The following is a 72,089-nucleotide window of genomic DNA, read 5'->3' as shown; positions in this document are numbered from 1 at the left end:
AAGGTAGATGGCATTTGTCTTTTCTTTCCTCTAAACTGCACCAAACAGACAATTGTTGAATAGTTTGTTCAGGTAAAAGAACAGTTGTTCAAAACACCTGTATATGATATCTTGTCAATAAAGGGACCAAGGAAGATATTTTTCAAAAAGGGGGCAAAAAAGGATTATAGGCTGAAAAATTAGTCAATAAAGGGATCACGAAGGAAGATGTTTCTAAAAATGGAAAAAGGGAATTTGGGCTGAAAAGGGAGAAAAAGGGAAGTCAAAACCATGAAATGTTGTTGGTGGAAGCTAATTATCAACACTTTTGTTATTTATCCCATGATCCGTATTGAAAAATAAAAAAGGACCTCCCTTTAAAATCCCGTCTCTACACATTATGCAACATGTTAACACTAAATGTTGTATGTAGTAAAAGTTTCTTTAATACATACATATATATATGATTGATTGATTGATTGATTTGCTGTTTTAAGTCCACTTTATGCACAGTAAGGCTAAATGGGTGGGACTGGACCTACAGTTTAAAGTGGGATCCGAACCACTATGTGCCTCCGCCGGGTATCGAACCCGATAACCCTTGATTACAAGAGGCCCTATATATATATATATATATATATATATATATATATATATATATATATATATATATATAAGATACTATTTACTATTTAAATACATTACATAATCAGTTCACCCGCCTCATAACAAACCAACAACAAAAATTATGTAAATCGTCCCTCAAATGTACGCGCTCCTTTTCATCAAAACAATTGTTCATGCATTTAAGACAAAACTGTTTAGCAGCAACAGTCTGAAGTACATATTTGGTCTGACTTCCTTCTCTGGTAATTTACAATGCATTAAACAAAAGAATCATGTTGCTCTCTTCGTTCGAAAGAGAATGTTTAGATCCAAATTTTTTCAAACCGGAAACAATATTCATTTATTAGGGAGCAATTAATTTCGTGCGGGGGCCATGGCATTATCTTTGAAATTCTTTTTTTTATTTTTTTCATTTAGATCACATCAAATCTTAAGATATAATGCTTTGGTTAGTATAATGCTTAATTTAAAGCAGGTGTATCATTTGGAACAAAAATATATCGAATCCGCATTTCTAACTTCATGTCACAGGAAAATTTTACTTTAACCAGTTAAATTTGCAATGAAGATAAAATCCACTTAATTATTGTTATGAGATACTAAAATATATTTACACCATTAAAACCTGGGCGGGGGGGGAAGAGTTTTTTGAAAGAAGAAACGTATTATGTTATTTCCCTGCGCCTAAGAATTTCTAGGTAGGTTTGTGTAATGTCTCGCGAAACAGAATTGATCATGTGGCTGGAGCATGTTATTTGGTTTGCCAAGGTTGAATTTTCTATCTTTATCTTAAGTTGTGGAACAATTTGTGTTAAATACTCAAATTGTGAGTTTTATAAACCTACTTACAAACACTATTTATATGCATATTTACATAATTTAATTTACTACATTTAACCAATCAATGTGCTAGCTTTAAGTTTTTCCGAAAATCGAACAATAAAAAATATGGACAGTTTTACATGGTATTTCATTCAAATAAACATAATTTATTATGTATTCAACAAAAATATTTTGTGGGGATTATGATGAACGATTTTTGTGACGGTCTTGAGTGATGGGCACCCCTGTTTATGGAGGAGGGGCAGATCAAGTGTGTTCAGTAAAGCTGAGAGAAAAGTTAATTTCGGTAGACACGCTGTCGTAATTAAATACTCTGTGGGGATTACGATGTGGTTTGAGGGCACGAATATATGATTTTTAGGGTGGGGGAGACACGTGATATGATTTGAGGGGGGCACATGACATGATTTTGGAGGTATTGCGCCATTGGCCTTGGGGGGATGGTCATCCCTGTTCCGCTGGAATCGCGAGATGATCGAGCGTTTCATCTAATTCGTCCGGGAGAGGGAGAGTACTAAAACGAATAAGAATCCAACAACAAAAAATTAAAACAAGCATCTCGTTCATGTATTTGACGAGGGGAAATGTATATTAAAAAAAAAAGCAGAGCAAAACTCAACCACGTCTAAGCTCTAAGTTTTAGGGGATCGTAGGTAGGCTATGACAGCCTTTGGCCACTCGCTTGCTAAGCGAGAGGGACGTTGGAAGAGAAACGAGGTAGCTAGCAAGAGCTACGTCAACTTCAAACAGCAAGGAGCTAGCTAGCCCCGTGAAATAACAACACACGGACATCTATTTAAAAACACTGCACTTGACTGAACAGGCGGGGTGAGGAAAGACATAAGGAACGTTTGTTTACCTGTAGTTCTGCTGCAATCTCTTCTCCCCTGGTCGTGGTTGCGATGTAGCCCTACTCTGTAATAAAACGGACAAAACAGCAACTCCGGGCTCCAAACTCTGTACTTTCGTAGACCGATATTCAAAACGATAAACTTTAACTTCCAGATCGTTCGTTTGCTCCTTTTTCTAAACTTATGGCAACTGTGGAGCTCTCTCACGATAACTGGATTCAATGTAAACTGAGAGCAACTAGAAACGAAGTTCTTTTGTAACTACTTCATCTGACGGAAAACGGAAGACAACTCAGAAAGAGATTGTCTCTCGCGACTTATTTAAATGAAATTCGAACTATCGGCCGTTAAGACAGTTGACTCGATCGCATCCTTTGGCAACGGCGATTCTGAGGAAAAACGCTGATTTCCTGATTTTCATATTGTGCCGGCCTAATGCAATGCCAGCGGAGTTTCTCCAACTTCGCTGAAGGTCGCTGGCGTGATTAGCTTTTAAGAAGCTATTTTCCAATGCTTCAGCGGGACCCTTTTTATAACATGATTAGCATATTTATTTATGCTGCCCTGGTCCTAGGTTCGACTCACGCCAACGACGTGATACAATATATACCTAAAAAGGATACATTAAACTTTGCATTAATGTATCCCTTTTTATATATGAATGGTATATATTGTGCTTTTATTTAAAATAATATTTTTAATGGAGTGCAAAAATAAACTATAGTCCTTTTTAATTTCCTTTTTTTAAAGGTAAAGTACAGCGAATAATTTTACCATCTGTTTCGGTGAAATTTTACTTGAAACAGCTTACCGCATTCCATATTTTGCTGCCACTTGTACCTGGCTTCACCATTTCACCAGAGATGGCCATCTTACTTCGGCCTCGCGAGGCCCGGCCTCCGGAGGCTGGGCATCTCATCTCTTCATTTCACTGACACTCAATACGGTCGTCACTGTCACACAGTTAAGTTAAAAATATTCTAAGAAACTTCACAATAAAAGTCTAAATGCAGCAGATAAGTACACTTTCAACCCAACAGGCGTGCCGCTTACAATGAGTTTGTTGCTGCTTAAGCCCAAATCGCATTGTTTCAACAATCGCTGTAACGTACTCCCACCCAACACTCATGGAGCGAAGGTAAGGTAGATGGCATTTGTCTTTTCTTTCCTCTAAACTGCACCAAACAGACAATTGTTGAATAGTTTGTTCAGGTAAAAGAACAGTTGTTCAAAACACCTGTATATGATATCTTGTCAATAAAGGGACCAAGGAAGATATTTTTCAAAAAGGGGGCAAAAAAGGATTATAGGCTGAAAAATTAGTCAATAAAGGGATCACGAAGGAAGATGTTTCTAAAAAGGGAAAAAGGGAATTTGGGCTGAAAAGGGAGAAAAAGGGAAGTCAAAACCATGAAATGTTGTTGGTGGAAGCTAATTATCAAGACTTTTGTTATTTATCCCATGATCCGTATTGAAAAATAAAAAAGGACCTCCCTTTAAAATCCCGTCTCTACACATTATGCAACATGTTAACACTAAATGTTGTATGTAGTAAAAGTTTCTTTAATACATACATATATATATGATTGATTGATTGATTGATTTGCTGTTTTAAGTCCACTTTATGCACAGTAAGGCTAAATGGGTGGGACTGGACCTACAGTTTAAAGTGGGATCCGAACCACTATGTGCCTCCGCCGGGTATCGAACCCGATAACCCTTGATTACAAGAGGCCCTATATATATATATATATATATATATATATATATATATATATATATATAAGATACTATTTACTATTTAAATACATTACATAATCAGTTCACCCGCCTCATAACAAACCAACAACAAAAATTATGTAAATCGTCCCTCAAATGTACGCGCTCCTTTTCATCAAAACAATTGTTCATGCATTTAAGACAAAACTGTTTAGCAGCAACAGTCTGAAGTACATATTTGGTCTGACTTCCTTCTCTGGTAATTTACAATGCATTAAACAAAAGAATCATGTTGCTCTCTTCGTTCGAAAGAGAATGTTTAGATCCAAATTTTTTCAAACCGGAAACAATATTCATTTATTAGGGAGCAATTAATTTCGTGCGGGGGCCATGGCATTATCTTTGAAATTCTTTTTTTATTTTTTTCATTTAGATCACATCAAATCTTAAGATATAATGCTTTGGTTAGTATAATGCTTAATTTGAAGCAGGTGTATCATTTGGAACAAAAATATATCGAATCCGCATTTCTAACTTCATGTCACAGGAAAATTTTACTTTAACCAGTTAAATTTGCAATGAAGATAAAATCCACTTAATTATTGTTATGAGATACTAAAATATATTTACACCATTAAAACCTGGGCGGGGGGGGAAGAGTTTTTTGAAAGAAGAAACGTATTATGTTATTTCCCTGCGCCTAAGAATTTCTAGGTAGGTTTGTGTAATGTCTCGCGAAACAGAATTGATCATGTGGCTGGAGCATGTTATTTGGTTTGCCAAGGTTGAATTTTCTATCTTTATCTTAAGTTGTGGAACAATTTGTGTTAAATACTCAAATTGTGAGTTTTATAAACCTACTTACAAACACTATTTATATGCATATTTACATAATTTAATTTACTACATTTAACCAATCAATGTGCTAGCTTTAAGTTTTTCCGAAAATCGAACAATAAAAAATATGGACAGTTTTACATGGTATTTCATTCAAATAAACATAATTTATTATGTATTCAACAAAAATATTTTGTGGGGATTATGATGAACGATTTTTGTGACGGTCTTGAGTGATGGGCACCCCTGTTTATGGAGGAGGGGCAGATCAAGTGTGTTCAGTAAAGCTGAGAGAAAAGTTAATTTCGGTAGACACGCTGTCGTAATTAAATACTCTGTGGGGATTACGATGTGGTTTGAGGGCACGAATATATGATTTTTAGGGTGGGGGAGACACGTGATATGATTTGAGGGGGGCACATGACATGATTTTGGAGGTATTGCGCCATTGGCCTTGGGGGGATGGTCATCCCTGTTCCGCTGGAATCGCGAGATGATCGAGCGTTTCATCTAATTCGTCCGGGAGAGGGAGAGTACTAAAACGAATAAGAATCCAACAACAAAAAATTAAAACAAGCATCTCGTTCATGTATTTGACGAGGGGAAATGTATATTAAAAAAAAAAAGCAGAGCAAAACTCAACCACGTCTAAGCTCTAAGTTTTAGGGGATCGTAGGTAGGCTATGACAGCCTTTGGCCACTCGCTTGCTAAGCGAGAGGGACGTTGGAAGAGAAACGAGGTAGCTAGCAAGAGCTACGTCAACTTCAAACAGCAAGGAGCTAGCTAGCCCCGTGAAATAACAACACACGGACATCTATTTAAAAACACTACACTTGACTGAACAGGCGGGGTGAGGAAAGACATAAGGAACGTTTGTTTACCTGTAGTTCTGCTGCAATCTCTTCTCCCCTGGTCGTGGTTGCGATGTAGCCCTACTCTGTAATAAAACGGACAAAACAGCAACTCCGGGCTCCAAACTCTGTACTTTCGTAGACCGATATTCAAAACGATAAACTTTAACTTCCAGATCGTTCGTTTGCTCCTTTTTCTAAACTTATGGCAACTGTGGAGCTCTCTCACGATAACTGGATTCAATGTAAACTGAGAGCAACTAGAAACGAAGTTCTTTTGTAACTACTTCATCTGACGGAAAACGGAAGACAACTCAGAAAGAGATTGTCTCTCGCGACTTATTTAAATGAAATTCGAACTATCGGCCGTTAAGACAGTTGACTCGATCGCATCCTTTGGCAACGGCGATTCTGAGGAAAAACGCTGATTTCCTGATTTTCATATTGTGCCGGCCTAATGCAATGCCAGCGGAGTTTCTCCAACTTCGCTGAAGGTCGCTGGCGTGATTAGCTTTTAAGAAGCTATTTTCCAATGCTTCAGCGGGACCCTTTTTATAACATGATTAGCATATTTATTTATGCTGCCCTGGTCCTAGGTTCGACTCACGCCAACGACGTGATACAATATATACCTAAAAAGGATACATTAAACTTTGCATTAATGTATCCCTTTTTATATATGAATGGTATATATTGTGCTTTTATTTAAAATAATATTTTTAATGGAGTGCAAAAATAAACTATAGTCCCTTTTAATTTCCTTTTTTTAAAGGTAAAGTACAGCGAATAATTTTACCATCTGTTTCGGTGAAATTTTACTTGAAACAGCTTACCGCATTCCATATATTGCTGCCACTTGTACCTGGCTTCACCATTTCACCAGAGATGGCCATCTTACTTCGGCCTCGCGAGGCCCGGCCTCCGGAGGCTGGGCATCTCATCTCTTCATTTCACTGACACTCAATACGGTCGTCACTGTCACACAGTTAAGTTAAAAATATTCTAAGAAACTTCACAATAAAAGTCTAAATGCAGCAGATAAGTACACTTTCAACCCAACAGGCGTGCCGCTTACAATGAGTTTGTTGCTGCTTAAGCCCAAATCGCATTGTTTCAACAATCGCTGTAACGTACTCCCACCCAACACTCATGGAGCGAAGGTAAGGTAGATGGCATTTGTCTTTTCTTTCCTCTAAACTGCACCAAACAGACAATTGTTGAATAGTTTGTTCAGGTAAAAGAACAGTTGTTCAAAACACCTGTATATGATATCTTGTCAATAAAGGGACCAAGGAAGATATTTTTCAAAAAGGGGGCAAAAAAGGATTATAGGCTGAAAAATTAGTCAATAAAGGGATCACGAAGGAAGATGTTTCTAAAAATGGAAAAAGGGAATTTGGGCTGAAAAGGGAGAAAAAGGGAAGTCAAAACCATGAAATGTTGTTGGTGGAAGCTAATTATCAACACTTTTGTTATTTATCCCATGATCCGTATTGAAAAATAAAAAAGGACCTCCCTTTAAAATCCCGTCTCTACACATTATGCAACATGTTAACACTAAATGTTGTATGTAGTAAAAGTTTCTTTAATACATACATATATATATGATTGATTGATTGATTGATTTGCTGTTTTAAGTCCACTTTATGCACAGTAAGGCTAAATGGGTGGGACTGGACCTACAGTTTAAAGTGGGATCCGAACCACTATGTGCCTCCGCCGGGTATCGAACCCGATAACCCTTGATTACAAGAGGCCCTATATATATATATATATATATATATATATATATATATATATATATATATATATATATAAGATACTATTTACTATTTAAATACATTACATAATCAGTTCACCCGCCTCATAACAAACCAACAACAAAAATTATGTAAATCGTCCCTCAAATGTACGCGCTCCTTTTCATCAAAACAATTGTTCATGCATTTAAGACAAAACTGTTTAGCAGCAACAGTCTGAAGTACATATTTGGTCTGACTTCCTTCTCTGGTAATTTACAATGCATTAAACAAAAGAATCATGTTGCTCGCTTCGTTCGAAAGAGAATGTTTAGATCCAAATTTTTTCAAACCGGAAACAATATTCATTTATTAGGGAGCAATTAATTTCGTGCGGGGGCCATGGCATTATCTTTGAAATTCTTTTTTTTATTTTTTTCATTTAGATCACATCAAATCTTAAGATATAATGCTTTGGTTAGTATAATGCTTAATTTAAAGCAGGTGTATCATTTGGAACAAAAATATATCGAATCCACATTTCTAACTTCATGTCACAGGAAAATTTTACTTTAACCAGTTAAATTTGCAATGAAGATAAAATCCACTTAATTATTGTTATGAGATACTAAAATATATTTACACCATTAAAACCTGGGCGGGGGGGGGAAGAGTTTTTTGAAAGAAGAAACGTATTATGTTATTTCCCTGCGCCTAAGAATTTCTAGGTAGGTTTGTGTAATGTCTCGCGAAACAGAATTGATCATGTGGCTGGAGCATGTTATTTGGTTTGCCAAGGTTGAATTTTCTATCTTTATCTTAAGTTGTGGAACAATTTGTGTTAAATACTCAAATTGTGAGTTTTATAAACCTACTTACAAACACTATTTATATGCATATTTACATAATTTAATTTACTACATTTAACCAATCAATGTGCTAGCTTTAAGTTTTTCCGAAAATCGAACAATAAAAAATATGGAGAGTTTTACATGGTATTTCATTCAAATAAACATAATTTATTATGTATTCAACAAAAATATTTTGTGGGGATTATGATGAACGATTTTTGTGACGGTCTTGAGTGATGGGCACCCCTGTTTATGGAGGAGGGGCAGATCAAGTGTGTTCAGTAAAGCTGAGAGAAAAGTTAATTTCGGTAGACACGCTGTCGTAATTAAATACTCTGTGGGGATTACGATGTGGTTTGAGGGCACGAATATATGATTTTTAGGGTGGGGGAGACACGTGATATGATTTGAGGGGGCACATGACATGATTTTGGAGGTATTGCGCCATTGGCCTTGGGGGGATGGTCATCCCTGTTCCGCTGGAATCGCGAGATGATCGAGCGTTTCATCTAATTCGTCCGGGAGAGGGAGAGTACTAAAACGAATAAGAATCCAACAACAAAAAATTAAAACAAGCATCTCGTTCATGTATTTGACGAGGGGAAATGTATATTAAAAAAAAAAAGCAGAGCAAAACTCAACCACGTCTAAGCTCTAAGTTTTAGGGGATCGTAGGTAGGCTATGACAGCCTTTGGCCACTCGCTTGCTAAGCGAGAGGGACGTTGGAAGAGAAACGAGGTAGCTAGCAAGAGCTACGTCAACTTCAAACAGCAAGGAGCTAGCTAGCCCCGTGAAATAACAACACACGGACATCTATTTAAAAACACTACACTTGACTGAACAGGCGGGGTGAGGAAAGACATAAGGAACGTTTGTTTACCTGTAGTTCTGCTGCAATCTCTTCTCCCCTGGTCGTGGTTGCGATGTAGCCCTACTCTGTAATAAAACGGACAAAACAGCAACTCCGGGCTCCAAACTCTGTACTTTCGTAGACCGATATTCAAAACGATAAACTTTAACTTCCAGATCGTTCGTTTGCTCCTTTTTCTAAACTTATGGCAACTGTGGAGCTCTCTCACGATAACTGGATTCAATGTAAACTGAGAGCAACTAGAAACGAAGTTCTTTTGTAACTACTTCATCTGACGGAAAACGGAAGACAACTCAGAAAGAGATTGTCTCTCGCGACTTATTTAAATGAAATTCGAACTATCGGCCGTTAAGACAGTTGACTCGATCGCATCCTTTGGCAACGGCGATTCTGAGGAAAAACGCTGATTTCCTGATTTTCATATTGTGCCGGCCTAATGCAATGCCAGCGGAGTTTCTCCAACTTCGCTGAAGGTCGCTGGCGTGATTAGCTTTTAAGAAGCTATTTTCCAATGCTTCAGCGGGACCCTTTTTATAACATGATTAGCATATTTATTTATGCTGCCCTGGTCCTAGGTTCGACTCACGCCAACGACGTGATACAATATATACCTAAAAAGGATACATTAAACTTTGCATTAATGTATCCCTTTTTATATATGAATGGTATATATTGGTAGTGTGTTTTGTGGTATTATAAACCCGAGAAATGATGAACCCCCCTCAGGGAGATTTGGCTACACTTAAAACTTGCTCAACATGCCCATATGAGCTTTTTGCTCAAGTGTGGAACCCCGTGGCCCAGTCGGTAACGCGTCTGACTACCATGCTCAAGGTCCCGGGTTCGATCCCCGGCCGGTTCAAATCCGGGAACTTTTCTAACGGTGAAAGCGGCCCAGGCGCCCACCCAGCGTCGAATAACATGGGTACCTGGGGGAAACCCTGGGGGGTAAAGGCGGTCAGGGTCGTGATGCTGATCACATCACCCCCACTCACGACCGGATCAAGAAAGTGTGGGGCGTTACCCCTACACCCCCTATACGCCTTCATGGCGTGGTGCTATGCACAGGGGAACACTTTACCTTTTTTACCTTTTGTGGAACCCCGTCTAATCCAAGATTTTTGTAAAAATGCCCTCGGGAAGTTCATGTGAAATGATGAGCCCCCCGAGATTGATTTGTCCACACTTGCAAAAGGCACTTCTGTCAGATTGTTGTCCATAAGCTTGTTAAAAATATGCCCTTCTTGATATTTTTTTGCCAACACCTAAAACTAAGCCAAGATGCTCATAAAACCCACACACACACACACACACATATTTACTTCCGGTTTAAGTTTAATTATACACCAGGCTCAACTTGTGCAATATGCAGAGGCCCTCTAGAATTGCTCTGTGACTCTCTCATTTGTTACATCATAAACATATGATTTTTCACCTATAAGAATAACACTACATATGGTGTCATCAGGGAGTGCATCATGGAATTCACAGATAATTTTAATGTTTGTCCTGTCATTAACCACAACTTGTTTTCTTTTTGAAGTGTTGATGACAAACATGGGTCTCTGTGCTTTGAATTCATCTGGTGTGTAATACATGTCAGTATTGCCAGTAGTGACCCTTTTGTATGCTGTAAATGCTTCATATAATTTAAGGAAATCATCCTTGGACATGTCTAAATTATAATTTTCTCTGGGGAACACCTCATTTCTGCCATTTTTAAGATATATGTTCTTGATGTTGCAGTTATCAAATCTACCTGATTTTTTTCCTGATTATTGAGTCTTCCAGTCTGAAACAGTACCACAACAAAATCTGGCATGTCATATTGTATACTGGAGAATGAATTTGTAGCATCAAACTCATAATAAGTACCAGTGGCAGGCTTCTGTACACATTGATATGTATAAAATTGTAAAAGTACTTGTGGATTTTTTATTATATCTGCTTTGTATTTAAGAGCATAACTGGCTTCATATTCAACAACCGGGTTTCTTAGCTCCATAGTCTGAATAATGCACTTGCCCTCATCACGTAGGGTATTAGGCAAAGCTTCCCCGGTAGAGTTTAATGTACTGTACCTCATCAAAGCATTATTATCATTGGCAGCTCTTCTAAATGTGATTCTTAAACCACCCTTCCACATAATATCTTTGTAATCTGAGAAGAATCCTGGCAACAGGCGCATAGGGAACAGCACTGTGTGGCTCTTAGATATAATTTTATCACCAGCCTCAAATCCACCTATTTTGTAGTAAGAAGCCTCGGTTTTGGATAATTTTAGTGTGGCCAAAGCTGTGGAGGTAATGCCGGGATAATCCACTCTGTTTATAACAACACCATGTTTTCTGATCTCAATTTCAGAGAACAGATGCGGCACAAAATTGTCTACCAATCTTATATTTGAATTTGCCGGATAATCTGTTCCATCGAGCTTTACAACATCAAATTTGATGTATAGATCTGCTCTGTGGGGGTGTATAAAGCCATCCCCTACATCAAGATCAACCTCAATTTCTGTGTTGGGTTGATTTAAATTTGCAAATGTCCTCCTGTTTGGGGGGAATGATTGTAGCTCATAACTCTCAATATTTTCCATTTTTTTTGTATGTATTTTTATTTAAATATTAATCTCTATGATTGCAGTTGTTGTGGCTCCAGCAAAATCAACTAATTCTTCTTTTTCATTAGTGACCATCAACTCAATGTAATCTATTCTATTATGGCACACAGGAAAATATAATGTTGGGGATGGAGTGTAGATGATGGGCTCCATAAATTCAGAGTTAGGTTTGAATGTTGCAATGATGCCAGTTTGTTTGTGAGTGCCTATGCCATTTGATTTGGTGATCATACCCTCGGCCACATTACAGTGAATATTCAGAGTCTCTATGGCTAAGAATTTAGGTATATTAATAGCAGAGTGTTTGATGGCTGGTTCAAGTTTTGTGTTGTTCTCAAAGCCTAACAGCTCTCCTATAGTACCCAGATCCAATGTCTCTGTAGCAGATACAATCTCTACTCTGTGAGTGACAGAATTTTGAGTTAAAACTATACCTCTGGGTAATTGAGCATTTAGAGTGGACAGATTATACTGCCCTGGAGTGATGACAATTTTTTGATCCCCTACTGCAATTGTGTTGTTGTGGTGTGTAATATTAGGGATCAAGTACATGCCATAAAATGCTCTGAGAGCTATTGTTTTGGGATACACTATATCATCATGTAATCTAAGTTTCAATATTGAATTTTGGCTGGTGAGATGGAATACCACCATGATGTTTTAAATACCACAAGGCCTTTTGAAAATCTTCAATTGATGGTTTATTTATTTGAGACAGATATCTAAGAACAGATAAACACAAATGTCCACAATTAACATCTTTGAAATTTTGAACACGGGCATTATTGTAATAAAGATTAGCTGATTTTAGATATTTTATTAAATTTTCAAGTGGAACACCTCCAAATGAATCAAACACAAATGCCTCATCTTTTAAATATTTAAGATAACAAATCCAGTGAGTGCCCTGATTTTTGTACTTATCCAAATTAACAATGCCACACTCTTTGTTGAGTGGTTGTTCTGGTAAAGAATCAGACATGTACACACCTCTAAAATGTTTGATGCCCAGTGGCTTGATTAAAGCTTCAATATCTTGGTTTGTAAGCGGCTCTTGTTTTTTTAAACTTATTCATGGCTCTCTTAACACCTTTGCCTTGTTTCTCCATGGCCAGGTTATGGCGCTTTATTTCATCTAATTCTGCCTTATTTTTCTTGGCATCTATTACTGTTTTTGCTATGGCAGCTGATCCCCCAGCCAAGCTCCCAACAGCCCCAAGTGCTGCTAAGATGGCTGGGATAGTAAATATGAAACCCCCCACATGTGATTTTTTTCTAGATTGTTGTAATTTTTTTAATTGGGGGGTGCTAAGCAACAATTTCATACCATGGCCCTTGGCAAGACAAGAGCTTTTTTTCTTGCGCTGCTTTTTGGTTAAAAGGCTATCAATAGTTTTAAGAGATTTAAGACCTGCATAAGGTATTTGATACATAACACCCTTGGCCTTCATTCTAGGTTTATTATATACATATTCACAACCCCCACCCCAGTTTTTGTTTGGTGTTCATAGCTATGGTGGTACCCAATGCTGCTATTTTCTCACTCAAAGAAGCATCTTTCCTTACAAATCTACCAAATGCAGCCTCTTCTAATTTTTTGTCTGCAACATGTCTCTTGTCAAGATCAGTATGTGTGTTGTATGCTATGTCATGGTCTCTGCAAGCAGCATCTAGGGGATTAACACCAGGATCACCTCTGTTTAATCTATGGTCCAATTTTGTGCCTGGACCACAATACTGATAGCCTGGAATGTGTAGTTCAAATGGCAGCTTGTTTATAATGTCATTAACCAACCCCCGACCCTCAGAGATATTCCAAAATTTAGGTGGTAGAGTATTAATAATTTTTATAAGATATCCAATCCCCTTAGTGTCATTCACTATAAAATTAGACAATTTTGTGCTTATCATGTCCATAATTCCAACCTTCTCATTGTAAAAATTGTGGTTGCCAGCATTTTCCTCCCCAGCTATCACCAATAACCTATCTACAAGTTTCCTGACATCATCAACCCAGACAAATTCTTTAGGCCGGGTGTTGTATTGTTTGATTCCACTGCCAGTCTTGATCTGTGACCATATGGGCTTGATTAAATTGTTGTATTTTGCTCCACTGCTAGACTTGACTCTTTTTTGTGTGGGATCATTGTTCTGGTATATAGCATCTGATTTTATTAATATTTCTTTGTAGTGCTCATAATCTTGATCTGAGATAGTTGCCAGGCCTTTTCCTAGTCATCAGTTCCCACAATCCAGGTGTGCCAGGATATTTAACAAAACCACCTTTTTCTCCAAGATGAGATTCTGAATATACAATGAGATCATCTCCCATAAATGTTACTCTGAAATTGCCAATTCTATGTATGATGCTACCATCACGCTCTGTGTCAGCATATAAGCCAAAGACCTCATCTTTGTTGTCTTTAGGTGTGCTTAAATATTTTTGAGCAAGAAGACCCAATTCAATAGGATCCTGAGCAGCTTCAATTCTTCGAGGAGCAACAGGACTAGGTGTATGAATACTAGAAAGTGGGGTGATTGGATAATCTAATATGTTCCTAGCAGCTACAGGTACAATCTCTGTGATCAAATTTTGATTTTGCTCTGTAACAGTTTTGATATTTTTACCTAATTCACTAATAGCATCAATAATAGGCTGTTCTGTTTGTTTGTGTTGTTCATAAATTCCTCGGTTCTCTGATCTCCATCCCTTAAATCTTTTTACAAGATAATCTCTTAATTTAAGATCATCAATGATAGGCCTTTTCATGGTTATTTATATATGTTTCAATGTCTAGAAAATTGTTAATTTTATTTTTATATTTACCACTATTAGGTTTTCTTGTCATATCAATTGTGACAAACCCATAACTGTTTTGATTCCAGCACCTACTGCAAAACTTGGAAAAATCATTGTAGCTCAAGTCACCACCTACATATTCATCATGTATGTGTTTGAGGTTGGTATGATCTTGATGAAACACACATATAAAATTGCTGTTGTCTCGGATCAGCTGCTTCGGTATTTTAGAAAAAGTCTGTGCCAGGTAGAAGCAATCAATGTTTTTGTGTCGGCCCTGTGTAAAGAAATTTCTAACCTTGTTTTGATTATCCAGTATAATGTCATCAAACACAACAACAGAGTTATCAAGACATTCATGGAGTGGCTTAACATCTGATTCAAAAGTGGCTATATCCAGTCCATCATATAGCTTCATCAGCTGCTGATATTTTAATTGTTCCAAGCTCTTAGAGAAAACATACAAGTGCCTGTTTTTCCAGTCTAACCAGTTGGGTGCCAATAAAAAATTATCAATCATTAGTGTAGTTTTACCACAAGCTGATGGCCCAACAATAAGACATCTAATATTATCAGGCAGCAACTTGCCATTTCTCTTAATCTGCTGTTCAGGTTCTGGCAGCCTTTTTATAACATCCCAGGTGCTCATATTATCACTTTGTCTGCATCGATCCAGCTGTGTTCTGGAAGTCCTAGCCATTTGACAAATAACTTGTTGCCTTTTCTGCGGATGATTTTTTCTATGAGATATGTGTCAGGCTGTTTACTTTTGTTGAGTTCTTCTTCATAGAACCGGCCTTTGAGAATTTCTCCTCGGTGGTCTTTTATTATATATGTGTTAAGGGTCCCAGGTTTAATTTGAACCACTGTAAATAATTCAGTGCTCCAGTTTCTTGTAAAGCCTCTTTTGAATAAGTGCTTATATTTGCTGATTCTTACTTGATCACCCACCTTGTATTTGGCTTTTCTTGTTGTTGGCTGGTATCTAGGATAATAAACAGTGCTGATCAATTTTTGCTCATCAGATGAAGTTACTTCAGAGGGTTTCATGTTGATTGTGGAATGTACCGAGTTGTTATATTTATGTAGAAGTTCTGGAAGAATATTAAGCCATTTATAATTACCTTAAAGTGTAAATTGTTTATACATAAGATTTTTTAGGGTTTTGTTGAATCTCTCTACAATTAAGGCTTTGAGATCACTGTAACTCGAGTAATGTTTTATTGACTGGCTTTTAATAAATTGTTGGAACACAGAATTATAAAATTCTATGCCATTATCTGTTTGCAAATAGCGCGGTGATCTTCCACTCTGATTGATGATTGTCCTGAAGGCTTCTGTAACACATTTTCCAGCCTTGGATTTGAGTGGCACAGCCCAGGCAAATTTTGAAAATGTATCTATGACAGTGAGTAGATACTTGTAGCCCTTGTTGATTTTGTCTAAGTTTTTCAGCTGTCCACTTGCCATCTCAATCAAGTCGCTCTGCCATAAATCAGTTATGCCTTTTGTGACTTCTGGCAGTCTCTTATAATTATGTCTGGCTTGTCTGTGTAATTCATCAACAATAATTTGTCTAGACATAATATGAAAACAAGAATATTGCAACTATGGGGTGTTCAGCAGCTGATACTACAGGATTTTCTAAATATAATTTGTCTCCTATTTTTATATGATATTCCAGAGAGCCATCATCTTCAGCAAAAGATGTTTCTAATGTATTGGGATCTGTAAAATCCTCTAACTCTACACTGGTGATTTTTGGTTTGTTGTCAGCATTTGTTATTGATAAGGTGGGGTAGTGGTGTGCCTGTGGTTGAAGCCAATATTTGATCTTGATTGGTCTCAGTGTGCCCCAAACAAAAAACTGGTAATAAAATTGAGCAGGGGACAGCATATATATTTTGCCACCTGGTGTAAATGGTGAATCATATTCTTTGTTGGGGATGCTGTACAATTCAAGAATTACTGTATGTTTTGGATTCTCAATTATGCCGGTTATTTCTTTTTCTGCTGTAAGCAATCTGCTTGTTACAGATTCAAGGTGCTCATTGATGGTCCTAACAACATCATCATGGCCTGGCTTGATTTTTATGTCCACAACAAGTTTCTTGTATTGTTGCACAATCTCTTGAAGCTGGGTGGCAAAAACAGACAGAGCATTTGCTTGATTGGATTACATGGTCCCTAGCTGTTGCTTGATATTAGCTACAATTTGCTGTAAATTTTCAACAACTGCCAATTTTGAATTTAGCAATAAGATCATGGACCTGTCTTCTGATATCCTCAAACAGGGCATGCAGTTCATTAATATGTTGATTAGTTGGTAGAGAGGCCACTGTCTGAGTAAGTTGTTTGATCTCTGTCTGGATATTTTGATATCTTCTGATTTCAATATGCGATTCACAGCTCTCTTAATATTTTTAAGTTCCTGTGATGTAGGCAGATTTGATACAGTATTTTGCAAAGATTCAAGTGCCAATTTTACATCATTTAATTCAGAAGCATCAGCCACATTTTGCATAGCATTTTGGAGCAAGGCTATATCAGCCTGAGTGGGTGTTGATTGTTGTAAATTTTCAAGCTTTGTTTGGATATCATCGATCAAGTGATGAAAATGAGATAGCTCAGATTCAGTGTTGAGGTTTTCAAGCTTTGTGATCTGTTGCTGGACACTGGCAAGGGTGTCTACAATACCAGGCAGGCGAGATTCTAGAGATTCTTGTACATTTGTCAAATCACTTTGCACTGCTGCTATTGTACCCTCAAGATGGGTTATGGTACTTTGAATTTTTCCAAAATCTTCATATGTTTCAAGTTGCAGCTTAATATTGGCAACACTCCGAGTTATTGCACTCAAAGCATCAGAAGATGGCAAGTTGTTCATAAAATTTTCCAGTGTCTCAATTTTTTCTTTAACCTCGGCTGTGGCATTGTTCAAGGTATCTGGAGTGATTGAATCTGTTCCTTTAGAGTGGAAATCACTAGATCAAAATCTTCTTGTGATTTTATGCTTTTGACAATTGTTTGGAGCTGTGTCTGGACATTATTTATCTGCTCTTCCAATTGTTGTTTCAATTGCTCAGAGTTGGTGGCCTGGGTCTTAAATTTGGCTTGAAGAGCTGCTACAGCTTCTTCTAAACTTTGAAAATTATCTAATGTGGCCAAGTCAGTATATTTTTGAAGCAGCAATTTGAGTTCAGAATCAATTTTAAGAACAGGGTCCATGCATTGTGATTGTAAATTTGTAATTTCTAGTTGAAGACTGGCATTGAGTGTGGTTTGTAAAGCTTGTAAATCACTTCTTAATTTCTTGACTCTGACATCAAGCATCAGAATCTCATCACTGTGATCTTCATGTCTTGTATGGCCAAATATATCATTAGGCATTTTGTTTTAGTGGTTATTTATTATTGAATATCTGATTCTTAATTCTATAAAAAAAGGTATAAGCTTGTCATATGATCCCGGGACCTCAATATATAAGCAGTCACCAGCAGAAACAGTATATACAGTGCCAGAAACCATGTTTGAGTGCTTAATTCTATAAATATTTCTCCCTACTGAAATCTTGACATTACCCTCAGGGGTTGTAATAAATTGCAATTGACCACCTACAGGTAATTGGTAATAATTTAAATTATTGTTAAATATGTACAATGTTTTACCTGTTTCATCATCAACATCTGTAAGTATGCTGTTCAGATGAAAAATTAACAAAGCACTTAGTTTAGATATCATATCAGAAGAGGGTTGTGGTGTTGGCAGGTCCATAATAGCCTGTCTTTTGAACCCAAATAAGTTCATAGGCATGTTTATTTATTTCAAATCATGCTCTGTAATTGGGCATTGATTACCACTTTTCAAATCACAATGACCCCATGGTAGAGTATGTATGCCACATGATAAAATGCATCTCTTATCATCATGTGGGTCCAGAGCCACTTTTCTTACAATATTTGTAGTCAACAAGTGATCCACACTCTGAATTCTGGATTCTGATGTTCTGATTGTGCTACATAATTTGAGGCAATTTTTGTAATCTTCAAATTCAAGCTCTTTGTCTACAGTCACTCTGCCAATGCCCTTGGCCTTTTTGGCAACAGCGCCACTACATGTTTCAAAACTGTACATCTTGGCCCTTAACTCAGCAAATGGCACAATAACATCACCAAGTGTCTCATATTTTAACTTGCCAGGCACCTTTTTGTTGTGGTGTTTAATTTTTGAATGTTCAGTGGTATCAAAATATTTAAACAATTCAGGCTGTGCTATATCTTTATAAACATCTTCTGCTTGAATATCAAGAACAAAACTATCTGTGTCCATGTACATCAGTTTTACACGATCCTTATAAAAAGGCTTCAACACATCATAATACAATTTTAACATGTGTAATTTGGCCAATTCCAATATCACAGCCCCTACATAAATAGGCTTATCAAACTTGATCTTTGTTTTTTTCATGTTGAAAAGTGCCATATTCTCATCATAAATTCTTCTGTAATTGAAGTTGGGCTTTGCAATCAATTTTTTGCTCAGGCTGGGGTCAGTAATTATTTTAACATCAATATGTTTTCTGACATTTTCTATTGTTTTGCCATACACAGAATTGACCATCAATTTAAACAAGGTCTTATCAAATTGGCTCATTGCAGATGTTCGAAGCTCTGTGTTTGTATCAATATATGGCTTCAACCATTTTGAGTGCCTGAACCTCAAAACTTTTCCAACTTTGGTCACTTGAACACCATGAATCATCAGGAACTGGAGGTTTTTGTAATATATGACATAATCCTGTTTCGGCTCTAGAGTCATCATCAATTTCTTCTGTTTAGAGCCAGGTGAACACTTAACCTCAGGAATTGGGGCAGATCAGAAAATGTGTTGTGTAAATCATCAGGAATTGTCAGATCAACCTCGAAGAACAGGCCATAGTTACTGTCATCAAAATCCTGAAGATCTTCAATGTTGAAATCTTCAACCCACTCAAGCCCTGCATATGGCAGTTTATCCATCATAGCATAACCATAGAGGCTATTGGCATCTACATACAGTATATAATTTGATGGCCGTGCTGAATCATAATTGGGAATATATTTGTTATTTGCTCTGACATATCTCTGAGAACATTGCACCATGCCTCCTCTTATACATTGTTCCATAAACAGATACATATCTTGATCCTGGATCAGATCCAATTGCATTTTAGTGTTTAAAAACATTGCAGACCATGCTAGGCCCGGAGCACTGTAAAAATACATTGGATCCACCTTATAATTTTGCATGGAAGATTTTCTAAATGCCTGAAGTATATCAGCTAAGAGGGTCACATCAAGTTTTAAATATGCCTTGTGATAATCACCAAATGTCTGGCATTTTAAATTGTTCCACATCAACTGGGCATGGTGATAATCATCATCTGTAATTCCAGATGCTCTGATTTTGCTGTAAAACTCTTGTTGTGGTGGCAGAGAACACTCATCAAATACACTCATATACACCCTTCCGCCTAATTAATTTCAGGTCCTGATTTGGAAACAAAGCACATGTGATTTTCAATTGATCATCAGATAATTGACTGGCCAGTGTAGCCAGGCTATACGATAAAATTCTGTATGAATCAAGAAATCTTAAGTGAATAGGAACACCATTAACTTTAATTATCTTGCTAATGGCAATATATTTCTCATTATTTTCAGCTAAAATATTTAAATTCTGCTTGTCAAACCCCTCGTACCTGATCAGATGATGAAAATCATAATTGGATGCACCATGGCAAAATATGGGGACAAATTTTGGTCTCTGGATCTTAATATTACAGCTATTACACAGGGCCATTAAGAATTTACCATCTGTATGGGAATGGTGATGAACCTTGATATTTGCATCTGAAAATTCAGAATCACATACCGGGCATTTTTCTGCATTGTTGAAATCTTCAATCTGTTCCTCTGTTCAAGGCAACATGGGTTTTGATTTTAATAAGACATTAGATGCTATGTCGTGGCACTCATTTTCTATTATATGTGCAAATTCTTTGATGGCATCTGCTCCCATGTATAAATATTCTTTACTAACAACCCCATCCTGTACAACCACATAATAAAAACTAGAAGGTTCATGTAGCTGGTATGATGTAATTGAAGATTCATCAGGATCTGGACTGCAGAATGCAAGGGGTTTGAGGTTTGATTCAAAATCACAGACTATATATGCTGGGTGTTCCAACAAGGCTTCAAATTTTTTGAATTTGGCATTTTCACTTGGATTAGGCATCACCATATGAACAGGTTTATGCTTGCCACAGTATTTCAGATGCTCAATTAACTTGTTTTTAGCAATTTCTGTATTCACTTCCCGAACCCCATTCACCATTTTTCTACCATCAAATACAGTTAAACATCTTCTACACAACTTGAATGTTCTATTAAATTTGTCTAGTTGTGTTCTGACTAAAGCTTCAAGATTATGTATCAGAGTATAATGGTGTGTATCATCCCCTTCAATTAAGAGCAGATCAATCGGAACAGCAGAATCATCATCAAATGTACTGATTCTGAGAGGTGCTATCAAGCAATTTCCACGGCCAGTAGAACAAATAAATACATTAATAGATAATTGTTTACCATTGATATTCCTGGCCTTTATTTCAAATTTATCAATATTCTGAACAGACATTGGATATTCTAAACCCTCCATTGCTTCATCAAAATCATTTTCATGCTGTTTATAATAACTTATTCTCTCAGGATCCCTTAAAACTGGATACAAAGCAGCTAAAATACACCACAAAAAGCATTTCTCATCATTATTTTCTATGTTAACCACGGCTCTTTTGTTTTTAATATTGGCGGGTAATGGCAGATATGTAGATCCTTGTAATGGGCTGAAATATTATATATAAATTCAGAAATATTAACATATAACTTGTGTGGAGATCCGCATAGGCTCCATCCTGACTCTTTTGCTGCAAATTCAGAGTGTTTAATGTTCAATTGATCTATCAAACTGCTTATTATTTTGTCTGAATTTGCATTTGAATATACCGGTACAGTTTCTGTTATGTGGGGCTGTGTAAATTTGGAGCCATTTGATTTCTTATATTGTGTAAACAATTTGAGGGACAGCTTATAAGAGCCATTTTGTGCATTTAGAATTGCCTGCACATCAGGATTTATACTGTTCAAAAAATTCTTAATGTCACATTTTGGCTCTGATACAAAACGGTGATCCCTTAATTGGCCATTAAAACTGCTATGGATAGGTGCATAGCGTGGCTGCTTTGCCGGTCCAGCATTAACAGGTGCTTCATGCTTCCTTTTCAGACCAGATGTAGATGGTTGTGGGGGCAATGTTGATGACTGTGCAGAACAAGTACCTTTATGTTTATATGTGAAATATTCCAGACTATATTTTCTATGGCATTTAGGGCATATTTTTGTGGGAGTTCTGCATTTGTCTGGATTACAATTCTTTTGGTGCCTGGCCCAATTGGGGCTGGTTATATTCTTATTGCATTGATTACAATATTTTTGATTTGGCATTTTTGTTGTTGTTTATTATATAAGATTTCCTGGGGTCCAAATCAAAATTCTATGCTTAATAAAAAATATCAGTTGGGTTCAGCAGTGTGATTTGTGTGTGTGTGTGTGTGTGTGTGTGTGTGTGTGTGTGTGTGTGTGTGTGTGTTAATATTTTTGGCTTTGGTATTTATATAAAATTTCTTGGGGTTCAAATCAAAACTCTATACTTAATAAACCTATGACAGGTTGTCAAAAATTCTGTATATTAACTCAAATAGATTTGTAATTCAATTTATACAAATCTGCAATATTTTTGTGTTTAAAAATATGAGCAACACTGCAACAACACACCCTTACTCTTCAACAACTCTCACAATACTGGCTGATATGCAATGCAAAATCTCTTTATATAGCCTAAGCACAGACCGCATTGAAAACATCTGAAACAATAAGCCAATCAGAATATAACACATCATCACATTATGTCTTAACCAACCAATCAGAAAACAACACATGTCTAATAATTTGTTGCACAACATGATGCAATAGAAATAAACCAGAAGTAGGTCACAAGTGGGCCGGAAGTGGACCGGAAGTAGGCAAACCGGAAGTGGACCGGAAGTGGACCGGAAGTGGACCGGAAGTGGACCGGAAGTAAATATGTGTGGGTGTGGGTGGGTGTGGGTGTATGTGGGTGGGTGTGGGTGTATGTGGGTGGGTGTGGGTGTGGGTGGGTGTGGGTTTTAAGAGCATCTTGGCTTAGTTTTAGGTGTGGGCAAAAAAAATATCAAGAAGGGCATATTTTTAACAAGCTTATGGACAACAATCTGACAGAAGTGCCTTTTGCAAGTGTGGACAAATCAATCTCGGGGGGCTCATCATTTCACAGGAACTTCCCGAGGGCATTTTTACAAAAATCTTGGATTAGACGGGGTTCCACACTTGAGCAAAAAGCTCATATGGGCATGTTGAGCAAGTTTTAAGTGTAGCCAAATCTGCCTGAGGGGGGTTCATCATTTCTCTGGTTTATAATACCACAAAACACACTACTTATATTGTGCTTTTATTTAAAATAATATTTTTAGTGGACTGCAAAAATAAACTATAGTCCTTTTTAATTTCCTTTTTTTAAAGGTAAAGTACAGCGAATAATTTTACCATCTGTTTCGGTGAAATTTTACTTGAAACAGCTTACCGCATTCCATATCTTGCTGCCACTTGCACCTGGCTTCACCATTTCACCAGAGATGGCCCTCTTACTTCGGCCTCGCAAGGCCCGGCCGCCGGAGGCTGGACATCTCATCTCTGCATTTCACTGACACTCAATACGGTCGTCACTGTCACACAGTTAACCCATTAGTGCATAGTGTGCAATATATTGTACATTCACTAATATTCTTCTATTCTTCATCAAATTCTTAAAATGATTCTGTATTTGTATAAGACGGTTTTCGGAACATCAAGAATCACATTTTTAAAAACATCCTGGCAATTGTGATTGTTGAAGCTGAAGAAGAAGAAGAAGAAGTTTTAAAAATGGCTCAAAGAGATTTTCAAGTAACACGCACTGGGTAAGCGAATTTCAAATTATAAATTTTATTTTACATTTCATGTAACTATTTTTTGTTTACCAGGAAGCTGTGTATTGCATGTTTGTGTACAGTCAATATTTGCACAAAGAATCGGTTTACATAGATATCTGGAAAAATAAAAGTTTTGTGTATAATATATTGTACGCTATGCATAGCAGCCTCTTTGAAAACCATTGTTTCATGATTGTGGCTTGCATTCTGCTTGAAATGTTGCACTAGCAACTTCATGATTTCTTTATCTAATTGTTGAGCCTTGTTATACAACAATGTATGTAGCTTGTTATTGTTTATTGTTAGAAAATAATGACATTTATTCATAAAGAGGGCATATACTGTTCTCATTTTTTACTTCAAACACTAATTTATCAATACGTGCATATGTTCTTCTTTCTCAATAAAATTTTTCCTTATTTCAGGTTGAATGTGCACGAAATTCTAGCAACTCTGGAGGAGGAGGATTGCAAAGAAGAACACCTCATATATGTTACTCCACCAATTAAGACGGAAGACACTGATCAAGACAGTGACAAGTCAGATGATGACCATGAAGCCAAATTGGATCATCTTGGCCGGAGAATATTGCTGAGTACCTGTGAACTGCAAACACTTCAAGACGATAATTCAGATAAAGGATAAACTTTGAGGAACTCTCAATTGGCCAAGCCAATCGTTGGTCTCAGGCAAAAAGAGCAAAAATTTCAGTCACGCAAGCGACTCTTATATCTAGCTACAATAAAGGGATGGGAGGAGTGGACCAAATGGACCAAAATGTTGCTGCCTACCGCACACGAATTAGGCAGAAAAATTGGTGGTGGCCCATATTTGCATATTTTTTGGATTTTTCTGTTTCCAACGCCTGGATTTTGGCTAAAAAGGTGAATTCAAGAAACAGTACAAAATCCCTTTTCTCTTTTCGAAGATACATAGCTCTTGCTTTGTTAAAAATGTTTGGAACAGCTACACACCAGGGAAAGTAAGCAGCAACTCCATTAGTCGATGTGCGGTATGACAGGATGAATCACTGGCCAGTGAAAATACCGAAACTCAGGAGATGTGCAAATGAAAAGTGTTCAGGGAGAGCTAAATACATATGTAACAAATGTAACGTGGGACTCTATCCTGAGCGTTTCCTACAATACTACATGAAAACTGATAACCAGTTATAATATATGATTATAATTATTGTTATTATTCAAAAAATGTTAGTGTACAAATGGTTAAAGCTTGTAACAATTTGTAGTATTAAGTAAAGTCATAGGTTTCAGTGAAAAAATGTTCTGAGTTGAAACCAAGTTCTTAATTGTGATGTGAATAAACAATACACATGTTAACTAGGCATAGCGTGCAATATATTGCACACCCCGTAGTTCCATTGTTACCAACAATAAAACTGAAATTATGGTATTTGTTTCATATTTGCACCCCATGAGTACTAAAAGTATGAAAAAAATGCAAAAAACATTATTAGTAAACTTTATGCACTAATGGGTTAAGTTAAAAATATTCTAAAAAACTTCACAATAAAAGTCTAAATGCAGCAGATGAGTACACTTTCAACCCAACAGGCGTGCCGCTTACAATGCGTTTGTTGATGCTTAAGCCCAGATCGCATTGTTTCCACAATCGCTGCAACGTACTCCCAACACTCATGGAGCGAAGGTAAGGTTGATGGCATTTGTTTTTTCTTTCCTCTAAACTGCACCAAACAGACAACTGTTGAATGTTTTGTTCAGGGAAAGAACAGTTGTTCAAAATACCTGTATTTGATATCTTGTCAATAAAGGGACCAAGGAAGATATTTTTCAAAAATGGGGGAAAGGAATATAGGCTGAAAGATTAGTCAATAAAGGGACCATAAAGGAAGATGTTTTTAAAAAGGGAATTCGGGCTGAAAAAGGGAGACAAAGGGAAGTCAAAATCATGTAATGTTGTTGGTGGAAGCTAATTATCAACACTGTTGTTACTTATCCCATGATCCGTATTGAAAAATAAAAAAGGACCTCCCCTTAAAATCCGGTCTCTACACATTATGCAACATGTTAACACTAAATTTTGTATGTATTCAAAGTTTCTTTAATACACACACACACACACACGCACACACACACAAATATATATATATATATATATATATATATTAATTGATTGATTGATTTGCTGTTTTAAGTCCACTTTATGCACAGTAAGGCTAATTGGGATTGGACCTACAGTTTAAAGTGGGATCCGAACCAGTATGTGCTTCCGCCGGGTATCGAACCCTACACCCCTTGATTACAAGAGGCCCTATATATATATATATATATATATATATATATATATATATATATATATATAACATACTATTTACTATTTAAATACATTACATAATCAGTTCATCCGCCTCATAACAAACCAACAGGAAAAATTACGTAAATTGTCCCTCAAATGTATGCGCTCCTTTTCATCAAAACAATTGTTCATGCATTTAAGACAAAACTGTTTAGAAGCAACAGTCTGATGTACACATTATACAAAACAAAAGAATCATGTTGCTCGCTTCGTTCGAAAGAAAATGTTTAGATCCAAGTTTTTGCAAACTGCAAACAAAATTTATTTATTAGGGTGCAATTAATTTCATGCGGGCCATGGCATTATCTTTGACATTTTTTTTTTATTTTTTTTTCATTTAGATCTTTCGGCTCCCAGAGCAGACACCCGCCACGCCCTAGCTACGGCTCTGAACTTGACGAGAATGGAAGAAAATTGCGAGCGGACATTGCGAGCGAAGCAAGCAAAAAAAAAATTACGAAATGTATTTTTATTTGTATAAAATTTGAAATCAAGGGGAGCACTTGCTCCTCTGTGACCGCCGCCCACCGCAGGTGCACTTGGCCGTCTGGAAGAAAAATGCAAGAAATGCTTGGAAACTAATTCCATTTTAAGGTTCCATTTGTACTGCTACTCTTAGGCTCTGTACTAAAGGTACAAAGTACATACTTGAAGTATGGTCTTCACGGAAGTGACGTCACCTAGTACAGTTCGAAAGCGTCAAGTTCTCGAGGTACCGACACCACAGGGCAGAGCACGTAGAAAGCCAGCAATTTGGTTGTTGGTGTTGCAGTTCTTCTAATGTGTGGAAACGTATGTATAAGAACATTTGCAAACGGTATTTGATTTCTGTGGTGAAAAACAAGTGTTTTAAACGTAGATACCACAAGCAAAGAAAACTGCGCAGACCCGCGACTCCAATGCACCGTACTCCCGCGAGGAGGGGAGGGAGAGAGTGGACCATGCTACCTTATGGCCCGAGCTGAATTGAAGAAGGGGAAGCTTCGCGGGGACTTTTCGTGGTCGCCTTATACTGATCGTATTTGGCGCTGCAGTCGAAGTGCAGTTCGAAAGATTTTCACTTCCAGTTCCAGTCCACGACTTCAAGACCACACTTCGAGACCATTCTCGAAGTATGCTCGCTTCAAGTACGGTCTTGCACCTTTCAGACACGGCCTTAGATTCTGGAAGTCTTGTATTTTTTCTTAATCCCCTCCGCCCTCTGTGGCTCTGTCCGAAAGGTACAAAGTACAGACTTGAAGTATGGTCTTGGCGGAAGTGACGTCAGCTAGTACAGTTCGAAAGCGCCAAGAACAGACGTACGCAATGCACAGCTCGCATACAGTGCAGATGGTTGGTGACTAGGTCACATGGTTTCCGCACTCGTTGTTCATTTGTTTAAAATCACGGAGCTAGAAAGCCAGCGACACAGGTAGACAGACATACGTTATGGGCCAGCAAGTTGTTGGTTATTTGATTTGGATTTGATTTATTTTATTTTACTTCGCGTAAATTGCGAAGATGGGGATGAGTGATGAAATAATGAAAATGATAAATGGACATTTACACACAACCATGCCCGAGCGGGATTCGAACCCGGGAGTTGTTGGTTATAGACGGTGTTATAGCCTGAGAAGTTAAGTCCCGATATGCGCAGATCGCTGCGGAGCACTTCCTATTACGTCATCCTCCCCACCACTCTTCTACTCACTGGTCTGGCGTTGAGAGTACCAGTGGTGCCAACTCAGCAAAATTAAGCTAAAACAAATATGACAAACTATTTTCATGGTCCAGTGGCTCTCAGCAACAGACAAACCTGCAAACGAAACTGAAATTGATGCGGAGAATAGAGTGAAAGCATTGTCGACAATGAACAAAAGGCAATTGTACTTAAAAATTCAAAGTGTACCTTATGTGAAACAGTATGCGATTGACACGAAATTTAGAAACGCGGGGCACACCATAATACGACTTCCGCCTTACCACGCAGACTTATATCCCATTGAACTTGTGTTGGGGGGAATCAAGGGTAAGGCATTCACTGGACACAAAGAAAGAATTGCTGGGAAAATTATTTAGTGAATATTCTGTACAGAAATGGATTAAATGTTGTGAACACGTGAAAAAACTTGAAGATTCTTACTTTGAAAGAGATGGACTTAAGGACCAGCGTGTAGATGAACTGATACTTAGACTTGGTGAAGCCGATTCAGACGCGGACACAGATTCATCGGTAGACACAGGCTCGGATGAGTGGGAGAGTGTAACTGAAGAAGGAGAACTGGAAAACATTTAGAAGGTGAGCTCAGTTCTATCGTTTATATATTTTTCATTTTTCTATCGTTTTATTTCATACATTTCTTATGCTGGTAAGAAATATCCCTAATATAACTTAATTCATTTAAGGTTTAAAGGGAAAATATCAAAATGTGTTCAGAATTTAGCGTAATCGATAGGTAGCGTAGGTGAGGGGATACTAATTCATGTCTTACACATTCAAATTTCGTTGAAAATTCTCAGACGATTGAGCTCCCTCCAGGTCTGCAACACTGCGAACGAACGTCGCCGCAGACAATGGGGTGGGGAAATGTGATGCGAGGTGCGCAAACAATGGATTGCAGCGTCTTGTTTTTAAACTTGTCAAGTTATAAAGGCGGAGCTACTGGGGAGCATGCGCACTCATCTGGCCTCCCTCGAACATCCGGTTACGCTTACGGTGCTATGGACGTTAGAAATAGGGTGTCAGCTGTGTAGCATATGGTTGCACAGTTCGATCGGGAACAAATTTATTGAGTCAAGTATTACCTCGTAGGTTTCCGAAGGACGTAGAGAGACGAAACCTGCTGATACAAGCAGAACGAAGAAACGATTGGTACCCGGAAAGGATTTGTACGACTTGCATTTTGTTACAAGCATGTTGATCGTTTATCTGCGTATTGTGTTGTGGTGAAAAGCACGCCTCTTAGTAAGGTTTCAAACCGAAGCGACACGCGACAGCAGTGGTATGTACCGAAGTGACAAGCGCCACAGGCCCATTTAATCTATAAATAAGCATTTACCGCTCATGGAAAATCAAGTCTCAGGCGGCATAATACACGCCGGATTCACTTTTAAGGCTCCTTCATACCGCGACGAAAACGCGCAGTGCAGACGTTCCGTTTTAAACAGATTTTTCAGTTACGAGCAAAGATAGGACCTCGGGGTTTGTTTTCTATCCTTCAGAAAATATGGCTGCGTAATTCCTACAAAGCAGAAATTCAAAAAAATGACCCTGCTTAATAAGTAAATTGGGCATAAAAATGGGGAAAACCGTAATTTTCACATGCAATTATCTCGTTAACCACACAAGCTTATGGAAAACTGTTTTGTTGGGGTCATGCAATGTTCATTGTACTTGACATTAACATCATCACTGTAGAAGTCCGTTTTCCTATTTTGAGACTGTTTGAGGAAAACGAAACCCTTGCAATACGTAAAAGTGTCCCTGAACTGTGGCGACACCTCGCGCAGATAGTTAGAAGCGTTCTAAACTCCACCCACAGCAGAACGCGGAGGGATACAACAAAATAGCTCGAAGACAAAACACGATCGCAAGAGACAGGGGGAAGTGTGCGTGCGTCAACTGGACGTGTTCAATTGCAAAATATGGGTGACGGCAGCAAGTGTGTTTGGCATAAGATGTGGGCTCCGAGAAAATCGTCTGCTGCAGAAACAACAATGAAGTTTCAAGCGCTACAAAATCGCCGGCAAAATAACTACACAGACGTTCACGTATTGTGGAAGGGTTCAGAATGAAATATAAATAATACCTATCCGTTTGCTACATCATCAAATGGGGAAGTATTTATCGCTTTCCATTAGACGTTTACATTGTACGTACGTAAACCAGTAACGTTATTTTGAGTAATTCAATTAAACCGGTCTCCTTGGCAAATATTACGCTATAATACGTAGAACAAGTTAGCTGGGGGTCCGGACCTCCCCCGAAAGGATTATGAAGTACTAAAATTAAATAATGTAAATATACTCCTTTAGCAATTTTTGCATATTCGATGGATAATTTCCTATGAACGCGTATTGGAAGGAAAGGATTATAGCTATGAATATAATACGGCTTTGAAGTATAGCCTCCGAAATACTTAACAAGTACAACTATTTTTACTCTGAATATATTGGAAGGCAATGATTAGGATTGACATCATACGGCTTTGAAAGACATAAGGGATTTATTTGGGGCGTCTGGACCCCCTCCCCCAAACGAAAAGATTACCAAGTAATAAAATTATAACAATACTCGTTTAGCATTAGTGAATTTATTGGAAGGCAAGGATTATATTGGGATCGTACGGCTTTGAATGATATTACAAAAGAAGGTTTATGCATACTACAACTCATAACAATATGTATACAATATTAATCAGAAACTTCACTGTATCTAACATTTATTTCGTTATGCAATAGTATTCAATTCTTCTTCTATTTGACATTAATTTCTAAACGAGGTAATCTTTGTATGTAACGTATGCACTGTTTGTGGCATAGTTGGAAGTGGATATTTCTGGGAGGCCTACACATAACGTACAGTAACAGATTTCACTTTTGTAAGTGTTTAGATGCTAATTTCTTCATGAATTTGATCGTATTTATGTATTGCAATGCACAGGAGGCGTTTTGTATAGCAACAGAGAATATGTTTACCTTTGAGACTGATTTTGTCATATAAATTGTTCATAAAGTATTATTAGCTTATGTAACGTAATGTACTGAAACGCAGGTCGCTTTCCAATTATTGTGAGAGTTTCGTTGTCATGTATTTGTTCTTATTGTATTACATAGTGTATCAACGTGCACTGCTGTTCATGAATTTTTAAGAAGCTCATTGTTTGTGTCCGTATATGATGTTTTTTTTTTGTAGCCCACTAATTTTTTTACCTGTTTGTCAGAATTTTTTTTCTTTTCTTGTTATTTGTACTTCAAATAAGCAACAATTGGAATAGTATACAGGGTGGCCAGACTCAATTGGGCACTTTTCGAACATTAGTAACCAATAAATCCAACAGCACACGGAAAAATTGGAAAGTACATTTTGTTGTCGATAGATGTCTGCATCATACGGTATGCTGTGAACGAGGTTGATCGCTGGATTGGCCATCGAGAGCCTGTGGAGTGGCCAGCCCGATCACCCGACATCAACCCACCAGACTTTTTCCTTTGGGGTTACCTCAAACACAAAGTGTACGCTAATCCCATTGACAGTGAGCAACATATGCGTGAGGTGATTGTTCAGGAGTAAGGCGTGTGAAAATGTTGCTTTGCGTCTACAAGCCTGTGTTGACTTAGAAGTGTACAGGTCGACCACTATCTTTCAAATCAACGACTTATGTGTGTGTGATTCCATTTTTGTAACAATTTTGTAGCCATTGGAATTGTTAACATTTGTCAATAAAAATAAAATAAAGAAAAAGAAAAATAACATATAATAAAAAACTGCATAATTGAGCCTGGCCCACCCGGTATATATACATAAGAAACTGTTACTTAAGCAAGAAAAATTAATGTACCTCGAGAAAAACCAGTCTACTCCGTTCCCTGCGGTGTAGATGGCAATGTATGTTCTCATCATCCCATTCATTACTCTTCACCACGAAATAAACTTTATCTGCAGATTATAATACAGAAAGGCTACTAATTCAGTAGCGCACAACTTTGCTCTTCCAGTGTGGGCGTTGTAAAAACAAAGTTGTAAAACTACAATTTTAGCATACGTGTAGTTAATTGTACATGATCAGAATGATATGTGTACAGGGTGGCTCAATAACTCACTTAACACCCTCAGTACAAGGCCACTGCGGCATGGAATTTGAAATTGGCGATGACCAATTGTTATCTGGCAAAGGGAAAACCACATTTACGCCACCCACACGGTCGGCGGCCATCTTGATGTCCGCCATCTTGAATTCAACTTCAGAATTTTAAATGGGAAGGGGGTCGTGCGACATATCAAAATGGGCTAGAATTTCACGAGAAATGCAATGGTGAAGGTTTCTTCGACGTATCTTTAACCAGTAAAAAGTTATGACTGAATTCTTGTACCAATTTGCTCCTTTTTGAGGTGTTAGAAAAATGCCTTAAAATTTGTTTAGCGTTTCGGTAATGCATCGAGATCAAAGTGACATCTATGGAGAGACGTTCGCATGCCATTGCACATTATTTTAATCGGATACATCCATGAAGAGCTGTGCATTATGAATGGTTGTTGCGAACAATTTACAGTGTGACGCTTCCATGAATTAAAAGTCCTTCACAGTGACAAGGCTAATGTTTATGTTCATAAGAAAGTTTATAAACAGAATATGTGACCCTTGTCATCTGATAACTAACTTTGGACAAAAACTGGTTCATAACGTTCCCATAAGTGTTCTGGTGTTCTTCCCTATTGAAAAAAACTCTGTAAAAAGTACCTTCTTCCATAAGCAAGGATGAAAAAAACTGTTTATTTAACAAATCCAAGTAGCCCTAAGTATTTAAGGTTGCGTTGATGGAAAATTGACTAACCAATCGTGTTCCACACAGCACGCCACACCATTAACTTACCAACACCAACCATTCAGCTTTGATCTGTCGAAAATGGGTTATCAGATAAAAATCATCGAATATTCTGTTTATGAACTTCCTTATGAACATAAACATTAGCCTTGTCACTGTGAAGGACTTTTAATTCAATGGAAGCGTCACACTGTAAATTGTTCGCGACAACCATTCATAATGCACAGTTCTTCATGGATGTATCCGATTAAAATAATGTGCAATGGCATGCGAACGTCTCTCCATAGATGTCACTTTGATCTCGATGCATTACCGAAACGCTAAACAAATTTTAAGGCATTTTTCTAACACCTCAAAAAGGAGCAAATTGGTACAATAATTCAGTCATAACTTTTTACTGGTTAAAGATACGTCGAAGAAACCTTCACCATTGCATTTCTCTTGAAATTCTAGCCCATTTTGATATGTCGCACGACCCCCTTCCCATTTAAAATTCTGAATTTGAATTCAAGATGGCGGACATCAAGATGGCCGCCGACCGTGTGGGTGGCGTCAATGTGGTTCCCCCTTGGCCTGATAACGATTGGTCATCACCATTTCCATGTTGCGCGCTGAAGTGGCCTTGTACTGGTGGTGTTAAGTGACTTATTGAGCCACCCTGTATATCTTATGGAACACTGTCTATTCAATGAACCTGTTGTGATCACTGACTGGGCAAACTGAAGAAATGTTTAATTCGTGGTCTGTTTTAAACTAATTAGTGTCACATCCAGCGAAAATATAAACAGTTCATATTATTAGATTACTATTGTTAATAAATGTTATAATAAAAACAATGTATTGCCTGCCCCCGTGGCGGAGTGGTTAGCACATTGCACTACGACGCCAGGGGTCCCGGGTTGGAATCCTGGCCTGGGCATGGTTGTATGTGAGTATTCATTCGTCAATTTCATCATATCATCACTCATCACCATCTTCGCAAATTAGCCAAAAGTGGCACAAAAGGCGAAGTTAAATAAAGCAAATCAATCAATCAATCAAAAAACAATGTATTGTTATTATTACTATAAATACTAAAATCTAAACAATCTTCAAACACCTCGCGACAAAATTCTGCTTAAGCCAATTATAGTTACAAAAATTGTAATTTCTATTTAGGAACTGTAGGTACAAAATAGGAATAGTTATTGGTTTTCCTTTCATTGCTCTTTATGGAAGATTAAAAAGAGAAAGAGAGAGAGAGAAAAAGTGCCTTTTCCACTCCCTGCCTCTCCCACATAATAATATATCCAAGATTCAAGACAGATGAAAGCGCGGCTGTGTTTACTATCTTCCATTTCATAAATGTTTGAGAATCTTTTGTCATCAAATTACGGTTTTACTATCCATGAAAAATTCTTTACGTGTTAAAAGAACGATAATTCATGTTTGCTTTCTTCGCTCGCCTGCGCGCCAGATGGTCAACTGCTTCACAACAAACAAATTTTCGTCCTTCCACCCTTGCAAGCGATTGTTTTGTTTCCCCTCAGGTACCCACCCCACCCCCAACTTCTCTCCCGTCAGCCGTGAACAGTAAACAGCGAATGCCTACCTTCAACTATCTCATATGAAGATCCGTTTCCATGTGTAGGTAATCTTTTATACTTTTTAAAAATCATTTCGCTGTTTCTTTGACATAACTTGTGTAGGTTCGTTAGGGACTATTTACTGTGTCGGAGCTCTACGAGGCAGTACAAGCTGAGACCCAAGAGAACTGTGAAGACTGCCAATCTCGTGACGTACTCTGTTACGTCAGAGATACGTTATAGAGTAAGCCACACAAAAACCAACCCACATGGCCCTCCTTTTTTTCCTTCTTCCTCAGATTCGACTTTCGTCAAATGTATGAAGGAGCCTTAAGTGGCACGGAGATTACACACCGAAGCGCCAAGCGACAGCCCCTTTACTCTAAAGGAAACAATTCACCTTGCATACGAGTAGAACAGACCGAGGCGACACGATGCATGGTACTGAGAAAACAACAGTCCAGTCCAAGCTACACGTGCATTTTCTCGTGATGAATTGGTTCGAAAGGAAGCTTTCAGACTGCAGTGATACGTGTCTCTTGGAAACCAACATTCAAAAATAAACAGCACCTTCCAAATTAAAGCGACACGACAAATTGCAGGTGTCGCTTATCGCTCGGACTGGGCCGTTTTATCAATACCATAGAATAGTCAATACCATGCATTGTGTTTCCCCGGCCTGTTATTTGCGCAAGCGTGACTGGTGAATGGTTTGCTTTAGATCGAATGCTTCTGTGCGAAATACCGATATCGCTTGTTGCTTCAGTCTGAAAACTCCCTTGTTGTTTGAAGTAAATTTGTGCAAGTGAAAGTGGCATGCCATATCATAGGTTTTCCCTAAATCCCTCAGGCTGAAAGGCGACGTTGAAAGCACATATATTTACTAGCATTTGTTATGTCATTACTTCTGCAGATTTGTTGGCAAAGATTCACTTAAGCATACTTTATAATATAATAATATCACTAGTTTTATAGAATTATCTTTCCCTCACTTTTCCATTTACAAAATAATTGAATATATCTCAACTCATACTTTAATAATCTGCTCTACAGTTGATCATCCGATGGATTCTAGACGTCCACTCCTTCATAGTAGAACTTTAATAAATACCTTTCTTGGCTATCTTCGCATAACTGATAAAAAAAAAGCGCCCATTTCTTACTTCGTATGCCGGCGAATCTGCACTGGCAACAACGGAACCGGAAGTTCCGCGGGCAAGACCTTACCAACGTATTTGTCTACATTTTTAACACGGTTCATAGTTCTTCTAATGTGTGGAAATGTATGTGTACGAACATTTGAAAATGCTATGTGATTTCTCTGGTGAAAAATAAGTGTTTAAAACGCGAGGAAAACAACGAGTACTCAGTTTTATCATAGTTTTTATCTACTGATCGTATTTGGCGCTGCAGTCGAAGTGCAATTCGAAAGACAACACTTCCAGTCCACGACTTGAAGACCGCACTCCAAGACCATACTCGGAGGATGCTCGCTTCAAGTACGGTCATGCACCTTTCGGACACGGACTTTGTAGTTTCGACTATGGTTACGCCACTGCCCGCACACCGCTACAGGGACAGGAAAGTTTCGTTATTGATTTGAAAGTTACTGGCAACATTGAATCTGCGGAAGAGTTTAATTGGCTCTCTCTTATCGCACTTCGTGTTCTGACGTCAGATGAGATGTGCTTTTGTTGTTAGGTTAGGTCTGTTAGCTTTGGTTATATTAGCGTAAATACACTGCAGATTTATTAATTATGCTAAGAGATCGAAACATAGCTAGCGTAACCTAACAACTTTGGCATATAGCCTAAAAATAAAGTATATCTAGTGACGTCAGAACGCAAGGTTACAGAAGTATTGTGCGATAAGAGAGACCCAAATTTGTTTGATGAATCTGTGCATCCTTACCGTGATCCTTACTATGCTGTGGAAGAAACCGGTGAAATCTGTCATAAACATGGCAAAATACATTAACTTGTGATTTAAATTACTGTATTGCCTGTGCAAGTATTTGTTTAGAACAAAAACTACTGAAAGTAAGTAGTCAAGGGAGAAACGACACCTCCGGTTTTAATAGCTCAATGGCGTATTCTGAGAATTTTGCCTCGTGTACCGCAACAATTCATATTTATTGTATATATTAATAGAAATAAAGCACCAATGCAGGCATGTAAGTAAAACAAAAACAGAAGTCCGACAACTTCAAAATTTTCAGACAATTTCTAGATAAGCAGAAAAGGACCCGAATACTTTCACCAGTGGTTAGCCTAACATGTGGGGCTATTTTCACCAGATGCTGAAAATTGGGTACTATTATCGTATGAGGGAAACACCTACGAATCATAGATTTCGGACTTCTTTACATTGCTAACGTGTTATTTTCGAATGTGGAACATTTCCTAAAGTGAAATAATGCATATCAATGTCTATTTCTTAGATTTACGAGTACTTACTGTTACTTGTTGTAATCTAACACATTATGGCCGTGATAGCGTACTGGTTTAGGGAGCGTTGTGAGAGTGTTTTGTCGATATATGCGGTGTTGCATAAAATATCTACTTTCGTGCCCGGATTTGAAATTATGCTAATACGTCGCAAACCATTGACGTTAACCCCACAAACCATTCACGTTAGCCCCAAAAACCATTTTTAGTAAGGTTAGGTTATTTTAAGTTAGGTTAGGCAAGCATAGTTAAAAAATATATATATACGCGACACGTCATGTTCTAGTGAAAACACGGCGAGGCTGAAACACTGGCTACGGAGTTGCATCATCTTAACACACGGAACATTACACTCTCGTGCAGAAAGCAAATAGCGGGAGCAGAAACAGCATGTCGGACAGAGATTTTCGCAGAAAACAACACGCATTCACATTAAAATGGATCAAATCTACATTCAGGAACTTCCACAACGCTAAAGAAAATTAGTTCTGTAAGTATTTTCTCCTGTAAATTTGAAGGAATCCGTTTCCCTCATACGATAATGTTACCGAAATTGCATATGGGGTTATTTTCACCAGGTGCTGAGAATAGCAGAAATTGCTGAACATCAGAAATCACGTGAGCAGGAATTGGAAGTATTTGAATACTAACAACCATAAACTTGACCTGCCTAACCTAACAACGACAGCATTTGAGCATTTTATACCTACGTTATGTGACATATTAGCAGTAGTAGTCCACATCAAAATACCTTGCAGTTTTTTCCAAATCCATGGTGTGCAGAGAAGAAGTACTTGTCACCTGCACGAAAGTATATGCACACCAACATAAGCTTGATTCACGGCAACTAAAGAATGCATGCATCGGTGTAACAGACAATACCAGTTCATAGATCATATGCATGCACAGTTTATAACCTGGTGCAGCTTGTCACTCCAATGAAAAGAAGTATGTCACTTTGCAGCTTTAGTAGAGTAGTAGTGTTAACGACATGACCTTGTAATGAAGGGGTTCTGTGTTCAATATCTAAGGAAGCATGCAGTGGTTCGGACCCCACTTTAAACGGTAACAGTTGTGATTGTTCAATGGCTTTTCGAGTCTTATAGCAGTATTAAGAAGAAGTTTTGAATACTGGAAACGATTGTGAAGTAAGTAGAAAGCTTGGAGAGAGTAATCACAGTTAAAAGCTTCACTAAGTATTATATACTGGAAAACTCTGAATTGAAAAGTAGCCTACTTGAGCATGCATGCATTTCAGCAACTAGACATCCTTTCTTTACTGTTATCTTGGACATGGAATTTTATTCGAAACTGGAAGGGAGTGTCATGCTTGAGACCAGATATTACGTGATCAGTTGTGATCTTATTTAGGGACGTTATTTTAATGTTAAGACTAAGCCAGACCCACCTAACCTAACAACAAAAGCATTTAGAAACGTAATCCTCTTTGCACCTCCCACACTTCACGTAGATGGCAGTTGCATTTCATATCCCAGGACGACAGCAAATGAATGACTGCTCATAAACAAAGAATCATGTAGAAGAAGTGTGCAGATGGAAAATTGTGCTCAAGAAAATGCACGTTAAGTAATCACTAAACCTCCAAAGTATGTGTTACCATACATAAATGGAAATCGAACCATGTAAAAATGCCTGTGTACCGTAATTATTTCTGAATTAATCAATCAGAACTTGGGCCATTTAAAACTGCAGGTGTAGTCCTGGTTAGCATATTTATCAATTAAGTGGACTTAGAAACAAAATTCAGACACTGTAGTGTGTTGTAACTCTACACTGAAGGACGGCCTAATGCTTTATTTTGTCTCCTGCACCTTCTGCAACAATGTTTCCAGTGTAAGGAGATGCTATATTGTTAACATGTTATTTAATAATGTGTATAGCTATGTTAGGTTCATGTTTGGTTTAGTAGATCCTGCGCGATTACAGTGGAATCTCGACTGTTTTACAGAGAACAAAGCTGAAAAACTTAAAATGTGGTAATATATAAAATCAAGGAAAATTCTGTAACATTTTGCTGTATTGGGACCATAAAGCTTGAATGTATAATGTGGAAAAATGTAAAATCAGGTTTCCACTGTACAGTATTACTGTTCGTAACTGTTTGGCAGGTTTCCGAGATTTCCTCGCGAAGTAATATTTTCTTCATCCTTAAAAGACTAAAATTAATGTGTACAAGCTTCAGCTTATTTCCAAACACTTCCAGTTATTAGTCGGAATTTGCATAAGTTTTTCCTGTCTAAATATTGTGTCTTGAAATGTACATAATGTTTGAAGTGTGTTTTATTTCTTTATTTTCAGAATATCTTCTAGAGAACTGAAATGGAAGAAAGGAAGAATGGACTGAAATCTGAACATGAAAGAGATGAAGACAATCAGCATGGGAACATTGCAAAGGTTGGTTTGTTCATTTTATTTCCTCATAAAATGTTCAATAATTTCACTTAGGTGTTCATTGGGTAATGCTTTTGATTGTTTTATGATTTTTTTCAAATTCTCCTAGCCGAAAGACTATTTATTGTAGAATTTTGGCAATCATTGTCACACGAAATTTGAATCTTTCTTAAAGTAATGAGCACTGTTTGGATTTCAAAAAAAAATATTTATGTTGAGAAAACAAGCTAAGAATTACCTTACGCAAGCATGCGTGCTTCCCATGGACAACGTATTTTCCGTTGACAAGCGACTGTAAGTATCATAGACTAGTGGGAATTAAGTAGAAGTAAATCAGAACCTTTGCAGAATGCATTTATGGACTTTATTTTAATGGTAGGAGAACCAAACCTGGCCTGCCTAACCTAACTACGAAAGCATATATTGAACAAAATCTGTAACAGGTTCGTATGGGCACAACCAGGCCCGTACCCAGGATTTTTTGAGGGGGGCAGACCCATAGGCGAATTTCCTTAATTTTTTTCTCATATTATACACTATATATACAATACAATACAATACAATACAATATATTTATTCATCGTTAGATATTGTACAATGCAATAGATGTCGTCAGTTATTGGTTACATATTTGTTATTGTATATATGTAAATATATAATTATATATATAGAGAGGGATTACATGGAACTACAATATGTTATAGATATTAATATGAGAGTATATGCATATATAAAGTAAGAGTACATGGACATAAGACAATTATAATATTAGTGACGATGAAATAATATAAATATGGCAGTGGCAATATACATAACAATAATTCATAAAACAGGAAATAAACAATACAATACATTCTAGAATATTAAATCATTTTTGGGATGGATTTCGAATTCTTCTAGATTGTAGAAGACCTTTTCTTTTAACCAGGGTTGAAGTACACTTTTAAATTTTTTAAAAGAAACACTGTGAGCAGCTTCTGGTAACATGTTGTATAACTTAATTCCTAAATACTTATAACTACTTTGTGTTTTACTTAATCTGATTGATGGTGTGTCGAGCTTGTAACAGAATCTTGTATTGTGTCTGTGCACAGTGTGTCTTGCATTATAATTATGTACATTTTCTTTTGTATACACTAGACAGGTAAATATATATGAGCTTGGCACAGTCATTATCTTTAGTTCTTTAAAGAGATTTTTACAGGAAACAGACTGATCAAACACTCCTGCCATGCTTCGTAAAGCTTTTTTCTGCCAGATAAATACATCCCCAGCACCAGATGAGTTTCCCCACAAGAGAATTCCATAAGTCATAAGGCTATGAAAATATGCATAATATGATTGCAGCAACAAATCCTTGCTAATGCATGTTCTAAGCTTTTTAAGTAGAAATACCACCCTGGCAAGTTTGGAACATAGGTGATTTGTTTGCGACTCCCAAGATAATTTGGAGTCTAAGTGTAAACCAAGAAGTTTTACAGAAGTCCATTCATGGCCATTTCCTAATGTAAAAAATATTTTCTCTGTTTTATTTTCATTAATTGTAAGTTGATTTGTTTCAAACCAAAAAGTGGACCTTTCCTCTATTTCCTTATCAAGCTTCTCAACTGTAAATTTGTCACTGCCCACCGTAAGGAATGTGGTATCATCTGCATATAAAACAGTCTTATGAGGAATAATTTTAGGTAAGTCATTTATATAAATATTGAACAACAATGGGCCGAGGACAGAACCTTGTGGAACTCCATTTTTTATATTTAAGAATTCTGATTTTATGTTGTCTACAGTGACCATTTGTTGTCTATTTGATAAGTAGGATTTTATTAGAGCAAGTTCAGTTTCTTTGATGCCATAGAAGTGTAATTTTTTTATTAATATTTGATGGGAAACAGAGTCAAAGGCTTTACTCAGATCGATAAGTGTTGCACTTACAGAAAGTTTGGATTCAAATGCATCTAACACTGTGGAAACAATGGTTTCATTCGCTTTCACAGTGGAGAGATGGGCTCTGAAACCATACTGTGCACTTGTATATAAATTATTATTTGTGAAATAGCTATCGAGTTGATTATATAAACAGTGTTCTATAATTTTGGAGACAATGGGAACAAGTGATATAGGACGGTAATTGTCGGGGCTCGATTTATCACCCTTTTTATACACGGGTATGACGACCGAGAGCTTGAGGCAGGAAGGAAAGTGCCCACAATACATCATCCAGTTTATGAGAATGCAAAGTGGGTACTGTAGAATATCAATGATTCTTTTTAAAATAAAGTTCGACATTCCATAAAAGTCTTCCGATTTTGAATTATTTAGTTTTTGTGCTGCTTTTAAAATATCAGCAGGTTGGGTCTCATGCCACCGGAAGTCAGTCAAAATGTTACAGATGTCTTGTGACATGAGATTATTATATTCATAATCAAATTGGTTCATAGAATTGTGGTTTGTATCCAATTTGTTACCTACCCTGACAAAGAAATCATTAAATTCGCTTGGAGTAATCGGAACATTTTCTTTTCTTCTGGGTTTCCCTCTGCCTAATTCTGCCTTAATGACATTCCAAGCTGCTTTGCATTTATTATTGGAGTTATTAATAAATTTATCATTTGCTGTGCATTTAGCTTTTCTAATTTCTGATCTGTAAATATTTCTTAATTTGATATATCTGTTCTTATCTGCGTTACCATTTTTAAATCCATTATAATACATCATAAGCAAGATTTTTAATTTACTCAAGTGTGGATTATACCATTGACCTAAGTGTCTTTGTTCGCGTTTAGCTTTAATTGGTTTCTCCTTTTTTTGGACTCTAGGACAGCAGTCGTTACATATATCAGAGATGGTACTCATAAATTTCTCAAATAATGCATCGACATTTGCACTTGAGAAAATTAAATGAATCCAATCAACGTCTTTTAATTTGTTTCTTAGTATATTCAGCCTGTTATCATTAATTAGTCTAACAGATTTAATTTGTTTATGTATAGTATTCAGAGGTATATTATTGTTCAATTTTAACCATAAGCCTTTGTGGTCCGTTATACGTATGTACCAGGTGGTCCAAAAGTCCCGGAACGGTCACATATCGTGAGAAATAAACATCTAATCGGAAAACAAAAAAATACGTTTTTAATAAGTGAAAGAGAGCTATTTGACGCTTTGTGACTTTTACATTTGGAGCCACATGACAAGACACCGGTAAACTCGCAAGAAGAGCTCAGGGAGAGGATCTTAACAGCTGGTCAACACATCAAAGACACCATCACATCACGAGTTAAGTGACCAAATGTCCGTAAAAACCTGTGTGCCTGCATTCGTAATGGAGGTGCCCACTTTGAGCAAGACGTGTAATGTTCTTTAATTGTATTGTTCATTGATTCCATCCACATGAAGATGAATGAAGTATTATTTCTTGTACACAAATGTGAATGCCAGCAACATTTGTACCTTGTTGGATAGCAGATGTCACAAGGAAGTAATTTAAATAATTTGTACGCTTCGTGTCATACCATTTTTGTTATTAATACGTTGCCAAGTACGTTATCATCACTTGTAAGTTTAGACCCACCCGTTACTTACGTGTGATTGTTATTTGGGAAAAACTTTTTTTTAACGAACCACTTATTTGTTAGCTATCAGAAAACGCTAAAGTAAGTTCCATACAATAAGCAGTTTTTTCTCAATTCATCTTTTTATGTGGAAAATTGTAATTTTTTAAAAAAACAATTCAAATTTGATTATCTCGAAAACTACTAATTTTCGGACGGGGTATCATATGGTCAAATTTATTGCAAATTGTGTCTACTTTAACCCCTTTCAGGGAATACATCTAATTACCAGTCACCCTGTGTGTGTGTGTGTATATATATAAGAAGAAAAGAATAGCCAAAGATTTGGGAGGGGGTGCAAAATTTATAATTCAGCCAGCCTTCACAGAGGCATCGCTGCAGCATGATACTTAAAAATGGTACTAACATGTTGCTATGCATATTCCACTTATGCTGGAAAAATGATTCAATTGTTGTTGATACTTATACATGCCGTGTGTATACCCAAAAGTAAGTTTTTTAAATATATATATATATATATATATACACACACACACAGGGTGACTGGTAATTAGATGTATTCCCTGAAAGGGGTTAAAGTAGAGACAATTTGCAATAAATTTGACCATATGATACCCCATCCAATAATTAGCAGATTTCGAGATAATCGAGTTTCAGTTGTTTTTTTAAAAAATTACAATTTTCCATATAAAAAGTTGAATTGAGAAAAAAACTGCTCCTTGTATGGAACTTACTTCAGCGTTTTCTGATAGCTAACAAATAAGTGTCTCGTTAAAAAAAATGTTTTTCCCAAATAACAATCACATGTAAGTAACGGGTGGGTCTAAACTTACCCTACAAGTGATGATAAAAAAATGCACTCTTAGTTTACTTGGCAATGTATTAATAACAAAAATGGTATGACACGAAGCGTACAAATTACGTAAATTACTTCCTTGTGACATCTGCTATCCAACAAGGTACAAATGTTGCTAACATACACATTTGTGTACAAGAAATAATACTTCATTCATCTTCATGTGAATGGAATCAATGAACAATACAATTAAAGAACATTACACGTCTTGCTCAAAGTGGGCACCTCCGTTACGAATGCAGGCACACAGGTTTTTATGGACATTTGTTCTCTTAACTCGTGATGTGATGGGGTATCATATGGTCAAATTTATTGCAAATTGTCTCTACTTTAACCCCTTTCAGGGAATACATCTAATTACCAGTCACCCTGTGTGTGTGTATATATATATATATATATATATATATATATATATGTATATGTATATCCAGAATAAAATTTCACTTCACGAATTACTAATGATATACCTCAAGGCTCATGTAACAATCCAAACGTGCATCTCCGACCATTATCTAAGATGCAGTATATTTCAAAAGTAACTACTTGAAGTTGCTGCTCGGTACAAATATGCACCAGCAAGGCATTGGCAACTTGCTTGGTACACATTTGTACCAACTGGTCACAGGGCTAGAGGTGACATTGCTGAGCAAGTGTAAAATATTTCATTATAGAAGACTGAAAATTGTCATTGTCACATGTTGTTTCATTACATGTGCATAACTATGTGTACAAAATTCCCTGTTGTTATCATCTGTGTGATAATGCACACTTCAGACACTTAAAAGGAAATCCCCCACCTTTTCTTGCCTGTCTTGGACCTGCCATGTTCCATTATACTCCACTATGCTGCAGACTGTGGTGCTCTTGCTACTACATTCGGTATGTCTGTTAAGGTATATATATTAATACAGTATCCGCATGACATAAAAGCACTATCCACAAATTACTAATTTCAATCATGTTGAGTCAACAGTAGCACATGTAAATCATTGACCTTATTCTTAAATGTCTCCACGCCCATTGTTCAATTAGTGGTAACTAGGGCTAAGCCAATACCAATGTCGATGTATCAGTATTGGCCGATACCAGTGGTTTCGGTATCAGAAAGTATCGGTTGGAATTCATCTACTGGTAGCAGCTGATACTTTTCCGGCATACATCGGGTCTCACAGGGTCCGCAAAAATGCCGCACGACACTTTTGCTCTAATTATCCTGGAAATCGTGAAAAATTGAAACTTTCTTTTTATTTTGAAGAAATTATGAAAGAAAACTTTATTTTTTGATTATATAACATCTATTCTAATATTCTTATGTAATTCTTGAATATTCTATAGCAAATTTATTGGTAAATTCATGCATATAATTGGAGAAGATTATTTACATACCAATATTGATCAATATTTTGAACAAATTTAAATTATTATAATTTTGAAGTATCCGTATCGGTAGAATCTGGAAGAGGAACGGCATCGGTTCAAAGTGGTATCTGCTTTGCTGTAGTGGTAACACTCCTACATATTCTTAGATTAATGCACTGTCATCCTGTCTCAGATTTTTACATACCTCTTGTTCCTAGTTATGTGCATATAATGGAACAATTTCTACAACAGGTGATATGGCATTTTTCAGGGTTTTTTTTTCTTAATGGGTCGTTCATGCCATTTTCTTGAAACTGTAATTGTTAACATAGAACAATATTGGAAGATATTTGTACAAAATAACCACCTGAAATGAATTAAATCATGTACTTTTGTAAAAAATAATATAATTTTCTTTTCTTTCTGCTTGTGCTTTCAACTCTTCAAAGTTGAGAATACGTAGTTGCCAATGTAAATCACAAGAAATGTTCTATAAATTTGCTGTCACAAGCAGTTTGATTTCTTGATCTGTGAAGTTTTCTCCAAGCTGCCATTAATATTGAAATTTCTTAATTTAATAAGCCTAGAGCTGGGTGTTTAACCCTTAAACACCCAGCTGGTACATGTTTCTACCAAGCAGCATCTTAATTTAGTATGTTATTTTTTAAACATACTTCATCTCAGATAATGTTCAGAGATAAATGTTTTGATTTTTACGTGAGCCTTGAGTTGTCTTTTGTAATTAGTGAATTCGAATTTTATTCTGAGAATTGGAATTTTATTCTGACTATATTGATTGGGGGGGTCCATAGAAAAATATAGGAGGCACGTTATATTACTTTACTTCTTTTTCCCTCCAAAAGTATCAATAATAATTACCTAAATTTTGCAGCATGAGTGCAGGTTTGTTACACCTGGAAAACAGGGAAATGTCGGGGGATTTGGCTTGTCAGGCTAAAATCAGGGAATTTTGCCTATCGTCTGGAATTTATGTTCATTTTGGAGTCTGCAAGAGACAAAGTTGTAAAATGAAGAAGCAGTCCACTTCCACTTTTTGATTCGGTTAAACTTGTTTCTTTCATTCCTATGATCCTCGGTCTTGTGCAAATTATGGTTCCTTCGAATTTCTGTAATAAATTTTCACTTTTATAATACTAGATATTAGAAAGAATATCAAAGTAAAACTTGCAGTCCAGATATCTGATTGATAACTAAAGTACTTTGACAATATGATCATAATAGGAAAGGTTGGTGTAGATGAGGTTATCGTCTATTATTTTATAGATCTTAGTCTTGTTTACATTTCTATAGAATTCCTATATGCAACAAAAAATTCTGCAAATGCTGTGTACTTATAAATGTTAGCAAAAAAGCAGCATTTTCTATGACACTATAAAAAAAGTTGTGAAAGTGAATATTCATAATAATTAATGGATTGTATATTTAATTGAAAAATACATGGTTCAAAAGCAAAAATCATGATGATAAACATTTCTGAAAAATTTCATGTGTGGACTGGAAAACCTGGAAATGTAAGGGAATTTCATAATTAAAAAATCGTAGCAACCCTGGCATGGGACATGTATACAGGGTGATTCAGAATTCCTATTACACACTTCTAGGGATTGTAGAGGGGACTTAGTAGATCAAGTTTTGATAAGAAACCCATGTCCGGAAACGTACCATTTTGGTACTACACAAATGACAAGATAACATAATTTCACATCTCCCGCTTCACGGTAGGCAACCCACATTGCTGGAGGGTGACGTCTTCAGTCACCTGATGTCATGTCCGCTTCCAACGTATTCTGTTTACAATCTGGTGTGCTTCGACCTTCACGTCAGTTGCTATTCAGTCATTGCAGAAGACAGTACAGTATGGTTGAATACACGTTTGCCGAGAACACCGACATCATGTTAATTTACGGCAGATCTGGATGTAATGTTATAACTGCGCAACGTCTATATGCAGAACGTTTTCCGCATCATGTCACTCCATCACAAACCATTTTTGCCCGATTAGATGATGATGGAGATGGAGATGTCAAATTATGTGATCTTGTCATCTGTGTAGTTCCGGACATGGGTTCATTGTCAAAACTTGATCTACTAAGTCCCCTCTATAACCCCTAGAAGTGTGTAATAGGAATCCTGAATCACCCTGTATAGCAATAGACGGGTACCATTTTTAACTATATTGCCCCAATGACTTGTGGTGGCCAACCATATTCAAAATTTCACATTTTTTTTTTTTTAATTTCTTCTACTTGATAAAGAAAAAATATTTTTTTACAACCTTAGCCTTATAGCACAATCTGTAATGAATAACACAAGGTATGGTTTGTAATAGTACTGTTTGTGATTTCTGAGATATTAAATTTTGTTTAAAATGTAGCAGAATTTTAAATTTCCCCACTGAAAATATGCTTGGCATTCTCGCAAGCACCCGGGAAAACAACTTGGGATCTGAGTGTTAGATTGGGATTCTTTATTTCACTCATAAGATTTTAATTCTGCAGTAATTCATATGTCTATGTAAGTGCAAAAACGTTCGTGACAATTGGAAATTAAAGTGCTGTTTCTGATTCACATTTCTCATATTTGTTTGCAGAAACAGAAGATAAATCATCTGGGCTCTTCGTGTGAGGGAAGTGCACCACAAACAGACCATAAAGTACCAGGTGAGTGTCCACGAGAGTTTTGGAACTGGACTCAAAACATTTTAGATGCAACTTTGTGGCCAGTGTAGGGACAACGGGGCTGAAAATGTGATTAAAAAAATTTAGTCATATTTACTAGCTTCCTCAAGAGGTTAAGACATTTTTTTTAGCAATTTAGGTGATACTTTAATTTCTAGATCCAGTTGCAGTTAGCCACTCTGTACATATTGCGAACAAACATACTTTTTTTTATATTCCACATTAAGACCTTCAGTTTTTTACTACACTCAAAATCATCACATGACATTGTCTTCCCAGGGTGTAAGGGTGACCCTCTGTGAAGACACCCTGAACTGCAATTTGCAGACTATCAAGGCTCTGGCATATGCACTCATGGTCAGTATAATCCTCTGTGAGGCTCGTGTTGTGTGTGTTGTCCTTGTGTATTTGTACCTTCATCCATTTCATGTTATCACCATTCATTCTCATCTTCTTGATTAACAAAAAATGGCAAAAAAACAAAGTGTAATCGATCAGTGTTGTTTTCCTCCTCCACCCCATATCTTAACCTTACTGTACAAATAGATAAATCAGTAATTGTATTTTTTGTTTCTATGTAATTTTAAAGAACATGAGAATGGTGCTGAGAAGGATCTAGGATCCTTGCCGGATGAACGGCCAGTAAACAGAGGGAGGAACAGAAGGCGTCAGAGAAAGAATAAGGACACATCCGAAAGGCAGCCTGGTCAGAGACCAAATAACAAGAGAAGAAAGGAAACCATTTGTATGTTCTACATGAAAGGTGGTTGTAAGAAAGTGAGTATACATTATTTTCTACTCAACATTATTTGGTCAATACAATCTTGTCATTAATTCTATGAAATTATTTACAAATTGCACTTAGGAATTCAACATTTTGACTATTCACCATTGCCCTCCGGGAGAAGCAAATCAATGATCCAGTGAATGTACTTCTCTTTATCAGAGAATCAAAGATTGGATTTTGTATCAACCTCATCAGTATATACAGGCACATGCCGACCTCGATGGTAGAGTGGTTAGTACTGTGTGTATGATGCCATCTGTTTCGGGTTTGAATCCCAGGCTGGGCATGGGTGTTTTTTGTGACTGTCGTGGATTTTTTAGCCAGTATTTGGAAAAATATATATATGCTGGCTCCTGAATTATTTTTAGTTTTGTTTCCCCCTGGTACCTATTGAAACTAATAGCTTCTACAATGCATGTTCAATTCTTTACTGGAGATGATGCACCTGAATTAGGTATCAGAAGGTCCCCGAATGAGGGGAGCAAGGGTGAAGGGAAGGACCAACCCATTTGCAGATTTTAGGGGTAGCAGGAAGTCTTCTGCTGCAGTCCATGACCTTTTGAAAGTGCATGTTGCTTTTTTTTTGTCCAGAATAGTTTTGTACTGCTTATTTTGTATATTATGTTAGTCTGCATTTCAAAGATGTACAAAGAGAATATACATCAATGACTTGCCTTGCTGCACCCGTTACAGCGAGGCCAGCATGTGTTTCTGACTCAGGGTGCACTCCCCCAACCCTAATAGTGGATTCGCCTGTCGCTATGTCACTTCACTTCCGTCGGGATCTTCTGAACGGTCAGCTGTTACCTTGGTGCTGGTACTGATGGTGATCGTGTTTTTTTCCACTTTGCACACAGAGGGGTAAGCTCTGAACCCTTATTCAATACGGCTCACTCCTGGTGTATTGTGTCATGAGCTCAAAATTTTACTTCTCTTTTCTGTCACTTTTGGCTAATCACAAGGATGAGTCATGATACGATGAAATTTATGAAGTGCTCACAAAACACCCACATGCCCAGGCTGGGATTTGAACCTGTAACCTCTGATGTTGTAGCCTGTGGTAATAGTTGATATTTCTCTTATTTTTATAACCTGATAAATAGATGTTAATTAGCAAGACTTCCACATCAATATTCAGGTATCCCAGCGGAAGCACTTTGGCATGGATAAACTCTCCCTGGTCATTCACTACACCTGTCATGTAACATATTCATTTCAAAATTCCTTATGTAGTGTACAACTATTATTATTTTATTATTATTGTCATTGTAACTACACTTGAACTGACTCAGCTGACAACTGATTAACTTCCGGTCTTTCACGTTGATGATGGAAGTCAGTAAAACCCAAATTTTTCATTCCTGAATTTTACATTTTAAGTTTTTTCAGCTTGGTCTCCCGAAAAAGTAAAATTGACCTTTTAGAATACAATATTGCCTTGTACTTAAGTTCAGCATTCCAATTCAGTGAGTGCATCATGCATTTGTAATATGCCACTTTCTTATGAGCTATCGTACAATTCCTATTATTATTTTTTTCTACATCCAAGAGACATGATATTTAGAGATGTTTGTTTTTCATGTATGCAGCATCCCTCTGCCAATATTCTATAGGACCTAAAACATCTAAATGTACCACAAATTCCTATAGATACCTAAAAGCTCTGTTTGTATCTAGAAATTACTTTTCCTTATTTCTACCACAAAAGTTTTAAGACCCTTGAATCTTCCGACCTTGAACGAATCCAAGTGGCAGAAGAAGCAGCAATCCCACAGCAAGGGGTGTGAGTGGTGTTGGTCTTCCTCTGTGCACCTTTCCATCATCTTCCAGCGTCCATTGTTAAATGCTGTACTTTCCAAGCAATTAAAGGGTCCGTAGGTGTAGCATACCAAACAAAGATGCAGGCTGTTTAGCTACAAAATCATTCGGGTTGTTAAGGCATGGCTGGCTTCATTTCCAGCCTCCAAGAGCATAAGAGCATGGGAAGATTCCATGAATAAGCTAGTCTGATTGGCTGTACATAAATTGCATCTGAAACTAGTTATTTCAAAAATTATTATTACTTAAATTATACATATTTATTTATCATAAGCACATAAGAATCTGTTCCCTAATAATTACTAACCATTCAACAATATATCTTGGCATTCTTTCTTGTGAAATTTTCATGTCTCTTAACTTCATTTTCATTTTTAAAGATAAACCATTTATATTTATTGCATACTTTATGTATTTTGATTGAATGTTGGACTTTTTCTCCATAAGCAAGTTTGTACATCAATATGAAAATGCTGTCTTGCTTTCTTAGGGAGACAACTGCTTCTTTTCCCATGACGCACTTCCACCTCGGAAGATGGAGCTCTGCAAATTCTACCTCATGAGCTCATGTTCGAAGCAGAACAAGTGCCTGTTCATGCACGAGGACTTCCCCTGCAAGATCTTCCACTCTGGCCAGAAGTGCTTTGCTGGGGACAACTGCAAGTTTAGCCATGAGGAACTGACGGACGAAACTAGGATGTTGTTGCACAAGGTAAGTAAACAGTGTGTACCATATTTACTCATGTATAATGCACACTTTTTCCAACATTTTTGCTCCCAATAACTGTGGTGTGTATTATGAATGGAATAATTCGGACAGCCAACATGAAACCGTGCATGTTTTCACTATGTCACTGCATATAACACATATATATCAACGGGTGCAAATGCAAATGACCAGATTGGATTTCTTTAGTAATATTTTTTTTTTTTATGTAGGTAAATATTTTTTTAGAAAAGGGTCTGCTTGTTGTTCTTTGGCAAGGTCAAATTCATGTGTTCTCAAAACAGATACAATTTCATCTTCCAGGGGAGGAAGTGGCGTGGTGCTATGCACAGGGGAACACTTTACCTTTTTTTTTTACCTTTTATCTCGATCAACTTCACTTTACGATCATTTAAAATTATTGTGTGGACTTTTTTGATGTTTTCGTCGGTAACAGCCTCTTTGGGGCGTCCACTGCGTGCATCGTCTTCGATGCTCATTTCGCCTCGTTTAAATTTAGCAAACCACTTCTCAACGGTTGATTTTCCTGGTGCAGAGTCCGAATAATGTTTATCAAGCCAAGCCTTGGCTTCAACAGTATTTTTTTTCGCCAAAAAGCAATGCTTTATTAACACACGAAATTCTGTTTTTATCCATTTTTTCACAATAACAAAAGCTGCTTCACTCACAATGCTATATCTCACGAACTAATTATCCGGCAGCTGTGAAATTTATACACGTATATTTTGAAGGTTAGTACTAAGTAAAAATCACATGGATTTAATTCTAGTAACGCCATCTATAAGTCAGCCTACGAACTTTTCAGCCCAACTGTTATAAATCTCTTGAAAAGGATGTAGTGTCTGAATGCTTTTAAAGCAAAAATTATGCCAGAGAGTTCTAACATGTTTATGTCTTGTTCTCTTTCCTTATCATTTAGTATCCTGCTTGCATATGCAATTGGCTGAATCCTTGGGGGTCTTCGTGAGCAATGACAGCCCCTAGAGCTATTTTGCTACTGTCCATCTATATGTGAATAGGAAGAGAAGAATCGTATCTGGCTAATACTGGGCACATGATTAGTAAATGCTTTAAAGCATTGAATGCCTCGTTTTGTGCTTCTGTCCATCGAAATTTTCTCTCCTTCTTCAGCAGTTGTGTAAGAACTGATGCGTGTTTGGAAAAATGTGGAGAGTAACGATGGGAAAAATTTGCCAGGCCCAAAAATTGGCGTAAAGTCTTCTTGCTTGTAGGTGTCGGATACGACTTAACAGTTTCTAGCATCTTAGGTGAAATAGCACATCCTTTTTCGGATAAATGGTGTCCAAGATAGACAATATCATCGTTTAGGAATTTTGCCTTTTTAGGAGCCAATTTTAATCCAGCGAGCCTAAGTCTTTCAAAAGTGTTGCGCAATATCTTCAAGGGAGTCGGTATGACGTCAGTAGGGTTACCAGATCGCTGTAAGGGAAATGTAGGACATGCTGTCCCAAAATGTAGGACATTAAGTCAAAATGTAGGATGCAACACATTCTCAATAAATAATACATATTTCTGTAGAACACGTTAGGAAGTAGTTGAAAAATGACACTTTTCAGTTTTTAAAAAATTATTTCACAACGAATGTTTAAATGCAAAATTTCAAAACTTGCAATCATACTAATCAATGCACCTCTTACTACTTGATTTAAGTGGTACTTCTCAGAGGAGACAATTTTTATCAAACTCGTTGAAATTATAGGGACCAATACCAAACATTTTACAGACTTTATGAAAAATTAATTCTCTCGTGAGTCTGTTGTGCTGATGGTAATGAAAGTACTCTCTCAACATTTGAATTATGACCTGTAATGGCAAACAAATATTCAGCAATTACTGTAATTTAAAATGGTTTCATCTTGGGTAGTTTTTAGTTCAATAACAGGGTGTCTACCAAAATAATACATCCAGAAATCTTGACTTTTTCTGGACTTTTCTAGATCTTACTTAGGTAAAGTTGGAAATTAGTAATTAAGAAAATAAATATTTATTTAATGAAAATCCCTACCAAAGAGCCAGTTAAGATGAAAACTGAAGCTGAATTTAAGAAGAGAATTAGATCTGCTTTCTCGTATTAATGCATCCTGAACTGTGTTTGGCAGACAAGCGAGGCTTTGGCGTCTGGACTTGCAGCCAGTATAATCTTATGTGGGGCTTGTGTCGGTTGTCCCTATATGTTTGTGACTATCCATTCATCCTCATCTTCCCGCTTACCATCATTCATCCTCATCTTCGCGTAGCCAATGGGACAGAAAAAAGTGAAGTAAAATAAACTAAATCAAGCAATCAATAGCAAAAATTCTTGACCACAAGAATAATTTATTGCCTTTTTAGTGACTTCTTGACCTACTTGTTGATTTTTTACTTTTTCTTGACTGGCAGATACCCTGAATAACTTTGTTTTCTATGCCCCTGCATTACAATCAAATTATATTCAATATTGAATAAGAATGGGCAACAACTTGTTCCATCAGTATAAACCTTAAGGCAAAAAATTCTCAGGCATTGAACGGTGACGTTATCAGAAAGTGGTCCCAAGACTTTGTTCATTAATTGATTCCGTTTTCCCGTTTGTTTAATAGCAGGATAAACTTTATTCTTTTTGTGGAATGACTGAATCAAAATAAATTTCACTATTGAGTTTGGAAGCGCAGTCCATAGACTTGTAATTTGCATGACTTTTTTCTGTTGCGTATTTTCCTAATTAATATTATGTGACGCTCAAAATGTAGGGCATTTATGATATTTTTCAAATTCCTCCCGGACTCCGGACATAAGGCTAAAATGTAGGACATGTCCGGGAAAATCCGGACGTCTGGTAACCCTAGTCGTCAGAGACTGCCAGGAGATCATCTGCATAGAAGAACAAATGGCGGTTGTCAACGACGTTGAGGGCTAAATTCAGCACTATCGCTAACGCTGTTCTCGACGTGACAAATCCTTGTGGGGCATAATTAAAAGCGTAAGTCCCCATCTGCGTCACTTGAAAACTCACTTTTTCACGGCTACTTGGTGTGAGGCGTATCTGAAAATAAGCCGAGAGGATGTCCATAGATGAATAATATTTGAAACCTGCCGCCCTTTCTACGATGTCTATGAGATGAGGTGCCAGAAAACTTATCTTCTTGGCGACGGCGTTGATCCGACGCACGTCAAAACAGACACGGTACGTGTTATTTGGTTTCTTCAGAAGCAAAATAGGAGAAACGACACCCTGTTGTAGCAGTTTCTTGATTTCTTGTAGCATGATTGGAAGTGTATGTGGTGGTATCCTGTGGGGTCGAGTGTACACTGGAGGCGAATCTCCTGTATCTATATCCAATTCATACAGGGTGCAACTTCCTATGTCGTCCTCTTTCCAACTAAAAACATCGGCGAACTCGTACGTCAGTTCTAGTAGTTTATCTCGGTCTTCTTCACAGACGTTGGGGCTAATGTCGATCTTCGTTTTGTCAAAGTTTTTCCGAGATTCGGATATACGCTTTTGGAGTTCTTCAGAATTGTCCTTCAAAAAATTTTGATGTGACTTCCCATCGTTACTGTTATTTCCGTTTAGTGGGTTCCAAATTGGTTCTGTCCTTGCCTCGGCAGGACCGTTTGTGTCTCCGGTTTCCTGCTGGCCAATTATTTCCAAGACAGCATCAGCTTTCCCTATCGTCGTGAATGTCGGAATGGTAACGGGTTCATTGGAAAAAATTTTAATGAGGACATGTGGTTCGTGTTCATGGATGAGGGAGGTAGGGATGCAAGTTCCTTTAGAGGATGAAAATCTGGGAATGGGGTTTAATATATGGCTACTATCGCTGGTTGTGCAATTTAGAAGTTGTACTTTTACCACCGCTTGTTCTCTAGGGTTTAGTTTTACTTCCTCCTGTGTTGTGTAGGTGGGTTGGATACACTGTTCTAGATGTTCCATGGCAATTTTGGATAATTTGTGTACTTGTTGCTGAGCATTCTTTTCTCTTTGCAATTTCCAGGAACCAAAATGAGTAATTAGCAAGGTTTGTCTACTTGTGTCTATGACGGCTCTATGTGCTGTTAGAAAATCATTTCCCAAAATGTTGAGGTTTCCTGACCCTTCATACAGAAGTGCCGTGTGCAGAAAAGGTTGATCGGCCAATTTGAAGTGTGAGTCAGTTTCGTTTGTTATTGAAAATTTTGAATTATTAAAAGCACTTAAGACATGAATTTCTGTTTTACCTTGATATTTCGAAAATAGTCTTGCCTGTTGTTGAGTTTTGGGTTCTTTCGGTTCTTCCATAATCCAGAAAATGGAGTTAAGAATAAGACAGAATTTGTAACACAAACAAAAGTGTATAATTCAGCAACACAGTAACAGAACAAGTACAACAACTTACATATTGCTATAAATGAAAGAAGTCTCGTCACGAAGAACGGCTATGATATTGAGACATACATGAGAGAAGCAATACACAGACTGATAACGAACAACATTCAATAACTACACTACCGACAAAAAGTTTAAGACCACCATGAAAAACGCCCAAAAGATCAGTATGGAGTTTTGTATGGAACAAACGGTTCCTGTCCAAGAAAGACTTTACGATGATACAAATGGAAAATGCAATGTAGTCTAGTTTGAACCTCGCAAGACGCGAAACCAATTTTTTTTCCGAATGTGTAGCATGTAGTTGGCAAAATGGAAAGTGACAAAAACGTTGCTGAAGCTGGCAACATTGCAGCTGTGTGCGCGAAACCGGTCAGTACGGTAGCCAGCCTCATTCGCATCCTTATCAGTGGCTCAGGATCAGTTGCTGTTCATGCAGGCGATTTTTTCCTGGTGGTCTTAAACTTTTTGTCGGTAGTGTAGGTCTGGTGTTCACTGCTGACGCAGATCAAGTCCGGCGTATATGTTCAATTGGTATACGACACTCTCCCCCTCCCCCTTTGGTTGAAGAGACTCCCGTTTCATGGTGTTTGCCCATAGCAGTCAGGCGGTCATCTTGGTCTCCTTACCGGTTGATTGTCGCAGGTCGCATTGCTTTGCAGAAATGCTCGAATCTATCGAAGTATTGGTTAATACTTTCTTGCTCCCTGCAGAATTCAGAAAATTGTCACAACTTTTGCATTGTGTATAGAGATTCTCACCTCCAACAGACAGCTTGAAGAACAATCACAAGAAATATGTAAAATTACGAGAAGTAAGTATCAGATGAAGTTTCCAAGATCCTCGTCGCCATTGTTGAGTTTTGGGTTCTTTCGGTTCTTCCTTAATCCAGAAAATGGAGTTAAGAATAAGAGAGAATTTGTAACACAAACAAAAGTGTATAATTCAGCAACACAGTAACAGAACAAGTACATCAACTTACATATTGCTATAAATGAAAGAAGTCTCGTCACGAAGAACGGCTATGATATTGAGACATACATGAGAGAAGCAATACACAGACTGATAACAAACAACATTCAATAACTAGGTCTGGCATTCACTGCTGATGCAGTCCGGCGTATATGTTCAATTGGTATACGACACCTGTTCATAACAGTTGTAGTACTACCTGAATCTAAAAGCATTGGAATTTGCTTGTTTCCTACAGTTATGTCAACGAAGAAAAGGTTGTTGACTTTTTGTTAGAGGAAGTGTGATTTTGTGGAATTTTTCTGAATTTCCAGCATTACCTTCCTGTGCACTAGTAACTGAAATAACAAGAATACGCTTCTGTTTTTGTTTATTTGGTCTAGGAATTAATTCGTGCGCCTGGACAAGAGATGGCACAACGAGCGTATCGTCTCACAGTTCCGTGTAGCCACACATGCGTTGAAAACTCCTGTCAGCGTGCATCATTCGTAGTATAGGGCAGTTGATTGACGCGTCAACAACAGCATTTTGTAGTCAACTGAACATGGTGCAGTTTGTGCCAGATAAAGTGTTTTTGGGGGGTGTTCTGCTTCATTACTTTAACATGCAGAAAGTGCTACCGAAAGTCATCGTATTTTGGTGAAAGTGTATGGTGGTGACCATGCGCTAGCTGAGCGAATGTGTCAGAAGTGTTTTGCACGGTTTAGAAGAGGTGATTTCGGCCTGGAAGACCAAGAGCGACCTGGACAGCCAAAAAAATTTGGAGACTAAGAATTGAGAGCATTGCTCGATCAGGATTCGTGTCAAACGCAGGAAGAACTTGCAGAAGCATTAGGCGTTGATCAAACAACAGTTTCCAAACACCTCAAAGCCATGGGAATGATTCAAAAGATGTCACATTGAGTTCCACATGAATTGAAAGACAGAGACATTGAAAGACGAAAAACCATTTGCAAATTGCTGCTTCAAAGACAGAAAAGAAAGGGGTTTTTGCATCGCATTGTTACTGGCGATGAGAAGTGGATCCATTACGAGAACCCGAAACGAAAAAAGGCCTGGGTAAAGCCAGGTGAACCAGGTCCATCACAACCGAAATGAGATATTCACTGTGCAAAGGTTATGCTGTGCATATGGTGGAATATGAAAGGTGTGGTGTACTATGAGCTGCTGCAACCGGGTGAAACTATTAATGGAGAACGTTATCGACGACAATTAATGCGTTTGAAGCAAGGTCTGGCCAGGAAACGACCAGAATGGGAGAAGCGACATGATAAACTTGTTTTTCAACATGATAACGCTCGCCCACATGTCGCAAAATCTATTAAGAAAATGTCGGATGGGAAGTTTTACCCCACCTGCCGTATTCACCAGAGGTTGCTCCTTCGGACTACTACTTGTTCGATTGCATGAATAACGATTTGATTGGACAGCGGTTCACTTCTTCAGAAGATATCGAAAAATGGGTCTCTGACTGGATCGCTTCAAAGGATGAGGACTTCTTTCGCCACGGAATCCATAACTTGCCTGACAGATGGGCGAAAGTGGTGGCTCACGATGGACAATATTTTTCTTAAGGTATTTATGTATTTTGTGTTTGAACTACAGCTTCAATGTGTGCGTAACAACCGCACAAATTAATTCCTAGACCAAATAGGTTTCAGCGTCATTGCCTTGTAATCAAGGGGTCCCGGGTTCGATACCCGGTGGAGGCACAAGTGGTTCGGATCCCACTTTAAACTGTAGGTCCAGTCCCGATTAGCCTTACTGTGCATAAAGTGGACTTAAAACACCAACTCAAACCAAACCAAAACCAAATAGGTTTCTTCTTTCTCGCATGTTATCCTTTCATTTCATCCGTACAGTCGGAAAACTAGAACCGCTGTTTGAATTCGCCTTCAAATATCTCTTTGTCAGAATTTGCATGAGTGCAAAACGTAATACAGTCTATATCATCAGGATGTTCTTCTAAAAATTGCTTCACACATGAAAGGGCTATTCTGACTGTAGCTGCTGAGTCGAACCCGAAAGCGCCTGTGGCTAGGTGTGGGAAACAATGGATCTTTGTCCTAAAGCTAAGAGTAAATTTATGCAGTTGACATAGCATTTTTGCAAAATTGCAGGATCTTGGTTGTTTGGAGTGACGGAATGAAAAATATAATTAGCAGATAGATTGTACGCTGGGGTAACTCTGACGTCACCACTCTGTGTTTTGTTGAAGATTTGAAGTTCATCGTTCAGTTACTGTCCGCATGCTCTAGAAAAAGGTAAAGCTACTCCGCCGATAGGTAAAAAATCAGGGTTGCAAGCTGAAACCAAAACATTTGCATCTGCTTTTGTGATTTCAGCTGTTATGATGTTAATCGTGCTCGTGTGCGACGACAACCTGTGTTGAACTTTGCTCTCAGTTGCAGCGGGAGCCGTATCGCTCAAACTCGGTTCGTTCGTCTGTGAGCACTGAGGTTCGTGCTGACGAGAGAAAAATTTCTCGACTTCTTTAAGTACTTGAGAGCGGCATATCCGACGAATTCAACACCCCTTGCTTGCAGGCTGGAATGTGCTGACTGTCTCCTAGAGTTCAATTCCCTACATACCTAACTTCTAAAATCGTCGTGATCTTTACGGAGAGCAAGAGTCATGGAGACTAAATTTTGTAAGATAAATACATTACCCTGTAATGCATCAAAAATGCCTTGTTGATTTTTAGAGAGCTGGTTGTGAACAATTTGAGATTCTGATATATGTGACGTGAAGGCAGGGTCTCAACTGTTTTAGGCATAGCTCTAACTTGCAAGAATGGATTGTTTGCACTAAAAGTATCGAGGGTGGTGAAATTGTTTCTTGCATGCGAATCCCTGCGGCTTTAATGAGCTCCTCATTGGGAAATTTTGTGACTTCAGAAAATATAGTGATTGTTTCAATTGACGTAATTATTTTAATTTACTTATTGAAGGGGGGACCGGTAGCTATTTTGCCTATACTACGACAAAACCCGCACACTAACCACGATGTTACGTTTAGGCCGTTCACCAGCTTAAACTTCTTGACTGCAAGATGATGAATGTATGGGGAATGAAATAAATTACGCTCATTGCCCTTTACCAATATTTAATAGAATTCACACAAGCGAGAGAGGATGATCAGGCACGAGCCAGCAAGATATTTAAACATTGATAATGAGAAACCCAAAGTGTCACCACCATACCTGATTCGTGGTTCCTCGGCTGAGTCGTGACGTGGCACTGTGTCGGTCCATCGAAGGTGTCCTCAGTGGGTTCGCCCAAACCTTTTAGATGGACCAACTTAACACGGTCACTCGCAACACACTTCCCACTGCGCTTATCAATCAAGACTCCTCACCCAGGGACTGCTGGCGTTTCTGATTACACCGCATTTTATTTCCGGCTCGTGACACAAGGTAAGTAAACAGTGTGTACCATATTTACTCATGTATAATGCACACGTTTTCCAAAATTTTTGCTCCCAAAAACTGTGGTGCGTATTATGAATGGAATAATTCGGACAGCCAACATGAAACTGTGCATGTTTTCACTATGTCACTGCATATAACACATATATATATATCAACAGGTGCAAATGCAAATGACCAGGTTGAATTTCTTTAGTAAAAAAAACAAAAAAAACTGTAAAAGTGAAATAGCCATTTCCCATAATTTTTCACTTTGCACCAGAACGTTTTAAGACATTGAGAAAAGCGGCACCACTCTTGCAGAATTCGAGCATGCACCTCCCGTCACACAGGATGTGTATCAGTGGTATTTGTTTGTCAATAATAGAAAATAACTTCCTGAGCACTTCAAATCCATAACATAATTTTGGTCCTGCTTTCTTCTACTATGGAATAAACAAGGTGATTACAAATAAAAGCTTTGGGATGCTGAACATAGTGAAGGGTGAGTGGGAAGGTGGCTTGGGTTTGTGACTCGTGTATACACAAGATGAAATTCTCCTCCAAGTCCACAAAACAACAAGTGAATAGGTATGATGTCATTCACTCTTGATCGTCGTAGCAACAGCTTTACGACCTACAACTAAGAAATTTTCTCGGAACCTGAATTGAATGACATTTGTTTGATGCTTCTTCCCATCAAAAACCAGAGTGTACATTATTATACACACACATGCATTATACACTTGTAAATGCAGTACTTGCCTGCCCTATGTTGATAAAATGTGCTATCTTACAAGTAGACCTTGGAATTTTAGGCTTGAAAAATGAAGTTTTAGGCTCCTAGGTTTTAAAGGTACAAAATTAAACTAAAAATAAATTGATTGATTTACTTTATTTTACTTTACTTTTCTGCCACTTTTTGTTAATTGCGAAGATGAGGATGAATGGTGATGAGATGAAGGTGACGAATGGACAATCACAAAGACTAATAATGATACATTGCAATTCCTACAGAGGATTATACTGGCTGCAGGTCTAGATGCCAGAGCCTCGTTAGCGTGCAACAATGCAGTCCAGTGTGTACTACGTCAAATTGAGGTTTACATTTGGGTGCCTTTGGAAATAGTTGTCCCTTACACCCCTTTCAAAAAAGCCCTAAATTAAACTCTAAAACTACATTTTATATAAGCTACAACCATTGTTGTTATAAAAAGCTGCAGATTAAATAAAGTTTCGTTCTTACACCCGTGTTTATTACCCGAAAACAAAAACATGACCTATACAATCAACTCATATTTTCTGTTCTACAAGAGATTTGAACCTGTGATCTTCAGACAACTGGTCTGGCTTTTTACCACTTTATCACTTGATCAAACCAGGTTGAAATTTTGTCTTAAATAGTTGTCAACAATCTTTAAAACTTTGTTAACATGCCTGCTGTTTCTCACTAGTTATTTTTACAAGCTAGAATTGACTAGAGGTCTACAACCAAGAGCTCAACTTCTGTGAGAACTTATTGTCTCCCATCTACTGTGAAGTGGCATTGTTATATGTTGCAAATAATTTCTCATACCAATGTTAGTTCCAGATTTGGCCTTAGCCACCGAGCATTTACTTTCTGGACATCTAGTACATCACCGCAAGTTTGAAAAGCACGTGAATGAACAGTTTCCATCCAGAAGGGCTCCCGCCTGTCAAATCATATGATTCTGTGTAATTTCCAGAATATTTGGATTCCACAAAAGTGCGGACCTACAGAATTAAACATAAGCTGCAGTGGTCCTGTCTTACTTTTTTATTTTGTACACGATCCAGAGTGGTAATTATTGGAATAGCATGGAAAACCACATTCCTTGACTATTTGCATAGCAAATAAGGGGCGAATTTTCGCAATGAATAAAATAGTTTCTTGAGATAATAGAAAAAGAGTAAGGTAAATAGAATGGGAATCGAACCCAGAACCTTTGACATCTGAAACGTATATGCTACCACGGCACCAACGGAACACTTGGAAGTCCGACAATCTTCACCTCATGAGACACACTTAGAAAGCTTCGAAAATTTGAAGCTCTTTTTTCTCGGAAGTGATAGTCTAGTGCACACTAGCACCTCGGCATATCAATACCTGTAGGGTACTCTACCACTACACAAAGTTCCCGTCCCAAGCCGTACCCTCTCTTTAGTTAAGTGAGTTATTGCCATATTGCGTGATGGACAAAATTAGCCAATGTGTTGACGTGCCCATAACATCAAAACCAATCAAGGTGGCCAGAGTGTGGTGCTGATCACACCACATCCCCCTCCCTCCCATGTGCCTTAATGACATGGTGCATTAAGCACATAATACCTACCAGAATTATACATATGCTGGAACACTCTTCAACTAGTATCATTCATACTTTCCAATGATAACAACACTGTTATATCAGCATTGATGTAGCCAAAAAAAATTCATAATCATTAGCTATCCATGAGCATTGTATATAGTAATTATGTCATTCTTTTATTGCAGTACATGAGCAATGGTCCCAATCAAAGATCGGGAAATCCAAAACAAGAAGATGAGTGCAAAGTTGTTGGTCAACAGGCATGTGAGGTTGTTGGCCAAGAGGAAAGGAAGAAGCCTGTAGCTGAAAAGGAAAGGGAGGATCCTGCAGCTGAAGAGCAGAGGGTGTACCCTGCGGCTGAAGCAAGTGACCCGCAGGAGAGTTCACATGAAAAGCCAGCGCTTAGGTTCTACGTGGACATACTCTGAATCAGAGTCGAAAGTAGAAGGACAGAATGCTTATTTAATTATAACTATATGAAACAATGCCTGAACATAAAAAGCGAAAGTTATGAGCTGAAAGAGGAAATCCGAGCAGCTAATTTCCAGCAAATAGAATGTTTGAAAATGAAGACTAGTCTCATTAGTGTTCATGCAAAATGCCATGGAACGGGTGAGATTCGTGGTTTCCATTATTAAAGAGTGAAGCAGAAAATTTATTCACGCAAGGAACCAATTGAATGAAATGGTTTTGTAATGGTATCACATTTTGTTTTTGTTATTGTTGTTTAGGAGTGAAAATACTTCCTTCTTCCAACAACGTAAGTTCTCTTCTCATTTCCATACATACAAAATAGTGTCTTGTTGATAAAGTTTGATAACAAACATCCAAAGCTAGTATTCTAGAAACTTCAGAAAAAACTGAATGAATTGCAAAAATTGAGTAAATATGAAGCATAATTGTTATTTTTCATAGGTAATGGCTGTGCATAAGTTTTCTTTTACTTCCATATCCGCTCCACAGTATACAATATAAATTCATGAAAGGAAATATATAATCTGTCATAAGTTGTTCTGGCAACACTGTTTTTATCATTTATTTATAAATTTGGTATTGAAATTATGTCATGAGCATAATCTTTGAACAATTTCTTTATTTTTTTGTCTAGAATGAAGTATTTTGATCGAAACTACTTTCTGTTGAATTATTTACATTAATATTTTGCCTTTTCCTCGAGGTTTGCATTTTATTAATATAATAATAGAATGACTTATGTTTGTACAGATCATGGCCCAGTATGGCTCTCATGTTTACTTGTGTAATATATATATATACAAGGCAAAAAGTGGAAGTCTCATGTTTTTTTTGAAAATAATAATCAAAAGGAAAATTTTGTTACTTTATTTGTTTTGTACCATACAACATTCTCTTCTATCCCGTTTCTATCAAAATGTATAGAATTTGCATACATCATTAGTATAAACAGGGTGTATGCCAGTCTGGGAAAAGTCCGGGAATTCACTTTTTGTGAAAATATCAGGGAAATTTACTGTTTCTGGAGAAATGAACTTTTCTCCTGATAGTGCACTAGAAGTAGAACAAATTCAAAAAGGATGAGCAGGAAATTTTAAATTTGTTGTCAACAAACTATACATCAGTTTGATGTCACAGTAGAAATTAAATATTCTGGGAAACAAGTCATATTTATCTACTTTCATGTAGAAATCTACTACAGTAATTGGCTATTGAAATTTCGCACTTTCTATTTGCTATATTTGGATTGGATTTGGTAGATATTAGGATTAATACAGATACTGATGCTAAATATGTTTTATTTTTGTTATAATTGTTATAATTTTTCATTAAGAAAATATTTGTAAACCGTAAGTGAACATGTATCAAGTAGTAGAATGATGCTCCTTTCCAACAATCAATTTCTATTCAGCATCACTTTACCAGGTGTGCCAGTTAATATTCTTAATTGATCTGAAAGAAAACAAGTGTATCTGGGTAGAAAGGTAACAAATGCTTTAATCAAAGTATGTGCCATCGCTAGCTATACATTGTGCCCATCTGTCCCATCAAATTGTGGATGCCCTTCCAAAAAAAAAAAAAAGTTCACAATTTGAGGTGATCTAGTCAGCAAACCATTGTTCGACATCTTCGTAATTGTTGAAGTGTTGCTGGGAAAGTGAGTGAGACATCGATGAAAACAAGTGGTAGTCCGAAGGGGCTAAGTTGGTGAGTGTGGCGGGTGGGGCAAGAATTCCCAGCCAAGTGCAGAAACTTTGTCTATGACGCCTTTCGCTATGTGTGATAAGGTGTCGTGCTGCAAAATCACTTTTCCATGTCTTGTCGCCCAATCTGGGCACTTTTCGATCAATGCATGGTTCAATTTGATGAGTTGTTGATGGTAGCGAACGGCATTCACTGTTTCACCTGGTTTCAGAAGCTCATGGTACACACCACACCCTTCTGACCCCACCAAATTCACAGCATTGTCTTCTGAAACGATTCGGTTTTGCGGTCGATGTTGAAGGTTGTCCTGGGTCAACCCATGACTATTTGCATTTTGGGTTCTCGAAGTAGATCCATTTTTCGTCCCCAGTCACTATCCGATGCAAAAAATACTTTCTTTCATGCCTAGAAAGCAACACTTCACAGACCGTTTTTCGCTTTTTCATTTGTCTGTCGTTCAGATGATGTGGGACCCATTTTCCTGCCTTCTGGATCTTTCCCATAGCATGAAGACTATCAGATATGGTTTGGTGACCAACATTTAACTTCTCTGCCAGTTGTTGCGTTTGTGTATCGTCTTCGTCCAACAGTGCTTGCAATTCGACATCTTGGAACTTTTTTCGGCTGGCGCAGGCGATCTTTGTCTTTCAAGTCGAAATCACCACTTTTGAATTGTCGAAACCAACGCACACACGCGTTTTGCGTTAGGACATTGTCCCCGTATGTTTCCACAAGGATACGATAGCTTTCACTTGCGTTTTTCTTTTGATTGAACAATAAAAGCAGGATGTGCCGCACATGCTCATTTTTTGGTTTGAAGGTCAACATGTTTCCCACACAAACCCAATATCACGATCACTCGCACTCGGTTGCACATCCACGGCATTTTGACAGGTACTGTCCTGGCAACACTGATGTAACAGTTGAGACTGCACCAACCCTTGCTTCCAGCGCCATCCAGGGACGAAATTAAGAATTATTAACCGGCACATCTGGTACATGTGAAATGAGTATTGTATAAACCTGGTCCCATGTTTCGAATCCTGGCCAGGCCATGAGTGTTCTTTGTAACTGTCCCTATTCTAAGTGTGTTGTTAGCTAAACTATAGTGACATTCTTACATGTTTAAATACCTAGTCTTACCATAAATACTGTCCCAAAGTTGTAAGTAAATAGACACAAAATGGTGACAGATATTGTAATATCAGAATAACATGAGGTGCATGGATGCATTATGAACCAAAATCACAAATAATTATTCGAAATGGCCACCTTTAGCACTGACACACTTCTGAAGTCTTCGTGGCCACTCATCAATTGAATTACGCAACACATCGACTGGAAAATGAGCAACTGCCTTCAGAAGAGACCGACCACTTTAAACTTTCAATATTGGGATGTCTCTTCTTCCAAGCCATCTCCTGAAGCTTGGACCACAATTTGTAGTACAAAGGGTATAGGTACGGACTTGCAGAAGGCCAATCTGAAGTGGAAATGAAGTCTGGAACATTTGCTACGAGGGCATGCTCCATTTCTGTGAACAAGGGGTAAAAACATCAGCCAAAGTGTACCAGCAGACAGTGCTTGAGAAACTATGCAAGAATCTTACCGACATCATCTTCCATGGAGAGAACTGGAGCTTCCAGCAGGACTCAGCCCCAGCACACAAAGCATGCACCACCCAGCAGTGGTTGGAGGCAAATGTTCCTGACTTCATTTCCACGTCAGATTGGCCCTCTGCCAGTCCAGACTTAAACCCTTTGGACTACAAATTGTGGTCCAAGCTTCAGAAGATGGCTTGCAAGAAGAGACATCCCAATATTGACAGTTTAAAGCGGTCTCTTCAGAAGGCAGCTGCGGAGTTTCCACTTGATGTGTTGCGTAATTCCATTGATGAGTGGCCACGAAGACTTCAGAAGTGTGTCAGTGCTAAAGGTGGCCATTTCGAATAATTATTTGTGATTTTGGTTCATAATGCATCCATGCACCTCATGTTATTCTGATATTACAATATCTCTCACAATTTTGTGTCTATTTACTTACAACTTTGGGACAGTATTTATGGTAAGACTAGGTACATTGCCCAATGGCTTTAGTCTGGAAAATTTTGGTAATTGATTTGGAAAACCTAGAAAAAGCCAGGAAACTTTGTTTTTACAAAATTGTAGATGCCCTGTATAAAGTTTGCTAATGAAAATTTATCTGATGTAAGTGTAAATGTAGATGAATATGAGGGCTGCTGGAAAAATTTCTGCAAACTACCACCAACAGTGGCACTAGTGTACCGCTATCATAAAAATCGGAAGAATAGACCTTTTTTATATTTAAATTATCTTTGATTGTTTGTTTAAGCCTATTCATTTATTTTTCACAGTAGTTTGAAGTAGTTTCGTGTGAGAAATGGAAATTTCTCTTGAACACTTTCGGGCAATGATTTTTTTTATGATTTCAAATGTAGTTTAACACCAAAACAATGCATCGACCGACTTCATTTGGCTTTGGGGAATGAAGCACCATCCAATAGGACTGTGTACAATTGGTTTTCCGAATTCCAGCATGGTCGCACATTTCTCAGTGATGAATTTTGTGAAGGTCATCCATCCACGTCTGTTGTTGCCAGTAATGTTGATGCTGTGCGTGAAATGATTGAGAGAGAGATCGGCATGTGACATACTGTGAGATTCAGGCATCCTTGAACATTGACATGAAAGCAATACATACGATTTTGCATGGTCATCTGAATGTACGGAAACTTTCAAACCATTGGATGCCACACAACTTGATCGAAGCTCAAAAACAGGCTCGTGTAAATTGGTGTAAAGAAATGCTCAAAAAATTCAACCGAAGTAAGTCAAATTTGGTGTACTACATCGTTACAGGGGATGAAACTTGGATCTATTCATACAAACCCAAAACTAAACAGCAGTCAACTGTTTGGATCTTTCAGTGAGCCGAAACCGACAAAAGTTGTTCGTTCGAGAAGGGCTGCCAAGCAAATTATTGCTTGTTTCTTCGATTATACCGGACATGTCACAACAATAACTTTAGAAGATCGAAGGAATGTAATGAGGGGTATACAACAATTTGTTTGCCAGAGGTCATCAATGAATTGCATAAAACAAACCCAAATCGTTGCATTATTCTTCACCTGAAGCAACTGTTGACGCATTCCGAACAGTGGTTTCTGAGGTATCAGCTTCAGAGTGGAAAAAGTGCTTTCAAAATTGGTTTGAGGTATGCAAAAGTGTATCGATCTTAATGGTGAATACTTTAAAAAACAATAAAGCCATTCCCAGAATTTCACATGTTTTTTTTTTCATATTGATTGCAGAAACTTTTCCAGCAGCCCTTGTACTACAAGGTTTTTTTAATTGGACCTGTTACAAATTCCTATTTGAAACTTACTACTCTGTTTAGAGGGGGGAAAAAACAACATGAATCATACTCTCAAAAAGTGTTCATGATCCTTGACTTTTTTTATCTTGATATTTCTTACAATTCTAATATTTTTCAGTATTTTTATAGCGGATGTTTTATTCTAAAAAATGCCTAATTTGATTATTATGATCAGTGTCGACCACTATCCATTCAACAGTGCATGTGATGAACACATTTGTAGCTGAATTTGTTCAGTAAGTTATAAATAAATGCACCCAAAAAGTTTACGACAGTGTACAAAGGTATGAGATTTTTTTTCCCATGATCCTGGCCCCCTCTGGCTGAGTCAGTACAACCTTGTTTATTATCTCTGCATGATATGCTACTGGGAACATATTAAATAACATTAAGGACTGAGTTGTGAAGTTGCATGTGCTGCCTGTTGACTTCTACAACAACTCTGTATTGTTGATACGTATTGTAAGTCCACCGACAGAAAACAAATAAACAAAAAGGATCTTTCAATTGACTGCTCGCCTTGAAGAATTTCCAATTCAAATTGTGTGATTGCTGATCCACATTTTTTTTTCTTTAACTCTTTCGCTGCGGAATTCTCTGGCACACAATATCCTGGCTGCGTAATTTAATTTGAAAAAATATTTTTTTTATAAACAAATAGTTTTCACAATTACATTGAGTTATATATGAGAGAGAACTTACAAAATTCATTCCTTGCACTGGAAAACTATTCTGTAGTCCCTGGTGGTATGATATTTTGAAAAAAAAATTTAGAAAGAATAATTTTAAAAAATTACATTGCAAAATATGTTATAGAGAAATTACAAAAGTCATTCCTTGCACTGGCAAACCACTCTGTAGTCCCTGATGGTATGGTATTTCTCAAAACATGGGATGACGCAGAGTGGTGGAGCGGCGTGGAAATTCGTAAGTAGTATCAAGATACTGGGTGGCGAAAACTTCAATTTGTTCTGCTGTGTGTTCAAATACTGAGCGGGGGAAATATTTGATAAAACAAGAAAATGGTGTGCTAAATACTGTACTGTCACCAAGTAACTTAGCACTTGCCTGTGTCGAACTTCCCGCATCTAGATCAATGCTGCTTTTCACTCTGCTCCATGATGTTACGGACGGCGGTACAAATTCTTCATTAGACACTACACAATCACTGTCACCACTTGAAGTCTCATAAAAACTGTCGCTATTATCGTCACAATTTAATTCACCTTCTGATTCAACAGTTGAGTAACATCATTATCAGACAAGTGTTGACGACTTGACGAAGCCATGTTGTTTACATTCGAACATGCATTTGAAACTGACATGTCAGAGCACTCAACGCTCATATTCTAAACGGAGGCGTAATTAGCGACATCATACGGATATAAACAAAACTACAAGTTCAAATAGTTCCAAATAGTATCTACAGATGTCTGAAGGCTACTAAAAGCGACGTACTGCGGAAATGCGACACCCTCAGTGAGTGGAAGTATGAACTCGCAATAATGTAACTTCCGGGGAGCAAGGCATCTGGGGTGCTGTGCATAAATGCGACGACCGCAGCGAAAGAGTTAAACAGATTTTTTTTTTTTTCCAAGTAAGTGACGCTGTTGAATTTCTGGGATTATTACAACATTTCAGAAGGACATAGAAAATATTGCGGGTGTTGCTGGGCTGGCTGCTACACCACTGGAATGAAACAAGAAGTTCAGGAAATACCAGAGCTGACATCTCCAAATTCTTTTTCTTTGCATCCATGTTAAAATAGAACAACCAGCAAGAGAAGGAGAGTTAAATAACCAAATATATATGCTTTAATACTACAACACAGTTATTATTTGGCACACTAAGGTAACATTTGGCAATTCTTTCCACAGAAAATATTGTATGACGTATGTTGACCAATGTATTGGTTTCATATACGAGAGAAACAAAACAATTGTTCTTTCATTTCTCGATTGTCCATTCAATCTGCTGCACGTTGATTTTCTGGATCTGAATGCACTGAACTTCTGTGCACGGGGTGAGATACAGAAGCATGTCTTCAGTCACAGTTTTGTAGACATCGAGCATTGAGTGTACTGCCTCGGCAGCTATCTGAAACTTGAAGAAGATATACAGGCTTTAGACAATTGTAGGATTGATTCATATGCTGGATCAAGTAATCAAAGTATACATATTAGTGAAAGAAAATAAGATGAACAGAGATCAATCGGACAGTTCCTAATACAGAACAGGAGAGAATTGCAAAAGACAAGTTAGCTATAAAATGACAATAAAGAATAAACAATTATTCATCGTGCAGTTTACTGTTGTTTCAAGCATTTAAAACTTCTTTTTTATTATTCTAATGTTTCAGGAGAACGCATGCTCCCTTTGTCAGACATTTATTTTATAGTTTAATCAATGTTATAGCAATGGGATTATAAGGGGACCAATGAAACCACAATTTTTTATTAATTCAGTGATCTTGTTATTGAAATAACTTTTCTTTTTTAAATAGTGAAGATCAATTATTAATCAAAAATGCCATTAGGTAATTCAAAATCATCATTTTTTCTACAAAATTTCTTTGTCTAGATAGAATCTTCAGTAAAAACAAAATAAACAGGTGGTTATTTCACAGTTGAGTTCTTAGGTATGGGTCACCCCTTACACCCCCAATCAATAAATCATTAGTGTACATGTGTGTGTGTATATCATTGCTCCGGACATTTTTATATATATATATATATATTATGGATAAAAGCAAGGAGGGCCAAAAGATCTAAATAAAAAATCAAAGAAGGAGAAGGGAAACACTCACCAGACTCTTTCTTTGATTTATACATACCTAAGATTGATGCATAAAACATGCTGTAAAATACACTAACATATAACACCTAGATCACAGATAATACATTTATTTGTGCCTAGATCCTGAAATACTAGCTTCTCTTAGTGATATTATGTGTGTTGCCTAACTCTAAGGCAATGAGCGAACTTGTTGTTGAAGTTCACCCATTGCCGTAGAGCTAAGCAACCCACATAACGCCATTCAATGAAACCATTATTTCAGGATCTACATGTTCCTCTTTTTATTACAGGTGACTCTACCTCCACTTGCAATCAAACCCGGGACCCCTTGATTACAAGTTGGCAGCATCAGTCATTGCACTATCAGTGCGGCTCATTTTCATGTATTTACATACAAGGTGCATTCAATAAATAACCGAAAAAATTGTATAAAATATCTAAAATACGACTGACTGTTATATGTGAAGGTATCTGTAAGCTATTCATAGCTGGCACGCCTGCCTCGTGCATGGTACCCTGGGAAACAGTTACACAAGATGGCAGCACCCTTACAGGAATGCTCTAAGATGAGCAGCGAAGTGTCGTGAGATTTTTGTTAGAGTGAAGGCGCGAAACCGATATAAACTCATCGCCGCATGACAGTTCAGTCCGGTGACAACTGTAGGAGTTGACCACAAGTGTACGAGTGGGCTGAGAAGTTCAAAGAGGGCATAACCAGTGTTGAAGATTCTCCGCGTCCAGGTCTCTCTGTCACTGCAGTCACAGAAAGCAACATTGCTCAAGTGGAGGACTTGATACGGCAGGGGTGTGCCGTGACCTTTCGTGATAGGCAAGCGATGGGTAAATTTTTCGTTTCGGTTAATTATAACAATTTCAAATATAATATAGACCTACAGACATCCCTACTTACAATAATGTGCATAATGGTGAAGTATCGGGCTTGAGTGTGTGAAGTGCATACATACCGTAAAATCAAATCTTCGCTGCACGGTTTACAAAGAAGAAAAACAGCCTCAATATAAACTTGTAAATTTCAACCATGAAGAAAATAATGATTTACTTGATATTTAAGGCCAACTGTAAATTAAATTACGTTCTTTTTTAACCCTGAAAATAATAAAACAAAGTTTCGATCTTAAATAAACGGATGGGTTTTGGTTTCTTACTTGGCTAGAATTATGAATGATGACTTGTCTTCAGTTGGATGCAAGCGCAGATGTGATTCTGGAAACATTCATGTCTTTGCACTGCATTATAAAAATTGCACAAGTCACTGTAGCTTGTATAGTTCCATGTTCCTAAATTTGTATTGAACAAAACACATGGACAACAAAATAATTTATTAAGATCATTGCTGCCACATAACATTGTTGTACTGAGATGTTTTAAACTGCCTAATGAAAACTTTCCCATCTTAGTTGGTTTGGTTATGCACAGTTCAGGACACTGTCGCCCATGGTTCACAATCACAAGCTCCAACTTTATACCATATGTTCTCGAACTGAATTGTTTTGAAAGAAGGTCCCTAATCACTGCAAATCGATGGGTCTTCTGGTATGTCAACCATGGTGGAAATTTTCAATGTAGAATCATACTTTTACACCAGGTACAAAAACACGACACAAAGAACAGAAAAAAACAGCACAATATCACAGTAAAAACAACACGCATCCGCAGCACCCACGCTTCTAAATTAACCTTCCTTTTCACCCTACCTACAGTGTTACATACCCTCCATATTTCCGAGTAACTGACCACATGACGAATATGTTCAAGTACCGGCTGTGATTTCATTTCTTATAAGTAGCATAGGACTGGTGAGCACTGGCTAACTTCATA

The 72,089-nt window shown here is 37.5% G+C and overlaps 2 protein-coding genes across 4 annotated transcripts in view; one reads left to right on the top strand and one right to left on the bottom strand.

Moving 5' to 3' along the window:
• The first annotated feature begins 36,029 nt into the window (after nucleotides 1-36,029).
• LOC145996433 (uncharacterized) lies at nucleotides 36,030-63,009 on the top strand. 3 transcript variants are annotated; one of them, XM_083132912.1, is made up of 6 exons: nucleotides 36,030-36,168; nucleotides 38,896-38,991; nucleotides 47,387-47,456; nucleotides 48,064-48,251; nucleotides 50,570-50,791; nucleotides 62,066-63,009. In XM_083132912.1, exons 2-6 carry the CDS (start codon nucleotides 38,917-38,919, stop codon nucleotides 62,306-62,308), a joined length of 798 nt encoding a protein of 265 aa, XP_082989038.1. In that variant the 5' UTR covers nucleotides 36,030-36,168; nucleotides 38,896-38,916; the 3' UTR covers nucleotides 62,309-63,009. The 3 variants fall into 3 exon arrangements, with proteins under 3 accessions (XP_082989038.1, XP_082989036.1, XP_082989037.1); XM_083132910.1 differs by having other exon boundaries at nucleotides 47,387-47,458; nucleotides 48,054-48,251; XM_083132911.1 differs by lacking the exon at nucleotides 36,030-36,168 and adding an exon at nucleotides 36,284-36,302 and having other exon boundaries at nucleotides 47,387-47,458; nucleotides 48,054-48,251.
• Nucleotides 63,010-69,262: 6,253 nt separating this feature from the next.
• The window catches only part of LOC145995981 (QRFP-like peptide receptor), a 539,079-nt gene continuing 536,252 nt past the window's right edge, over nucleotides 69,263-72,089 (bottom strand). The window contains exon 8 of the mRNA XM_083132095.1: nucleotides 69,263-69,557. Within this exon, the coding sequence (XP_082988221.1) occupies nucleotides 69,548-69,557 (10 nt within the window). The 3' untranslated portion in view covers nucleotides 69,263-69,547. The remainder of the gene's footprint in view (nucleotides 69,558-72,089) is intronic.

This window comes from Lepisma saccharinum, chromosome 12 (assembly GCF_977018435.1).
Source record: "Lepisma saccharinum chromosome 12, izLepSacc3.1, whole genome shotgun sequence".
Lineage (NCBI taxonomy): Eukaryota > Metazoa > Arthropoda > Insecta > Zygentoma > Lepismatidae > Lepisma > Lepisma saccharinum.
The sequence above is the reverse complement of the archived record's forward strand: the minus strand, read 5'-3'. Positions and strand labels throughout refer to the sequence as shown.

What these genes read in the sequence shown, in the direction of transcription:
- LOC145996433 (XM_083132910.1), top strand. Translation starts at nt 38,917, where the DNA reads ATGGAAGAAAGGAAGAATGGACTGAAATCTGAACATGAAAGAGATGAA. An exon ending in TGAAAGGTGGTTGTAAGAAA is followed by an intron (nt 48,252 to 50,569) that starts GTGAGTATACAT and finishes TTGCTTTCTTAG; the next exon opens with GGAGACAACTGCTTCTTTTC. An exon ending in CTAGGATGTTGTTGCACAAG is followed by an intron (nt 50,792 to 62,065) that starts GTAAGTAAACAG and finishes CTTTTATTGCAG; the next exon opens with TACATGAGCAATGGTCCCAA.